The 72,089-nt window shown below is 42.3% G+C and overlaps 1 protein-coding gene and 1 pseudogene across 1 annotated transcript; both read right to left on the reverse strand.

Moving 5' to 3' along the window:
- Nucleotides 1-2,071: 2,071 nt before the first annotated feature.
- LOC102397594 lies at nt 2,072-3,182 on the reverse strand (annotated as a pseudogene).
- A 24,242-nt stretch (nt 3,183-27,424) lies between these two features.
- Nucleotides 27,425-51,107, reverse strand: XRCC2 (X-ray repair cross complementing 2). The gene is made up of 3 exons (XM_006049614.4): nt 50,891-51,107; nt 38,715-38,796; nt 27,425-28,428 (listed from the first exon to the last, which is right to left on the reverse strand). Exons 1-3 carry the CDS (start codon nt 50,927-50,929, stop codon nt 27,707-27,709), a joined length of 843 nt encoding a protein of 280 aa, XP_006049676.1. The 5' UTR covers nt 50,930-51,107; the 3' UTR covers nt 27,425-27,706.
- Between the last annotated feature and the right edge of the window lie 20,982 nt (nt 51,108-72,089).

Genomic DNA, 72,089 nt, shown 5'->3' on the forward strand with positions numbered 1-72,089 from the left:
TTATGTAACATGTAGCCTTTAGCAACAGGCTCCTTTCACTTAGCACTGTGTTTTCAAGGTCCATCCAGTTTATAGCGTGTATCGGTACTATCCAAGAAAAGGTCATTCCTTTGCATTGTCAAGGAATAGTAAATCACATGGATATACCACAGCTTATTTATCCATTCATCAAGTTGATGGGTTGTTTCCATTTTTTGGCTATTATGAATAATGCTCCTAAAAACATTTGTGTGGGCTTCCCCAGTGACTCAGTGGTAAAGAATCCGCCTGCAGAGCAGGAGACGAGGCAGACTCCGGTTTGATTCCTGGGTCAGGAAGATCCCCTGGAGAAGGAAATGGCAGCTCGCTCCAGTATTCTTGCCTGGAGAATCCCATGGACTGCAGCTTGGCGGGCTGCAGTCCATGGGGTTGCAAAGAGTTGGACACGACTGAAGCTACTAAGCACGGCACACACAGCACACACACATTTGCGTACACTTTTTTTCCCCCAAAAAGTTATGTATTTTTTCCGTTTGGCTGTGCTGGGTCTTTGTTACTGCCAGGCCGCTTCTCTAGCTGCAGAGAGTGGGGGCTGCTCTCAAGCTATGGTGCACAGGCTTCTCACTGCAGTGGCTCCTCCGGTTGCAGGGCACGGGCTCTAGGGCACGTGGGCTTCAGCAGTTGCAGGTCACGGGTTCTAGGCTGTAGGCTTGGTAGTTGTGGTGAATGGGCTTAGTTGCTCTGCAGCATGTGGGATCTTCCCAGATCAGGGATCGAATCTGTGTCTCCTGCATTGGCAGGTGGATTCTTTACCACTGAGCCACCAGGGGAGCCCTGTGTACAAGTTTTTATGTGGACATATGTTTTTGTTTCTTATATTCTGAGGATTAGAATTAGAATAATCTTAGAATTGCTGTGTCCAGAGGATTGAACGAAGAGGACTATTTTGAAGATTTCACATGTTTAAACATGTGAATTGGTGAAAAATAACATGGTTATCCAACAGATGGACACAGCGGAACTTTTGTAGGTGATGAATATGTTTAATACCTATATTGTGGTGTTAATAATATGGGTTTATACAAATGTCCAAATTCACCAAACTGTATCCATTAATTGGCTCAGAAGTAAAGAATCTGCAGGAGCTGATGGAGGAGGTGGAGGAGCTGTAGGAGACACAGGTTCCATCCCTGGGTTGGGGAGATCCCTGGAAGGAGGGCATGGCAACCCACTCCAGTGTTCTTGCCTGGATAATCCCATGGACCCGGGAGCGTGATTGGCTACAGTCCATAGAGTTGAAGAGTTGGACAGGACTAAAGTGACTGAGTACACATGCACGCACAATGATTTACAATAATACCTCAATAAAGATGTAATAAAAAAAAAAAAAAGAATTGCTGCATCCTGACTGCAGCCATGAAATTAAAAGACACTTACTCCTTGGCAGGAAAGTTATGACCAACCCAGACAGCATACTAAAAAGCAGAGCCATTACTTTGCTAACAAAGGTCCATCTAGTCAAAGTTATGGTTTTTCCAGTAGTCATGTATGGATGTGAGGGTTGGACTATAAAGAAAGCTGAGCACAGAAGAATTGATGCTTTTGAACTGTGGTGTTGGAGAACACTCTTGAGAATCCCTTGGACTGCAAGGAGATCCAACCAGTCCATCCTAAAGGAGATCAGTCCTAAGTGTTCATTGGAAGGATTGATGTTGAAGCTGAAACTCTAATACTTTGGCCACCTGATGCAAAGAGCTGACTCATTTGAAAAGACCCCTGATGCTGGGAAAGATTGAGGGCAGGAGGAGAAGGGGACGACAGAGGATGCAATGGTTGGATGGCATCACCGACTCAATGGACGTGGGTTTGGGTGGACTCCAGCAGTTGGTGATGGACAGGGAGGCCTGGCATGCTACAGTCCATGGGGTCGCAGAGAGTTGGACATGACTGAACAACTGAACTGAACTGATAGAAACTCCCCGCTTAACCTTTTGAGGAACTCCAGAGCGTTCTCCACAGCAGACACAGCACTTTACACCACCACCTACAATGGACAGTTTCCATTTTCTCCACATCCTCTACAACACCCGGATTATCTACTTTTCGACAGGATGAGAAGTGCCATCTCACAGTGGTTTTTGCTTGCGTTTCCTTGATAGATAATGACATTGAGCAGGTCTTCGTGAGATTATTAGCCAGTTTTTTTGAGAAACGTTCACTCAGATCCTTTGCCTATTTTTATCATTTAAATTTTTTAATTTGAAAGCAGCCTCTGTTTATTAACTGACCAGATTACAAAAATAATCACAGTAGATACCTTAGTTCATTCTTCTAATAAGCCTGTTGATCTAGTCTTCCCGATTGCCAGCATCTCTACCTTCTACAAAATGGGTGGTCTTTTCCTTCATTCCACCTCGTGGAGAAGAAAACCTGAAGTGCCGCAGGAAGTTGCATGCGTCTTTGAAACATTTTCCAACGGTATAGATCTCATGAATCTAATTCTTCATGCAGATGATGCCATCTTTGCAAAGAGATCGAGCAATCACTGTGTTATCTGTCAGGTCAATTCACTTCTTGTTGGTTTTGCCATAAGCACACTTGTAGATCAGTTCATTTACTGACCGCAGGTCTGGGGACTCTCATGCAGTGTATGGTTCCACAGTTCTCAGCGTGGTAACTGAAGTGTTGCTGAGCTTCACACAGGTGCCACTGAAGATCTGACAGAGGCGAACAAGCTGCAATAACTTTCCAACCTTTCGGCAAACGCCACCGATACTTCTGATCCTTATGACAAGCTCCAGTTTGGGTTCAGAGGGCACATAGATGTTGCTGGCTTTTCTTGCCATCCTAGCCATTCGAAACTTTTGCAGGTAATGGATATGATTACCTATATTCCTGTGATACTGTCTGCCTGTATTCCTGTCATAATGCTTAGCTTTTTCATAGAACTTTTTCATAGAGAAGCTTTCTCTTTGCTTTTCAAAGCATCTTAAGGGCAGACTTCTTTCTCTCTTGATCTTAAGCTCTGCAAAAATCTTTTATTTGATCTAAGGGTTTCTGGCATAGCAAAAACCTTCTTTTTCTTCTCTTCTGAACCCTCCATGGTTCCAACCAGGAAAGACCTGCTGCTCCCCCTTTTTTTTGGCTGCACCACAATGCACGTAGGGGATCTTAGTTTCCAGTGTGTGTGCGAAATCACGTCAGTCGTGTCTGAGTCTTTGCAACCCTAGGGACTGTAGCCCACCAGGCTCCTCTGTCCATGGGATTCATCAGGCAGGAATACTGGAGTGGGTTGCCGTGCCCTCATCTAGGGCATCTTCCCGAACCAGGGATCGAATTCACATCTCTTAAGTCATCTGCATTTGCAGGTGGGTTCTTTACCACTAGGGCCACCTGGGCCAGGGATCTAATCCGCACTCCCTGGGTGGTGGAAGCGCAGAGTCTTAACCACTGGACCACCGAGGAAGTTCCAAAAGAAGTCATTTTGACTTAAGTATGCTGCAATTGATAACACATTTAAAAAAAAATTATTTCTTTATTTTTGGCTTAGGCAGCAGCTGGGCTCTTTGCTGCGGCATGTGGGTTTCTCTCTAGTTGTGGCGCGTGGGCTCAGAAGCTGCGTGCATGGGCTCAGTGGCTGTGTGTGTGGGCTCAGTAGTTGTGGTGTGTGTGCTTAGTTGCCCCGTAGCATGTGGGATCTTAGGTCCCTGACCAGGGTTCGAACCCATGTCCCCTCCACTGGAAGATGGATTCTTAACCACTGGACCTCCAGGGAAGTCCCGGTAACATTTTTAATAGCAAATAAATTATCTAATTATTCTTGTGTTAAACAGTTCTTCAAATATTCAAGACCAGGAATCATATCTCCCTTTGTTTCTTTTTAAAATTGATTAACCGGTTTCTTTAAATGAGGGAAGGTCTGAATCTCTAAACATCATAACCACTTCAAAAAAATGTCTCTCTAAATTAAATGCAAAAACCTAAATGTGATCCAAATAATTCAGTGTATGAGATTATTATTTTCAGTACAGAGGGATAGGAATTAAACAGATGGATAAACAGAGAAGTAAACATGGACACATAATTAGATTAATACCTTTCAAAAATATATTTATTCAAACTTCAGGGGGCAAAATAGGAGAGGCAGTGAACATAGCATTCAAAGATGGAATCTGGAGAACTCAGCTCTTCAACAAACTCATTTAAGTCTTTCAAAAACCTCTAGGTAAATGAAATGTGCCTCTCCTTTACTTGAGAAACAGGTGGGAGGTGAGTCTGAGAGAGGCCAGGAGAACAGTGCTCACTTTGCACTGACATCAGCAGAAATGCAAATGGAACTTCTTTGGGTGTGTGGTCCTGGAGACCGTTTCAGTAACAGAATTCAGACCAGCATTTGAGGAGTGCTAACACAGGCACGGTATTGGGGAAAAAGTCTAGCCCAGGGCTTTTGTAGTCCATGAGAAGTAGACTGCCAACTTTTCTGGTAGGCCTTTGATTTAAATAAATGAGGTTCCCTGATGGCTCAGATGGTAGAGAATCTGCAGGCAATGCAGGAGACTGGCTTTGATCACTGATCATGAAAATCCCCTGGAGAAGGAAATGGCAACCCACTCCAGTATTCTCGCCCGGAGAATTCCATGGACAGAGAGGCTGGCGGGCGACAGTCCATGGGATCTAAAAGAGTCAGATATGACGGAGTGACTAACACTCACTTTTTTTTCATATTTAACTCAATTTACTAGTTGCTGTTCTTGGATAAATTATATAATTTCTGAATCTAGACTGCCAGAGGGTATTGTTTTCAGAAGGTTGCTTGGTGGGTTGAGTTCACTTCAGTTCAGTTGCTCAGTCATGTCTGACTCTTTGTGACCTCACAGACTGCAGCATGCCAGGCTTCCCTGTCCATCACTAACTTCCAGAGTTGACTCAAACTCATGCCCATCAAGTTGGTGATGCCATCCAACCATCTCATCCTCTGTCAGCCACTTCTCCTCCCACCTTCAATCCCTCCCAGCATCAGGGTCTTTTCCATTGAGTCAGTCTTCATATCAGGTGGCCAAAGTATTGGAGCTTCAGCATCAGCATCAGCATCAGTCCTTCCAATGAACACTCAGGACTGATCTCCTTTAGGATGGACTGGTTGGATCTCCTTGCAGTCCAAGGGACTCTCAAGAGTCTTGTGCAATACCACAGTTCAAAAGCATCAATTCTTTGGTGCTCACTGTTCCTAATAGTCCAACTCTCACATCCATACATGACTACTGGAAAAACCATATCTTTGACTAGGTGGACCTTTGTTGGCAAAGTAATGTCTCTGCTTTTCAATATGCTGTCTAGGTTGATCATAACTTTTCTTCCAAAGAGAAAGCGTCTTTTAATTTCATGGCTGCAGTCACCATCTGCAATGATTTTGGAACCCCAAATAATAAACTCTGACACTGTTTCCATTGTTTCCCCATCTATTTGCCATGAAGTGATGGGACCAGATGCCATGATCTTAGTTTTCTGAATGTTGAATTTTAAGCCAACTTTTCACTCTCCTCTTTCATTTGCATCAAGAGGCTCTTTAGTTCTTCTTCACTTTCTGCCATAAGGGTGGTGTCATCTGCATATCTGAGGTTACTGATATTTCTCCCGGCAATCTTGATTCCAGCTTGTGCTTCATCTAGCCCAGTGTTTCTCATGATATACTCTGCATATAAGTTAAATAAGCAGGGTGAAAATATATAGCCTTGACGTACTCCTTTCCCTATTTGGAACCAGTCCATCGTTCCATGTCCAGTTCTAACTGTTGCTTCCTGACCTGCATACAGGTTTCTCAAGAGTCAGGTCAGGTGGTCTGGTATTCCCATCTCTTTCAGAATTTTCCACAGTTTATTGTGATCCACACAGTCAAAGGCTTTGGCATAGTCAATAAAGCAGAAATAGATGTTTTTCTTTAGGGTTGTTTTTTCATTCTGTTGGCTTCTCTTCACTATTTCACACTAAAACATGTTTGAGGGGACTCCCTAGTGGTCCAATGGTTAATAAGATTCCCACTTCCAAATGTAAGAAGCACAGTCTCAATCACTGGCTGGGGAACTAAGATGTCACATGCTGCACAGTGTGGCCAAGAAATTTAAAAGATAAAAGAACTTTAAAAAATATTTGAGATTTATATTTGAAGCCAGAATTTTAAAGGGCATCATGGATGTTTTCCATTTTGTATGTTACTATAGTATGGCTGGAGTTCTTGTCCAAATGAAAACCAGCAGATAACAATCCTCTGGTTACTATTCTCCAAGGATCCCATTTTCCACAGGAACAAAACTATACTGTGTGACAGAATTTCGTCTTGAAGTTTCATCACAGTAACTGCTATTAAATTCTACTAAGGGTTAGAGACAAATCCTTGCCCACGATGTAAAACATGCAACATTTTGTCTCGATAATCTCAGATGCCTTGGATTCTTGCCTGGGAGCATCTGATACTTCACTTCGTTATCTTGTTTCATTTTCCTGTCACAAACAGCTTATTATCAAAAAGGAAAGGAGTGAGTCCTATTTCGTGTTGGTGAAATGACAGGGATCCCTGGGAGGGAGGAGGCACAGTGGCCCTACAGGCTAGAACACCAAGAGAAGAAAAGGATAGAGAGCTTCAGTAAGAGGGTAGATTCTAGCACAGCAATGAGGGGTCTGAAAGCCCCAGATTCTCTAAGGCAATGATGATCACCGTGCAGCCCCAGACCAACACCAGGAGCACCACTTGGGAGCTTATTAAAAGGACCCACAAAATCAAAATCCGCATTTTAACAAAATCCTCTGGTAATCTGTGTACACAGTAAAGTTTGAGGATCACTGGTTGAAAAATACCAAGAGTTTTATCCTTTTATGCCATAATGCTCTTGCCTTATTTCAGGGCTCTTAGAGTCACCCTAAAATGTACCTGGACTCAGGAAGTACTTGGAAGAGGGTTCATGCTCACATAAGATAAAGTGGTCCCTTGTGCTGTCCCCGTGTTAGCTCACAGCTTACTCTAATGACTCAAGGTCAAAGAATTTTTAATCGAATCCTATGAGCAAAGCACTGAGTTCGCCAAAAAGTAAGATGTTGAGGAAAAATCCAAGCAAACCTTTTGGCCAAGATATGTGTTATGAAGGATGTGCACTCTTTAAAATCCTTAATTTTTATTACTGGGAGACAGGCTATCCTTAAAATAGGAAACAGTCTACATATTCTGTTAGATTCAACTCTAGTTCTCTGCCGTATTAGACTTCTTTAAGATTCTAACTGGCTCCATGAAAAGCAAGGCATGCTGCTTTAATAAATGCTTCCCTTAAACAAATGTAAAAACGCATGTTATTATATGGAATTAGATTTGTTCTCCCTGTGCTCATCCTGCTCTTCATTAGACGAGTCAAATTTAAATACTGCATCGAAAATTCTAGAGTAGTTTCCTAAGCTCTCTGCTCAATAAGCACAACTCCAACTCTAAGCACTGTTGTTGTTGTTCAGTCGCCCAGTCGTGTCTGACTCTTGCGACCCCATGGGGGCAGCACACCATGCCTCTCTGTCCCTCACCGTCTCCCGAAGTTTGCCCAAGTTCATGTCCATTGCATGGGTGATGCCATCCAGCCATCTCAATGTCTGATGCCCTCTTCTCCTTCTGCTCTCAGTCTTTCCCAGCATCAGGGACTCTTTCAATGAGTTGGCTGTTTAAGCATAGTGCAGTATAAAGAAAACAGCAATAATGGCTGTGGAGAGTTTAAAAATGCCATTCAGGAGACTGCATGCATTACTTCAGGATCTTCCAGAGGAATAACTGTATCATTTGCCAATGAACTTGGTTATCTCAGGAAAAAAAAAGCCAGGCTATAGCACTTTTCTGCCTACACTGGCCAAGAGTAATCTGCTCTCCTGTGAACTCACCAACAGATACTGATTACTGAGCTGCTACTATATAACCAGGAGGTGCTAGTGGTAAAGAACTCGCAAGCCAATGCAGGAGACATTAAGAGACACGAGTTTGATCCCTGGGTAGGGAAGATCCCTTGGAGGAAAGCTGGACAACCCATCCCAGTATTCTCGCCTGGAGAATCCCAGGGACAGAGGCGAATTGTGGGCTACAGTCCATACAGTCTCAAAGAGTTAGACATGATTAAAGCGACTTAGCGTGCACACACTATATAACCAACACTGTGAAAGATATAAAAGTGTGGGAAACAAAACTTGTTCCCCAGGAATTTATGGCCTAGACTGAGAGGAAAAACTAGATGTACATAAAAATAATGGTCAAGAGAGTATATAAGTCTCAAATGAGGACTACAAACAAGTGTGCAGAAGTTAACTTTGGTCTTGGGTGATCAGGGAAGCTTCACAGAGCACACAGGATTTGACATGGCACTGAAGCTCAATCAAAGTTGAATAAAATGATAGAATTGATAGTTGGTTGGAATAAAATATTCTCCATCAGCCATAGTTCTCATAGTGATTTTCCCAAAAGAAACATTTTCTTGGGACTCTCATATCTTATTCTAAGGACCAAATGTGTTACTCTCACTATGTTATTAACAATTCAATTAAAAAAGCCCAACAACAAAATGATCATTTTTGTATGTTTGGATGATAATTTAGCTAATGGAGCTTTCTTTCTTTATCTGGCAAAATGTTCCCGTGTTATCTTCATTTCACCATCCTGGTGGATATTTTCCCTCCTGCTGCGGCCAAGCAGGACTCCAGTTGAAAATAACATGAAACCATGCAGCAACATCCCCACTTTTGCTGCAAGTTCACTGCATCCTCCAGGGCCATGCTCTTTACACACGAGGCTTAATAAATGTTGTTGGCAGATGGATTCACAGAAAGAATGATTCTGTGCGGCTTTCTAGCCCATCTTTTCTAGGTTACAAGCAGAAAAAGTATTAAACAGTGAAAGAAGAAGGAGGGGGAGAAAAACAGACTGGGATCTGATTACCAGCTGACTTGCTTTTTGTTTTTGTTAGTAATAGTGTATTTTATTATTTACCAAGCAATCTAAACTACTTGGCAGCTACAGTAAAAATGAGGGGTCCTAAAATAATGCTGGAGAATAATTTTCAAAAGGCTAAAAAGATGATCTCATACCTGTATAAAATAAACATGTGGTGAATGATTTTATTCAACTCAGTTAATAAGGGAAATAGTAAGACTGGGGTTGAATTAGAATTGGAGGAGCTTAAGTATTTATAAATTTAAAAAGGAATGTTAGTATTGCTTAAGATTACTAAGTTAGATGCAAAATTAGTTAATGTCCTACAGGGCCACAAGCCACAGCCTATAGGGTTATCTTTCCCATTGAACAGAAATTATCTGTATCTCTAACCAGACAGAAATATACATGTTAACCTCTGCTGCTATGGAGTTGTCAAACGACACTGTCAACAGACAGTTAAAGGAGCAATCTGGGCAGTGCACTGGAAGAACACCCAGGAACCTCCTCTCATGTCTCTAGCCTGAGTTTTGAATAATTGTCCTGACACTCAGAAGAGGCTCTCAAAAGGGAATGACAAAGGCCCGACATCATACTAGAATAGCATGCAGATCTCGCTAATGCATATGACATTGTACCAGTTAGAAAAGAACACACTTAGGGCCGGTGTTCATTCTGTACAGTTTGAGGTAACATGACTTGATTTATGTAATGACAAGACTCAGAGACATACGGCTCACAAAAATATGTTCCAGTGAATATTAATGAGCACAGAGGTCATCTACATGGCAGCCTCAGTGATCTGGAACCCAGGTGGGAACCAACCTACACATAAATTTAAAGGGCACTGAAGTCCAGTTTTAGAGTTAATTCTTACAGCCTTTTTCATCTGGAGAGTACTGGACACAGTGGTTTATTAGCAGAGAGGTGCCTTTAGAGAGGAATACATAATCCATAAGCACCCAGAGCCACTTAGTTACAGGCTGCAGCTCTCTAAACCTCTGAAGGTATCGATGTCTAATAGTAAAGTCCTACACATCATCTTTATAGAAGCGTCAGTTAGCAAAAATCCTAAACTGTTTTAATAAACTCTCCTAAAGAAAGTATCAGTTAGTCAGTCAGTTCAGTTGCTCAGTCATGTCCGACTCTTTGCGACCCCATGAACTGCAGCACGCCAGGCCTCCCTGTCCATCACTGACTCCCGGAGTTCACTCAAACTCATGTCCATTGAGTCGATGATGCCATCCAGCCATCTCATCCTCTGTCGTCCCCTTCTCCTCCTGCCCCCAATCCGTCCCAGCATCAGGGTCTTCTCCAACACCACAGTTCAAAAGCATCAATTCTTCGGCGCTCAGCTTTCTTCACAGTCCAACTCTCACATCTATACGTGATCACTGGAAAAATCATAGCCTTGACTAGATGGACCTTTGTTGGCAAAGTAATATCTCTGCTTTTCAATATGCTATATAGGTTGGTCATAACTTTCCTTCCAAGGAGTAAGCGTCTTTTAATTTCATGGCTGCAGTCACCATCTGCAGTGATTTTGGAGCCCCCAAAAATAAAGTCTGACACTGTTTCCACTGTTTCCCCATCTATTTGCCATGAAGTGATGGGAACAGATGCCATGATCTTAGTTTTCTGAATGTTGAGCTTTAAGCCAACTTTTTCATTCTCCTCTTTCACTTTCATCAAGAGGCTTTTGAGTTCCTCTTCACTTTCTGCCATAAGGGTGGTGTCATCTGCATATCTGAGGTTATTGATATTTCTCCTGGCAATCTTGATTCCAGCTTGTGCTTCTTCCAGCCCAGCATTTCTCACAATGTACTCTGCATAGAAGTTAAATAAGCAGAGTGACAATATACAGCCTTGACGTACTCCTTTTCCTATTTGGAACCAGTCTGTTGTTCCATGTCCAGTTCTAACTGTTGCTTCCTGACCAGCATACAGGTTACTCAAGAGCCAGGTCAGGTGGTCTGGTATTCCCATCTCCTTCAGAATTTTCCAGTTTATTGTGATCCACACAGTCAAAGGCTTTGGCATAGTCAATAAAGCAAAAATAGATGTTTGTACAAATGTATAATTCAAAACAAATTCTGTAAAGAACAGTTTAAAATGTAAACGTGTTGGTATTGAAAGAGCTAACAAATCAATTCAACTCCCACTACTGAATATATGGGCTTCCCTTGTAGCTCAGTTGGTAAAGAATCTGCCTACAATGCAAGAGACCCGGGTTTTATTCCTGGGTTGGGAAGATCTCCTGGAGAAGGAAATGGCAACCCACCCTAGTATTCTTGCCTGGAGAATCCCATGGACTGTAACCTGCAAGGCTCCTCTGTCCGTGGGGTCACAAGTCAGACATGACTTAGCAACTAAACTACCACCACCACCACTGACTATACATTATGGGCAGGATACCTTACTGGGCCCTGAATTGTGCTAATAGGAATAAAATATTGTTCCTGCTTTCAAAAAGCTATGATTAGGGAGATGTGCAAACACATTTAATACAAGAAAGGCTGAATAAAGCATTAGTGCCCGTGTAGAAACATGTAGGCGAGAAAGAGTCACTCAGGACTAAATTAGATGAAGTCACGGAAGACTTCATGGAGAAAGGAACATTTAGGTTGTGCCTTGAAGGATTTACTATACATTTGACTGAAAAATTCTCTAAAAGGAATGATTGTGAATAAATGAAGGGTTGCTATGTTTTTTTTTTCTCAAAATAACTCCAATTATGTAGAAAAATACATGTGATACTATAAACAAAGATGAGTGACAAGCTGAGATAAAAACATGACAAAAGACAGACCCGTATCGTGGACGATTCACAAAAGAAACGGTACTGGCCAATGAACATCCAAAACTGTATTTGACCTTGCTAATAACCAGAGAAATGCACAGGAACATGAGATACCCTTTTGTAGAGAGCAGCATACAAAGATTAAAGCAGGAGACAATATTTGCAGTTGGCAAGTGTGCAAAGAAACCAGTGCCCTCATATACAGTTATTAAGAATTTAAACTGGTACAACCTTCCCTTTAGAATTTATTTCCACTGCAAAGGAGTTATCCTATGAAAATAATTACACAGTAGTACAAAGATTATATCTGCATGAATGTCATCAAAACACAAAACAATGTTTAAAAGGAGAAAGCAAAGAAATATCCAACAGTTGAGCATTGGTTGATAAATTATGGAACCATGAAATATCATGTGGCATTAAAAATATAATCATAACATTTAATGATGTGGAAAAAAATTACAAAATATTAAGTGAGGGGAAAAAAAGTATGTTATAAAAGTCTATCAGTCAATATGGTCCTAGTTTTGATTTTTAAAATGAAACAAAAAAAGGATCTTTGTCTTCCTGTTCATCTCCAGGTTATACCTTTAGGTCTCATCTCTTAGATTTAACAATGATCTAATTCTAAGAAGATACATTTTTTTTTCCTTATGAGAAGCTCTGGAACAAACCAGTAAAATACTGCTTAAAAAAAAACTATTATAATGCTTAAGAAAATCTTATAGAGTATATACACCAATAAAGCTTGCCACAGCATCCTAACAGAGTCAGCCTGGTCTCACAGGGTGTTTTCAGTATGTTGATATAAAGAACTGAGTCTAGGAGTAGTCCATTCATGGGGAGGAAGGGAAAATAACTTACAGAGCAGCTCGCTTCCTTTCCTGAACTCCTGATCGTTAGTCCTGAGTAGACGTTAAGGCACCTTAAGTGCCAGGTGGTGTTAGGTGGCCTCTCCAGGCAGTTACTGGGGAAGCACAGTCCCCAGTCACTGGCAGGCATAGCAGATGCTCTTCACTGTCGGGATGGTGGGTGGTGCTCCCGATTTCCAGGGCTGTGGTGGCAGCAGCTCTTACTGGGTCCACGACCACAGGAAACCATGAGCCACTGCTGGTGCTGCTCCGTGTGTGTGCACGTGTGTGTGTGTGTGTGTGCAGGGGACAGGTAGCGGGTATGAGGTGAAACAGGCATGGCCATGCAGAGTTTGGTTCGTACAGAACAGAGTATGATACAGTCAACCGCTTGCACCACCTGGATCTACTCCTATCCTCTTACGGTATCCAGATTGCGTCAGATGCCCTCACTTCCTCTCCAGAAGAAAGGCAAGAATCATCTTAACGCTAGTAGTCACTCATTCCCTTGAAGCACAGCACGATCCACTCCCTACTGCTGTAGCTGGCTCCGGGTTTGTAACTAGTGATGGTGTCATTTCCTGCCCTATTCCAGACGGCCCTCCCTTTCACATGGCTCTTCTCTTGGGTGTGCAGTTTGTGGGATCTTAGATCCCCAACTAGGGACTGAACCCTGGGCCACAGCAACAGTGAGAGTGCTGAGTCCTAACTGCTGGACTGCCAGGGAATTCACTACTCTTTTTGTTTCATACACAAGAGATTAAATGATTTGCACAGAGTTAAGATTTAGTTGGCGGTAGTACATTAGAGAACCAGAGACTCCTGACACCTGAGAGACTTCCAACCAAAGATTCTGCTGTCCATAAATTTTATATATTCATTTCAACTTTAACCACACAATCCACATATAATCTGAGTGAATATTTACTTAGTGCAGTCAAGATTCCTTTGTAATAAAAAAGTACCCTATATCTCTGGAATAAGTTAGATTTTTATTATCTATAATAAACTTAAATAGATGAATCTGTATTTGGTAATATTGTGTTTTGTTTTAAGTAAGATTAAGTGTATCCACCTATAAATGATTGGTATACTAATATGGATTTATTGAGGTGGGAGAGGCATCTGAGGTCATCGAGTTTGAAATATACAGAATAAATCAAGGCACCATGAAGTAAATTGCCCCCAAATAGCCTTCAGAAAATTCTGAACCGTATTTGAAATGTCAAAGACATGAGTTATGTGGCTATCCATAAATATTTCTTAATCTTTTAAAAGGGATCCTTTAAGAAACTTCAAAATAAATGAATGAAATCCAATAATTTAAAACTCAAGTGCTGTTATTTCTACGAGATCTTGGATTATATGTTCATTTGTCCACTGGAAGAAAAATCACATTTTCATTTCTTATATTTTATTTATATTAGAGAGGGTACTTCAATATTAATTCAAATATCTATCTATTAAATGCAAAAATGTTAATGTAATATTAAAAATGAAATTTAAATGAAAGCAAGGGGTTATCACATTAAGGTTCCCATGGCAACTCTCACTACACTTTTCAGCTTCTGAATTGTAATATAGTCATTTATTACAGGCTCATATAAAATATAATTTTGCAAATATTTAAAGATGTATAGGCTAATTCATGTCAATTTAAGACTTCATATGTGATGTAATATATCAGGCTAAGAATACTCTAAATATTAACCCATATTCTTAATTTAGACATACTACATAAAACAGATGCAAACTTCCTAAATATTGAATAATTTGTTATTGAATAATTTGTGTTTTGAATAGCATTCACATGAATTATAGCATTTTGCAGTTCCCATCATGGTTGAAATCTGAACTTTTTGTTATGAAAATATGAATATAGACAGGGTCAACTGCCCCTCTCTTTAGCTTAGCAAGAGTTTGAAATTACACATTATACATTTTGCCAGAGTAGACCAAGTGTAAATTCATTAGTTCACACAAGTTAAAAGTGCAGGAATTGAACGACGCAGATCAAACAATACTGTCGGAGCCTTCCTGGCTCTGCTGTTTCTGCAGCCTTCAGCAGTACAGTAGTGGACGAAGAACTCCAAAAAGTAAACATCTGCTAACCAAGCAGTGTCTCTTTATTTATCTAAGGGAAAAATGTGTATTACCTCAAAGCTACATATCTGCATCTTTTCCTACATCCTTAAACAATCTAAACATCCATCGATAGGGTAAGTTAAGCAAACAATGGTATACAGAGCTTTGACAATGACTAAATCAATACTGCTGTGGCATGGTGTCCACAGCACACTGTCAGGTAAACAGAGCAAGAATACAACCAGAACAAAGCAAAACAAAAAGTCAAACGCTATCTCACAATGTGCGCACACATGCAGAGAAAAGTCCAGAATATACTCCAAATATTAATAGTAGAGATCTCTGGATGGTGGGATTATGACTGCTCTATTTCTTGATATTATTTTCTGAGTTTTTTCAAATGAATATAATTAGAAAATGAAGTGTACAGTGTAAATAAAGTAAGTACTCTCTGTTGTCAGTGTGAAGATACTGGTATTCTCCACTGAGAGCAGGAGTATAAACTGGAAAAAACCTCCTCGAGACATTTGATAACATAACATTGCAGTAAATATATTTCTAAATTCTATTTTTAAATATTCAGGAAATTGGAAGCACTCACATATTCAAGCATGATTAAGTAAGTGTACATCTGTAAGAGGGAATACTAAATACCATGTCATAGAATATTTCTGTGTGAAAATACTATTGATAACATCAGGATACCATTAGCTGCAAGCAAAAAGAAACCCAGATTCAAAAATTTCTGGGTAACCATAGCAGTTGAACATACCCATTTACCTCCAATTCCTCCTGAAGCCAAAATACAGTGACAGAAAAGTGGGGGGAAGTAGAAATCCATAAAGACAAGGAGAGGGGAGGAGACAATAGCAACACAGTTTTTGAGGCTAGAAAGCTGGGTGGGTGGGGTGCCCTGTGGACCAGTAAAACAGGTGACAGAGCAAGCTAGGCAGGCAGTCCAGAAACAGGCTGGTTTAGCCGTCAGAACTCAAAGTGCTCAGGAAATGAACACACCTGGAAAGTGGAAAACGTACTTGGGAAATGAGAAGAACCCAGGTCTCCCTCAGAAATCAAAACCTATTGCAGATTTTAGAGGCCAGCATCTCCCCACATCCAACCATCAGACTTTTACAGAATGCTGAGGCCTGAGCACCCTATTCCTATGCATTTGGGTGTATATGTTCTAACTACTGTAACCTATGAACACGAGTTCTGAGATGCATTAAAAATGAACCTTAGTGGGCACTTCCCTGGTGCTCCAGCAGTTCAGACTCCACACTTTCACTGTGAGGGCAGGGGGGTGGTGGCCGGGTATGATCCCTGGTCGGCGAGCTAAGATCCCACATGCCTGAGATGCTGCCAAAAAAAATATGGAACATCCCTAAATCTCATTTTGCCGTCCCCTTGTTTTTCTGACGTTAGCACATGTTTAGTTTTGTCTTTGAACCTTTTTTTCCCCCGCTCTGGCCACATCACACAACATGTGGGATCTTATTTCCCCTACCAGGGATGGAACCCACGCCCCATAGAGTGGACGTGCGACTCCCAACCACTGGACTGCCAGGGAAGTCCCTCTTGGAACCTTATTTTAAAAGAATCTCCAAATATAAACGCACCAGTGTTCATGGCAGCATTATTCATGAAAAGTGAAAAGTATTAGTCTCGTTTGACTCTTTGCAACCCCATGGACTGTAGCTTTCCAAGCTCTTCTGTCTATGGGATTTTCCGGCAAGAAAACTGGGCTGGGTAACCACTCCCTTCTCCAGGAGCTCTTCCCAACCCAGAGATTGAACCCTGGTCTCCTGCATTGCAGGCATATTCTTTACCATCTGACCTAAGTGTTATTCATAGCAGCCCCAAATTGAAAGCAACCTAAATGTCAATCAACTGAAGGAAATTTTTAAATGGTATATACTTCTATAATAGAATATCATATGGCAATAAAAAGTAATGAAGGACTGACACTTACTGCAACATTGAAAACGTTATCCTAAGTGACAGGAGCCTCAGAGAAGGCCACCGATTGTGCGATTCCATTTACAGGAAATGTCCAGAGTAGGACAACCTAGAGCCAGAAAGTAGACGAGTGGTTGCCAGGGGCTGGGGAGAGTGACTGACAGCGGATATGGAGTTTCTTGTAAGGGTGATGAAAATTTTCTAAAATTAAATAGCTGCAGAATTCTAAATATTAAACTAAAACCCACCAGAGTATACTCTAAATGAGTAAATTTTATGGTATGTGAATTATACCTCAATAAAGCTATCAAAAAAGGTATTTTGCTGAATGTATTCTTCTGCAGTCTTTTAAGAAAATTCAACATGATGCTTCTAAGATTTATCTGATGTTTATGTATCATGCAGTAATGCATTCATTTTTAATGCTGTTGAGTGCTCCACAGTATTGACGCTACCATTTGCTTACCCATTCTATAGTGAGTGAAAGTTTTACTTGACTCTAGCTCTTGCTGGTACAATGCTAATAGATGTATACATCTCTCCTGCTGTACATGAGCAAGGATATATACCAGACTACAGAGATTTGTGTTTAACTTTATAAAACAATGCTACATTACTTTCCTAAGTGCTGTTCCATGTGGGTTTGCATTCCCATCAGTACTGAACTGGACTTTTTATTGCCTGCCTTCTTCAGGGCTGTCATCCAGGTGTGTATGAAATGACACTTTACTGAGATCTTAACCTGCTTTTCCAATTAGCAATGAGATTGAACTTCATTTCATATTTTTTCTGACTATTCCTGTTTCTCCTTTTGTGAAGTAAAGTGAAGTCGCTCAGTCGTATCTAACTCTGTGACCTCATGGACTGTAGCCTACCAGGCTCCTCTCTCCATAGGATTTTCCAGACAAGAATACTGGAGACGGTTGCCATTTCCTTTTCCAGGGGATCTTCCTGACCCAGGGATCCAACCCAGGTCTTCCACATTGCAGGCAGACACTTTACCATCTGAGCCACCAGGGAAGCCCTTCTGTGAAATGCCTCCAAATGTTTTGCCTATTTTTCTATGCATTAATTTTTTCCTGATTGATTTGTGTGTACACCATATGTATGCTGCTGCTGCTGCTGCTAAGTCACGTCAGTCGTGTCTGACTCTGTGTGACCCCATAGACGGCAGCCCACCAGGCTCCCCCATCCCTGGGATTCTCCAGGCAAGAACACTGGAGTGGGTTGCCATTTCCTTCTCCAATGCATGAAAGTGAAAAGTGAAAGTGAAGTCGCTCAGTCGCGTCCGACTCTTCGCAACCCCATGGACTGCAGCCCACCAGGTTCCTCCCTCCATGGGATTTTCCAGGCAAGAGTACTGGAGTGGGGTGCCATTGCCTTCTTTGACACCATATGTATAAATGATTTATAATGAATTAGAAAAGCTAATGAACAGGAAAAATTATAATATGTATATTCATATATATATATGCCATATATGTATATAATTTGGTTTGGGTATTAAACATGCTCTTTACATGGGTTTTACAAATACACTTTCAGTTTGTAGCTTTTCACTTTATCTTTCAATGAATAAATGTTCAATTTTTTTTAAGTTTTTTATTGGAGTATAGTTGCTTTACAATGTTGTGTTAATTTCTGTCAAAGTTTTAATGTCAAAATTTTCTGTTATGGTTGATTGTTTTTTATGTCTATTTGAATAAGTATTTCCCTTCTCCAAGATCACAAGTATATTCTCATAGTCTTCCCTAGTTTTTAATGTTTTGTTTTTACATGAAAGTCTTTAACCACTGGAATGGGCTTCTAAATATTTTATACACACACACACACACACACACAGATTCAGTTTCACTTTTTCCCATGTGTCAACTATCCTTACTGCCATGTGAAGAGTCCATCCTTCCCACAGTGATTTGCTACTTCTGACCTGTATTAAGCTCCATACATGGGTGGGTTTGTTGAGAACACCGGCGCACTGATCAATTTCTTTTAATTGGCATCTGCCACAAGGGGTGGGGTTAGTTGACAGCCTCCACCTAAAGCATCTTCTGGATCAGCCGCGATTGAGGCGAGGTAGCGCCCCTCCTGTGCAGCTAACCAGGGCCTGAGCAGGGCAGGGGACTAAGGCTGGCCCAATTGAGGACCTCTCTGCCATCTCTGCACCAGAGCTCGCTGTGGTCAGGCCAAGATTTTCTCAGGGTTGTGTGGCCAGTACCAAGCTCTCCCTGTCAGCCCTTCCTTCCCCCATGGGCATCAGACCGGTGGCACACTCTGAAGGCTACCCCCCGCCCCACACCCTCGCCACCTCTTCCTGCACCTTCTCTTTATCCTTCACATCGTTTACTTCTAACCACATTTGGCATCTGTCTCCTGAAAGACCTGAACCAATACAAGGCTCTTGGCTATTCTTGGTTCCTTGCTCTACTAAATTTAAGAAATTAAGAATCATTTAAGTTCCAAAATGAAAAGGAAAAAAAAAGTTAGGATTTTGACAGGAATTGCAAGCGTTGCAGAGCTGATGTCTGTAACACCGAGTCTCTCCCCTTACGAACATGCCACCTCCCTCCACTTGTTTCAGTTTTCTTTAGCTTCTTTCAACATGCTGCTGCTAAGTTGCTTCAGTCGTGTCCGACTCTGTGCAACCCCATAGACGGCCTCCTACCAGGCTCCTCAGTCCCTGGGATTCTCCAGGCAAGAACACTGGAGTGGGTTGCCATTTCCTTCTCCAATGCATGAAAGTGAGCCTTGTGATTTTCTCCCAAAGGGGTTTACGTATTTTTGTGAGATTTTTAAGGTATATTTTTAGTTACAGTTGATATTGTACACTTTCAAAATTCCATTTTTCTAATCCCGTTGCTGGTATTCAGAACATATTTAAATGTTGATCTTATAACTAGCAATTTTGTTAAGCTCAATTCTAACATCTCTTTATAGATGGCTTTTGGATTTCCATGTACACAACTGTACAATCTTACAATAATGACAATTTTATTTCTCCCTTAAGCCTTTTATTCATTTTCCTTGCCTTATTGTGCTGACCCTTTTCGTACAATATTTGAAGGGACAGTACACATTTTTGACTTGTTCTTGATTTTAAAGAGACTACTTCCACTATTTCACTATGTAGGAATCTTTACAGTGGGATTTTTGTAGCTACTTCTTATTCAAGGAAATTATCTTCTGGAGTTAATATTGTGAAAAGATGTTCAATTTTATTAAAAGCTTCTCTGTATCTACTTATGCACTCACATTTTTAAAACCTTAATCTGTTTGTGAGAAAATTACAGTGGTTTATCAGGGAATAACTGAATTCTATCAAACACTTTTTCTGCATTATCGTAACTTTCCCCCCTTTAATCTAGTTTACATAGCAAACTTTACTGACATTCAAATGCTAGACCCCCCTTGTGATTCCGGAATAAACCAACTTGGCTGCGATACTATTTACCTTTCATTGAATTGTTTGTTGATTGTCTTTAGTGCCAAACAGTGGTTGGCCAAAGAGTTCTCTCAGTTTTTAAGTAAAAATAAGAGGCACAGTTTTCATTTTCACCAAGAACTGTACTGAACAACATGCTCTCGCCACTGTGTGCCACTATCTTCTGCCATTTTTCAGGCAGCTTCATAATCCCATCTTCCCCAAGCTTTTTATCTTTTTGAATTGTGCCAGGTGCCTTTTACAGTCTTCCAGGGAACTGAAATTTTTTTCCATTAAGAGAATTTTGCAAAGACCAAAATAAATGAATAAAGGAAGGAAGGAAGCAATCAGCCAAGCTTTCCAGTCAAGCTGTAACAGTTTCAGCCTGGTCATCAAAGAAACATGAGGTCTTGCACTATCCTGATGGAAGATTATGTGTTTTCTATTGACTAATTTCAGACGTTTTATATGGACTGCTGCTTTCGGTTGGTCTAACTGGGAGGCATACTTGTTGGAATTAGTCATTTGGTCTCCCAGAAGGAGCTCATGATAGAGGACTCCCTTCCACTCCGACAACATCACCTTCTCTGGATCTAGACTGGGCTTTGGTGTGGTTGGTGGTGGGTCATTTTGCCTGCTCCATTATCTCTTCCATTCACATTATCACACAGTATCCATTTTTTTTTTATCGCTTGTCACAATTTGTTTTAAAAACGGAACATTTTCATTACATTTAAGTAGAGCATCCCATGTGGAAAAACAAGTCAGAAAGGTTTTATTCCTTTAACTTCTGTGGAACCCAAACATCAAAGCAATTACCAACCAGGCTGGTGCAAACGATTTTCAATGCTTTTTTGGATATTTTGAATATGTGGGCTCTCTCTTGAGTGGTATAATGTTGATGGTTCTCAATTAAAGTCTCGATTTGACCACTATCAACTTCAAACTGGTCAACCAACTGGGGAGCATCATCCAGCAAGAAATTTCCAGCAGGAAACTGCAAACCGCACATTTGATTAGTCACACCATCTCCATACACGGCAAAAAATTTTTTTTCATTTCAGCTGTGCTTTTACCTCTCTTGAAATAATAAGCCATAATATGCCAAAAATGTTGCTTTGTTTCTTCCATCTTCAATCTTAAAATGGCTACACAAATTTTGTTGGTTTTTTTTTTTAATACATGGTCATATGACAGCTGTCACAATACAATCTAACAAAGTTGTTTTGCATGAAATTAAAGAAAACTAAGCACTAGACTGTGAAGTCAGGTGGGCCTTAGAAAGCATCACTACGAACAAAGCTAGTGGAAGTGATAGAATTCCAGTTGAGCTATTTCAAATTCTTAAAGATGATGCTGTGAAAGTGCTACACTCAATATGCCAGCAAATTTGGAAAACTCAGCAGTGGCCACAGGACTGGAAAAGGTCAGTTTTCATTCCAATTCCAAAGAAAGGTAATTCCAAAGAATGCTCAAACTACCGCACAATTGCACTCATCTCATCTGCTAGTAAAGTAATGCTCAAAATTCTCCAAGCTGGGCTTCAGTAATACGTGAACCGTGAACTTCCAGATGTTCAAGCTGGTTTTAGAAAAGGCAGAGGAACCAGAGATCAAATTGCCCATATCCGCTGGATCATCAAAAAAGCAAGAGAGTTCCAGAAAAACATCTATTTCTGCTTTATTGACTATGCCAAAGCCTTTGACTGTTTGGATCACAATAAACTGTGGAAAATTCTGAAAGAGATGGGAATACCAGACCACCTGACCTGCCCCTTGAGAAACCTGTATACAGGTCAGAAAGCGACAGTTAGAACTGGACATGGAACAATAGACTGGTTCCAAATAGGAAAAGGAGTACGTCAAGGCTGTGTATTGTCACCCTGCTTATTTAACTTCTATGCAGAGTACATCATGAGAAATGCTGGGCTGGATGAAGCACAAGCTGGAATCAAGATTGCCAGGAGAAATATAAATAACCTCAGATATGCAGATGACACCAGCCTTATGGCAGAAAGTGAAGAAGAACTAAAGAGCCTCTTGATGAAAGTGAAAAAAAGAGAGTGAAAAAGTTGGCTTAAAGCTCAACATTCAGAAAACTAAGATCACAGCATCTGGTCCCATCACTTCATGGCAAATAGATGGGGAAACAGTGGAAATAGTGACTGACAGTATTGTTCTGGGCTCCAAAATCACTGCAGATGGTGACTGCAGCCATGACATTAAAAGACGCTTGCCTCTTGGAAGGAAAGTTACGAGCAACCTGCTGCTGCTGCTAAGTCACATCAGTCGTGTCCGACTCTGTGCGACCCCATAGACGGCAGCCCACCAGGATTCCCTGTCCCTGGGATTCTCCAGGCAAGAACACTGGAGTGGGCTGCCATTTCCTTCTCCAATGCATGAAAGTGAAAAGTGAAAGTGAAGTCACTCAGTCGTGTCCAACTCTTAGCGGCCCCATGGACTGCAGCCTACCAGGCTCCTCCATCCATGGGATTTTCCAGGCAAGAGTACTGGAGTAGGGTGCCATCGCCTTCTCCGATTTGTATGTTAGTATTGTTTAATTGTGAATAGAACTTATGTGAATTGCTATTTAGAAATTTAAATGTTTTTCTAAATTTAGAAGCTTTATAGTTATCCTTTTTGTTGTTGACTTCTGACGACTGCATTATAATGAAGAAACATTAGCTCCATATTGATTCTTTGAAATCTGATGTCTTCTCATAGCACATGATCAGTTTTCATAAATGTTCCTTTTGTATTCAAGATATGCATTCTCATTTTGTCTGTAGAGTTCTATGTATGTCCATGAGATCAAGTCTGAAGTTGTGCTTAGATTTTCTATCTTTAACTAATGTTTTTAACTGTTTGGTCTCCCACGTACATTAAAATATCTACTATGATGGTGATTGTTGATTTCTCCTTGTAGTTCTTGAAATTTCTGCTTTATGTTTTTGAAGTTATCTTACAAAGGACATGTAAACTTAACCTTCTATCATTAGCAAGTGATCTTCATTAAAAAAAGAAAATATTACCATAGTTATAAAGTCTGCTTTCACAGCTCCAGGAGCTCCCTTCAATATCTTTCTTGTCTTTTTCATCTTTAGGCTCTCAACATTTCTGTATTTTTGTTTTAGATGTTTTTTTAATTGGAGTAAAACCGCTTTACACTGTTGTATTAGTTTCTGCTCTACAACAAAGTGAATCAACTATTTGCTGTGTGCTGTGCTTAGTCGCTTAGCCATGTCTGACTCTTTGCGCCCCCATGGACTGTAGCCTGCCAGGCTCCTCTGCCCATGGAATTCTCCAGGCCAGAATACTGGAGTGGGTTGCCATGCCCTCCTCCAGGGGATCTTCCCAACCCAGGGATCAAACCCAGGTCTCCCACACGGCAGGCAGATTCTTTACCAGCTGAGCCACCAGGGAAGCCCAGAATCAGCTATATGTACACATATATCCCCTCCCTCTTGAGCCTCCCACCCACCTCCCTAGTAGCATTTCTTTAAAAAGGACAGAGCAGATTATTAAAAATCTAGACTAACGACCCAAGATTTCTCACAGAAGAGTGCAGCACATCTATAACCGGATTTACCTCGACCCCAGTATTTTGGGCTCATTTGTCCTATCCGCTTTTTCTCCTGTGTTTGTTCGTATTTTGTTTTCCCCTTTGTTTCAACATATACTACTGGAGCATATATTACTTTTAGAGGCAGTTCTTCAAATTGTCAAGTTAAAACTTAAGTCTAAAGTTGGTTCATCTTTATTTTCCTTCAGAGGAATACAAGCTATTTAGACTGATGTAATTTCAGTTACCTACCTTACATGTACTAGGCTTATAGGCAATGGGATAACTAGAATATTTATATTGTTTTTTCCTCCCATAAATTAGACATTGTTTTACACTATCAGTATTTCTTTAGATTTGCTCAAGGACTTACTATTTTCTCTACTCACTATTACTTCTTACATTTCAGACTTTGAGATAACATTCTTCCTCCATGAAGTCCACCTTTTAGAAGTTCCTTTAGTGAGGCAATTTTTATGGTAAATTCTTAGTTTCTGTTCATCTGAAAATGTCTGTTTCATCCTCATTCTTAGGTAATCCATATAGAAGAGTAGTCTGCATCAAAGTTTTCTGGAATGACATTAATGATCCAGCATTTGAGAGTTGAAAGCTGAAAGGAAGTGGTAAGGTAAGCAGTACATGGATTTTTGTATAGCATTTATCAGAAGAATGTCTATCTTTCAAACACATTTTTTGAAAACTAGATTCTCACAGTGATCTTCATATGGACTATTTTATGACCCCCCCTTCTCTTTTAAACAAGGAAATGGAATAAATACCCTAAGTTTTGTACTCCCTCACCCCCGTTACTCTCCTGCTTCTACCCAGCATCGCGTTATCTGCCATCTGGGACTCGGGATGTGCTGCTTCCTTTGCTTTAATTTTTTTTTTTAAACAAGTATTCATTTTTCTAGTGTTCAAGAAATCCCACTGGTATAATTTTTAGTTTAAAAGAATTTTTTATTAACCAGGATTCTTAATTCCTTCCAACATGTCAGATAACAAATCTTTTTAAGATAACTAAGTCTTTGGTCTGACACATTAATATATAATTGATAATTTAAGTTAATAATAAAAGTTCATTATTTTTTAATCATGTTCCTGAAGAAAGAGTTATAAATCTGTGAATAACAGTCCATGAAATTAGCACTTCATTTATACAGAGGAGAAATGGAAGCTCCTATCACAGTCAAGGCCAGAGTTCTGCTAAGAGTTGCTAAGTTTTTCATAAATGTGTGTAACACACATCCAGAGCTTGATAACGAAGGTAACAGAATTTTCACATCTCAACAGCTAAAAGGAGAAGTCCTCTCAAGTAGAGCAAGAGACTGTCACTCTTATTGATCACACACTCTTATGGGGAGGAAAAATAAGCATATTCCCCCAACATACAAATATTTATAGATTAAGAGGAACTAAAAAGCCTCTTGATCAAAGTGAAAGAGGAGAGTGAAAAAGTTGGCTTAAAGCTCAGTATTCAGGAAACTAAGATCATGGCATCTGGTCCCATCACTTCAAGGGAAATAGATGGGGAAACAGTGTCAGACTTATTTTTTGGGGCTCCAAAATCACTGCAGATGGTGACTGCAGCCATGAAATTAAAAGACGCTTACTCCTTGGAAGGAAAGTTATGACCAACCTAGACAGCATATTCAAAAGCAGAGACATTACTTTGCCAACAAAGGTCCATCTAGTCAAGGCTATGGTTTTTCCAGTGGTCACGTATGGATGTGCGAGTTGGACTGTGAAGAAAGCTGAGCGCCGAAGAATTGATGCTTTTGAACTGTGGTGTTGGAGAAGACTCTTGAGAGTCCCTTGGACTGCAAGGAGATCCAACCAGTCCATTCTAAAGGAGATCAGCCCTGGGTGCTCATTGGAAGGAGTGATGCTAAAGCTGAAACTCCAGTACTTTGGCCACCTCATGCGAAGAGTTGACTCATTGGAAAAGACTCTGATGCTGGGAGGGATTGGGGGCAGGAGGAGAAGGGGACGACAGAGGATGAGATGGCTGGATGGCATCACCAACTCAATGGACATGAGTTTGAGTAAACTCCGGGAGTTGGTGATGGACAGGGAGGCCTGGCATGCTGCGATTCATGGGGTCGCAAAGAGTCAGACACGACTGAGCAGCTGAACTGACTGAACTGAACTTACATGTAACATGTACTACATGTAATAAAATACACAAGAATATAAAATGAAAAAGGAACTGTGGATAAAATATGGTAATAAGTATATTAATAGCAAAATAACATTTATTGAGGGCACACAAGTGGGTGTGAATGACAGTAATATGATCCAATGTAATTTAACTTGATTAACAATTAGAATGCCATCATTTTAAATTCCATAATGTGGCTGAAGAGCAAATACCGCACCTAGAAGGGCTGTTAGCCCGACGACTTTTTATTGCCTGCCGACAGTTTGGTTCCCCCCCAACTCACAACAAAAGCAGTCCCTAGACAAGGATTTTGTTTTTTAGGGAGAGAATCCCATGAGGCCGCATAAGAGTGGGGAAGTGAGAGGGAAGGGTGGAAGGCAAGAAACACTGAGATAATGAGGAGATGGCTCCTACAGGGGCCACCTGAGAAACACCTTGGTTCTTACCGAGGGGTGAGGAGAGGCGTTACCAACCTACCAAGCGCTGGCCCTCACTGGTAAGGACTGCCCTACCTGGCCCACACGCCGCCCAGCAGGCTCTGTGTCCAGATGACACTTGCAGAAGTCGCTGGGTTTGGGGAACTGCAGGTTCCCCAAAGCTGGAGGAGCTGCAGGTACAGACAGCATATGCTACATCTGCTATGCCTGCATTATGAAAATGATCTTTTAAGCCCTTACAGAGCAGCTTTGTTAGGTAAGTGAACATACAGTTAATTTTAACTAAACAGGTTATATTTAAATGATCACACCCTTGAGAACACCTGAGTCCACTGTTCTTTCCACTTTTCCTACAGGATACCTCAAAAATACAAGTGACATAAGGCAATCTGATATATGGGTTGAATGAGTGATAGGGTCAATATCAAATATTGATATGACTCAATCTTTTCTTAGATTAGAATCTATAAATCAAGGTTCTAAATTTTTCTTGCTTCTTCACCGCAGGCTACCTTGTGTCCCCTGGAGATGCATGCACCCCTTTCTGGCCATTACTGGACCAAGGAATATAAAGCCTTGTCCAGCTCTCAGCTGGCAACATTTCAATTCATTTCAGGGTATGTCTGACCTATTCTAAATGGGTAAGAAAACACAAGTAACGTGCAACTATACTATAGTTTTAGCATTTGCCTCTTACTTAACAAAGGTCGGAGGAGAAAGGGGTGACAGGACCAGATGGCTGGATGCCATCACGGACTCGATGGACACAAGTTTGAGCAAACTCCAGGAGATGGTGAAGGACAGGGAGGCCTGGTGTGCTGCAGTCCATGGGGTCACAAACAGTTGAACATGACTGAGCGACTGAACAACAACAAACAACAAGTTACTTAACAAGAAAGAAAGATGAAAATTTCAACCTTCACAGAATTCTCTGAATGGGATCTCATTTCCCCATGATTTAACAATTATACAGAAACCCAACCACAATGCATCTGCGTCCTGGGATTCGGTATAACAGATCAGAATGCTCTGACTTCCCGTAGTCTTGGATGTGAATGGCAGATTGGGTAGGCTCCTTGCTTTCATCCTCTTTACAGAAATAACAGCTCCAGAGAAACATTTTCCAAGCTCACAGCTTCTTAAAGGAGTTACATATGAAAAATCAGAAAGGCGTTTCAACTTTCCTAAACAAGTATTTAACTGAGTTCCAGAAATGTGACACAAAGTTAGAAAACTCCATTTTATTGGGACTGAAATGTGTATCTTATTTATTTAGTTTTAAAACAACTTAATATAGTTTAACTGTTATTGTTACCACTCTGAATAATCTTCAACAACCCAGGAACAGAACAGTCTAAGGTTCCAGTTTAAGAACTCCATTCTGTGTAGAAACGTGGTTATGTTAGATTCCCTTAGAGTTTAAAATTTTAGAATCAAATCATTTTAGTCCATTAAACACTTTTTAAAACTTGCATAACATCTGACAAAAGACTGTTTTATGATACATATCAACAAAACTCAACACCACTTTCTCCAATAGTAAAAAAGTGTTTTTTTACATTGTTACTTTTTAAATGACGTGAAACTAAAGAAAACTGGTTGCCGGCTTTCGAGTCATTTTGCTTGGAGAAGAGTAGTCTGTGCTTCACCACCCGCTGCCACGCCTTACAGAGATAGGGCCTATAGTCCACATCCACGTCACTCAGGCAATGACGGGCACAGGAAGGCCCTTCCTCCGGGTTTGAGGCTTTCTGCATTATACTTTGTGTTGTTGCAAAGAGAACCAACCGATACTCGTTTACAAGCTTCTCCAAGAGTTGAGAACACTTCCTCAGAGTAGACTCCTGCAAGTTAACACTTTCTCCTCCGTTGACGCGGTCTATCCAATAAAAAGCTGAAAGGCTATCCAAAATCAAAAGGCAGACCGAGGGATGACTACAGAGCATCGCTTCCAGCGAGCACAGGGTGAGGAGTAACTGGCTGCTACTGCTGCAGTACACCAGAAACAGTCGCCCAAGGCAGTGTTTTATCATCTCTTCAGAGCTCTGCGCCAGTCTACGCTCAAGGACCGTAACAAGCCGGAGCATATCAAAGTGGTAATCTGTATCAATAAACACAACTTCTACTTCCAGTCCACCTTCCGCTTTTGGAAGTATACACCGTGCTGTCAGATGATAAAGCATTTCTGTTTTTCCTGTTCCTTCTGGACCATGAAATTCAAGAACATCACCTGTGTAAAATTTTAAAATGTCAGTCAACATGCAGCAGCACAATAATGACAGGATACAAAATGAAGTCTGCAAAAAATGTTTTTTATAAAGACATTTATGGAAATGTTTCTCTTTTGAAAGAAAATCTAAACCCATTTGCCAAAAGGAATTTGTATATGCAAATACAAATAAAGAAATTAAACATAAATCATTACATTTCACCTCTGAAAAAGGTGTTGGCTGTTAATTAGCACCAAGAAAATCTGACACACAAAATGAGATGGTTGAAATGGGCCTATGGGCATCTCCTGGAGATGGGTCCTCATACATTACAGGCGCTCTTACAGCACTGCGAATCAAGTGCCTTAGACCAAGCATCTCTTAAAAAGATACCAACTACTGGTACACAACATTTCTAGTCGTTAATTACCCAATATCCGGTTTCTCCTTTTTCTTTAAATGTAAAACCCCACTTTGGGGGGGAAAGCAATGTGCACAGCTTAAAAGCGATTTTCCCAGTCTTCCTTGCAAAGAGAGGCCACCAGGTACCACAGTGTAGCCACAGTGGACGTCTGCTGGGGTTTTCCAGTTGTGCTGTCCTGACATGGGCGCCACTTCTGCTCTGTTGCTCTCTTCTCGGAGGTGACAGCTATCTAGAAACAGCAAGGACGACAGGTACACATCGCGGAGGGAAGGCCCCAAGGAGGACAGAGCAGGAAGACTGGAGGTGCCCAGGATGTGGATGACAATACAGAACCCTGCACACCAGCCACGCACAGCCTGCCTCCACACCAACATGAAGAACGGAAGTCATGAAGCTGGGCTTCTGTCACGTGCAGCTGAAACACCCCCTAACACGGGCTTCCCAAAGTGGCTGGCACTCTGGGTGGAAGGGCTCTTACGGTGCATTCTCACGCACACAGGCAGTAGGCCCTCAGCCCTCAGGCCCTGAGTGCAACTGCATCCCCGGGGGAAACACCCTGCATGTCTCCACACCGCCTTGAGTTGCTCTGTGCTCTATGAACGCCGCTCGACACCGTTTCGTTCAAATGACACCTGCATTGTGAGTTATTTTCCGAGCGTTATAAGTCAGGGTCAACTACTCTGAAGACTCAAATCTCTTTCTTGGCAGGTTCGAGTCACTCTCGTTTATTGAGGACAGTACAAATAAAACACCTGGGGAAACTGTCCTGCCGCCAGACTTTCAAAATCCACTCACAACAGGGGCTTTTCAATTCTTGTCTATTTGCCATTCACTTTATGGCTGAACAGTATAACTGGAAACGCCATATTAAAAAGGCAGTTTCTTAGGCTCTGAACCAACTACAAGGTCTGTCTGAGAGTCCAGTTACTTTATTTCCTGTTATTACTAACAAACCATTGTATGTTGGAACACTCACAAATAATCTGTAAGAAATCTAGCAATCTGCCACCATACCATATTTAAGTAGTATAAAACTTCAGCCAATTTTCACTATAATCTTATATACAATTTGCAATTCAAATTTTTAATTAAAAAGATTCTCCCTGCCCCCATTCCCAAGATTTCAGCCTCAGAGAGTAAAATTATCTTCACATTAACAATTGTTCATGGATGCTCTTATAGTGACTAAAATTATATTCAGTTATGTTCAACCCAGAAGTTCAGGTTACTCCCTCCTACCATATAGCTAAGGAAGGACTAAGTGGAAATCCTCCCCATGCCCCCAGATAAAACTCTTTTATCGCCCTATATTATAGAAAGAGAATAAACTACATCACTAGATGAAGGAACATTAACACTGAGCCAATACTAACGATAGGGAAGGAAAGCTGAAAACACAGCTGAGCAAGGTTAATGGGAAAGTGGCTGTGAGGACGCAGCAGGCCACGCAGAGACGCGGTGGGGAGATAAACAAGCAGACCACACACATGCGCCTCTTTTTCCTAGGAACTTGGCCCACAAGGCTGAGGAGCAGCCATCAACACTTCCACAGGGCCTTCCAACTGAAAAAGGGAATCCTAATAACAACACTCAGAGGTAGGAAAAGCAAACTTTATCACTAATCATCATTACATTTACATGGTGTGTCATTTCTGACGATTTACTTGATAGATTTCTTGTTCACTACTTTAAGGTGAGGACTTGAATACTCTATCCCTAGTGCAAAGTACAGTATCTTTTGAATGCACTTCATCGGATTCTTTTCTTCTTAAGAACATCTTGAAAGAAATCTAAAAAATGAAAATGTAAGTTCTCATTCCATGCACAAAGTCAATTTTGGAACACAGCATTTTGAAAGGGAGCAGGTGTGGCAGGGAGGCGCAGGTGGGGTGCAGCTTTGGTTAGCAGAGTGGGCAGGTGTGAAGGCCACTGACCAAGGCGTGGAATGAGGGGCCAACACCAGAGATAAGCCAGGATGGGAACCAATGGTTCAGGGCTGGTTCAGCCCCCACCAGCTCCCCCTGAGCCCAAGTGTGCTGACGCTTCATTTCTATCAAGTCTTCGGCCTCCTTCACTTACTCAGAAGGTAAGGGGAAACCTAGCGTAGTGACCTAAAAGTTCTCAAAGACAGGCCTGGATGTACCATAAAGAAAGAAAAACCAAAACCGAGTAGCGATTTTTAATCCACATATCATGTAAATATTCTAACAAGAATTTAGCTTTCAAAATGGTATGTTAAGATGTATCTTTAAGTGTCAAAAATAAATATATCCTAGGCCACTAGGATTCAAGATTCGTGACAGTAATAAGAGGTTGAAGAGAGCAATTTAGGAATAAACTACACAGAAACGGAAAACAGAAAACTCTTTAGGGGAGTGGGAGTGAACCTAAAACTAAGAGGCCGAAACTCAAGTCTCAGGACACATCCACAGCTAGAGAACTCAGCGTGAAGGCAGTTAAGACAAAAATTTAATAGAAACAGTACTAAATAATAGTAAATGCAGCAGAAAAGTTCTAAAAATTAAAAAATGGCAGGGGAGAGGTAAGGAACAGATCACTGAACTGTCATGGAAATGTACAGTCTGCAATAGCACCTTTAACATAAACATTATTTTATGAACCAAACTTTAAAAACAGAGATACTCAGTCTGAAACAGCACCACAGGGAGCAGTCACTGTCTTTAGGTAAGAGCAGGATGGAAATCAGGAAGGGAGGCATACATGAGGAACCAGAAAAATAACAATGGTTTAGGCTCGTTTAATGGGGAACGAAATGGCAACCCACTCCAGTGTTCTTGCCTGGAGAATCCCAGGGACGGCGGAGCCTGGTGGGCTGCCGTCTGTGGGGTCGCACAGAGTCGGACACAACTGAAGCGACTTAGCAGCAGCAGCAGACTCGTTTAAAGAGTAAAAATTCAACAGCAATTTCATGTGGCTGGAGAGTCAAATGAAGATAAGGTAACAGAAATGTAACATATTCTGAAGCAACAGAGGAGGGACTCCGCAGGGAGCTAGAAACCCATGATATTGGTGAGACGGTAACTGTGAGACCTCTCCGGATGTTTTCTGGAGTTCTCAGAACAGAGGGAAAATGAAAACTTTGCTAAGTATTTTCTTGGATAGAGAGGGGTGGTGCTCATAAACATTTTTTCAGAGTAATTCAAAAGAGTAAAGCTTTGAGAGTACTCTCCTACAAGATCTAACAAGGCTTTCTAAACCCATTCATTAACTGAGGAACAGCCAGTGTGGTGTGAATATGGATTCTTCAGAGCCCTGGTTCAGCATGAATGAAACTGAGGCAAAGTTTAAGGCTGTCTAATTGGGAACAAAGGTCCGTCTAGTCAAGGCTATGGTTTTTCCAGTGGTCATGTATGGATGTGAGAGTTGGACTGTGAAGAAGGCTGAGCGCCGAAGAATTGATGCTTTTGAACTATGGTGTTGGAGAAGACTCTTGAGAGTCCCTTGGACTGCAAGGAGATCCAACCAGTCCATTCTGAAGGCGATCGGCCCTGGGATTTCTTTGGAAGGAATGATGCTAAAGCTGAAACTCCAGTATTTTGGCCACCTCATGTGAAGAGTTGACTCATTGGAAAAGACTCTGATGCTGGGAGGGATTGGGGACAGGAGGAGAAGGGGACGACAGAGGATGAGATGGCTGGATGGCATCACTGACTCGATGGACGTGAGTCTGGGTGAACTCCGGGAGTTGGTGCTGGACAGGGAGGCCTGGCATGCTGTGATTCATGGGGTTGCAAAGAGTCGAACACGACTGAGCGACTGAACTGAACTGAAGAGACTATTAGGTAGGTAGAAGCACTCTTCCCCTTTTACAGATTAGTAGCAAAGTGGGGGGGGGTGGAAAGGGCATTTCTAACAACTGGGTAAGTAAAATCTGCCAACTTGGAAATTAAAGATGAATACGATCATTAACTTCTCGAACTAGATTCTCTACAAATATGTTTGTTTAATGATGAACTGAAATAAATTTCATTGATTTTTATAAACATTTACTACCTAATCATAAGATCAAAAATAATATTCAAACATAATGTTCTATAGAGAAACATGGTCCTTTTAACTGCATCTGAAACACCATCTCATAAGTTTCTGTGAGCTGTTAAGAGAAATCTTGCCCCAGTCCAGTCAAAGTACTGAGTATGACAACTGGTAGTTAAAGAAAAAACCCAAACCAAAAAAAAAAAAATCACCTCTACAGTTTGACAGTTGACAAGTTAAACTAAATCAGAAAATCTGGATGGTTTGGCCTTGATAGTTACTATCACAAATAGAATGCTGTAAGGGGTTTGGGTAACAGATTGTCAGAGTGAGTTTAAGAATCTAAAGAGCCTTCAAAATAAGGAAAAGAGAGAAAAGCCAAAAAATACATCCTCTAGGTACCAACGTACTTCCTTGGTGGCTCAGTCAGTAAAGAATCGACCTGCAATGCAGGAGACCTGGGTTTGATTTCTGGGTTGGGAAGATCCCCTGGAGGAGGGCATGGCAGCCCACTTCAGTGTGCTTGCCTGGAGAACCCCATGGGCGGAGGAGCCTGATGGGCTCCAGTCCACGGGGTCTCAAAGGGTGAGACACGGCTGGGCGCTCATGCACCAGGCGTGCTGGACGTGCAGAGCCGCCACCACAGCACTGCAGAGAGGACGAGCTGCATATGGTGCGGAGCGACTCCTATCCAAAACAGCATTGAAAACGTTTCACAACAGTATTGGAGATGCTTGTAACCCCTCAATCTCTTACTGCTTCAAAATGAACTTCCCTGTAACACTCTGTTCAAGTGCTGTTGTTGATAAATAACCCTTATAATCCTAGTTTTATGTCTGCTGTTGCTCTAAAGAGGATTCATCTAACCAGATATTTTTTTCCATCTAACTAGTTTTATAGCTCTAAGATCTATCATAATTTTAAGTAAACTTTTTTGTTAGTGACTGAACATAATGGTTTTTTTTTAAAGTTTCTATAAACATAACATTCAAATGTATAAACTATGCTTCGAATCCATGTTTTAATGTCAGTTCCATAAAGTTCAACGTAATAATATCCTTTCTGATAGAATAAAAAGATAGTTGAATCTTTTGTCTAATATGTTTGACCAAAATTTGTCATTTATTATTGACAGTTTATAATTTTTCTGATTAACACATATGCTCTATAGGAAATACTAGAAGGAGTCCTTCAGGATGCATGAAAGGATAGCAGTAGACAGTAACTGAATTCCAAATGAGCAAATAAAGAACACAGTAAATATAACCATATAGGTAAATATAAGAGTTATGTGTGTTTTATATTTGTTATTATTTTTTTCATCTGATTTAAGAAACAACTGCATCAAGTAATTTTAATTATTTTAACTAAGCAAAAATTTAAGTGTGAAGGGCATATACTGTATAAATACATAATTTATAACAGCAAGAGGAAGGCGACAAGAATGGAGCTATATGATAGCAAAGATTTTTTACAAAAAATACAGAAATTAAGACGGTATGTAGCACAAACTAGACTGTTATAAATTAAGATGTTGATTGTAATCCTGAGGGTGATCATAAGGTAACTAACTCAAAAAAAGGTAAAAATAATGACAAGGAATTAAAATGATACACTAGAAACTATCTATTTAACACAAAGTGAAAGTGTTAGTTGCTCAGTTCAGTTCAGTTCAGTCGCTCAGTCGTGTCCGACTCTTTGCGACCCCATGAATCGCAGCACTCCAGGCCTCCCTGTCCATCACCAACTCCTGGAGTTCACTCAGACTCACGTCCATAGAGTCAGTGATGCCATCCAGCCATCTCATCCTCTGTCGTCCCCTTCTCCTCCTGTCCCCAATCCCTCCCAGCATCAGAGTCTTTTCCAATGAGTCAACTCTTCACATGAGGTGGCCAAAATACTGGAGTTTCAGCTTTAGCATCATTCCCTCCAAAGAAATCCTAGGGCTGATCTCCTCCAGAATGGACTGGTTGGATCTCCTTGCAGTCCAGGGGACTCTCAAGAGTCTTCTCCAACACCATAGTTCAAAAGCATCAATTCTTCGGCGCTCAGCCTTCTTCACAGTCCAACTCTCACATCCATACATGACCACTGGAAAAACCATAGCCTCGACTAGACGGACCTTTGTTGGCAAAGTAATGTCTCTGCTTTTTAATATGCTATCTAGGTTGGTCATAACTTTTCTTCCAAGGAGTAAGCATCTTTTAATTTCATGGCTGCAGTCACCATCTGCAGTGATTTTGGAGCCCCAAAAAAATAAAGTCTGACACTGTTTCCACTGTTTCCCCATCTATTTCCCATGAAGTGATGGGACCAGATGCCATGATCTTCGTTTTCTGAATGCTGAGCTTTAAGCCAACTTTTTCACTCTCCACTTTCACCTTCATCAAGAGGCTTTTTAGTTCCTCTTCACTTCCTGCTCAGTCAGGTCCAACTATTTTTTCTTTACTTTTCTGTGTCCAACTCTTTGAGAACCCCATGGATGGAAGCCCACCAGGCTCCTCTGTCCATGGAATTCTCCAGGCAAGAATACTGGAGTGGGTTGCCATGTTCTTCAAGTGATCTTCCTGCCTTGGGGATCGAACCCAGGTCTCCTGAACTTCAGGCAGATTCTTTACCATGTGAGCCACCACTGAAGCCCATTTAACACAAAAGAAGACAGTAAAGGATGAATAGAGGAACAAAAGAGATGTAAGACACATATAAAACAGATAGCAGAATGGCAGCCATAAACCCTATCTCAACTAATAATAACAAATGGATTAAACAGTCCAAACAAAAGGGAGAGAATGACAAAAGGGAATAAAAAAACATGATCCAACTACAAGTTGTCTACAGCGGGCATACTTTACATTCCAAGTCACAAGGTTGATAGTAAAACGACAGAAGAAGAGATACTATGCAAACGTAACCAAAAGAGGCCACAAGTGGCTAGCCTGTCATCAGACAAAATATACGTTAAGACAAAAAAACTGTTATTAGAGACAAAGGACCTCTTTTTCACTGTGGTTAAAAGACATAACATAAAATTTACCATCTTCACCATGCAGTTCAGTAGTGTTAAGTACATTCACACACCTGTGAAGCATATCTCCAGAACTTTATCACCTCACAAAACTGAAAATCTGTACCCATTAAACAACAATTCTCTCTTTCCTCCCCAGCCCCTGGAAACCACCATTCCACTTTCTGTTTCTATGGATCTGACTATTTTAGATACCCCATATAATACAGGGGGTTCAGGAAGTATTTTTCTTTTTGTGACTGGATTATTTCACTAAGCATGTCCTCAAGATTCATCCATATTGTAGCATGTGTCAGAATTTCTTTCCTTTTGAAGGCTGAATAATATTCCATTCTATGTACAGACCATCTTTTTTTATCCATTCATCTGTTGATGAGCACTCGGGTTGCTTTCATCTTTGAGCAATTACTGTGAATAGTGCTGCTATGAACACAGGTATGCAAATAAATACCTATTCAATACCCTGCTTTTGATTCTTTTCGACTGTATACCCAGAAGTACAATGGTAGTTCTATATTTTACTTTTTGAGGAACCTTCAAACTGTTTTCCGTAATGGCTGCACCATTATGATCCCATTTTTATGATCCCAACATTTTATGATCCTATCAGTAGTGCACAATGGTACTAATCTGCTCCCCGCCTCACCAACACTTGTGAGCTTGTTATGACAGTAGCCATCTTAAAGGGTGTGAGATGACGAAGAGAAACATTTTATAATGATTAATAAGTCAACTCATTGACAAGCTATAATGATAATAAACATACATGTGCCCAATACTACATGAAACCCACAAAAACTGACAGGGAGAAGCAGACAATTCACCAATAGTTGGAGACTAAAAGACTAAAATATCCAACTTTCAACAACGGACAGAACAACAAGACAGAAGATCAGCAAGGAAAAGAATACCTGAACAACACTAAAAGCCAACTAGAACTAAGAGACATCAATAAAACACCTGGCCCAGCTACAGCAGAATGCACATTCTTCTCAAGCACACGTAGGACATTCTCCAGGATGGACCATATGTTTGGCCAGAAAACACATCTCAATAAATTTAAACTGACTGAAATCACAGAAGTATGTTCTCTGATCAGAAAATAATGAAAACAGAAATCAGTTACAATAATACCAAAAGCCCTAAATCTTTTTGACCTTGGATTAGGCAAGGGCTTCTTAGCTTTGATACTAAAGACAAGAGCAAGAAAAACTGGATAAATTGATGGACTTCATCAAAATTAGTAACTTTGTGCCTCGATGGAGAAAAGAAACTATAAAACAGGAGAAAATATCTGCAGATCACATATTTAATGAAGGCCTGTAGCTAAAATATATAAAGGACTCTTACACCTCAATAATAAAAAGACAGCCCAATTTTATAAATAGGCAAAAGATCTGATATTTCCCCAAATTACACACACAAATTGCCAAAAAGCACATGCAAAGATGCTTAACACCATTAGCCATTAGGGAAATGTAAATCAAAACCACAATGAGGTATCACTTCATTCTCACTGGGAAGGCTATAATCAAAAAGACAGACAATAGCTGTGTGCAGGACCTGGGTAAAATGGAACCAGTACACACTTCACCGATGCTGACAGGTGAAATGTGGGCTTCCCAGCAGGCACTTTAGACAACAGCCTGGAAATTTTGCCAAAGGTTAAACACAGAGCTACCATATAACCCAGCAGCTCCTCTCGTAGGTATTACCCAAGAAAACGGAAAATATTTCTCCTGAGAAAAACTTGTACCCAGGACGATCATGGCAGCATTATTCTTAATAATCAAAAAGTAGAAACAACCCAAACGGCCATCAACTGATGTATGGATTCAACAGAACATTAGTCAATAAAAAGGAACAGACTACTTGAGGCGTGCTACAGTATAATAAATCTTGAAAATATGAAGCAAAGTAGACATTAGTGACAAAAGACCATATACTGGATGGTTCCAACGACATGAAATGTCCAGAAAAGGCACATCACTGAGGCAGAAAGTAGATTAATAGGTGCCTAGAGCTAAGGGATACAAGAGGAATTGAGGAGTGACTACCAACAGGCATGGGTTTCTTTTGGGGGTGAAGAAAATGTTCTAGAATTGACTGTGCCAGTAGACGCATAAGTGCAAACTGTACACTTGAATGAATTATATCTCTTTAAAGCTATTACAGTGGAAAAGAAACACACACACACACACACACATCTAAGCACACCACCTTCTTTTTTAAGTTTTCCCTAGTGGAGAAGTGTTAGCAGAATAAGCGGCTATCATTTTCCCTATTGTAAAAATATTCACGGAACTACCAAGTACCTAAGAACTTTCCTGTGATCCTCAAACTTGTAAGGAAACAAAAAATAAGTAACAAACTGCCACAGTTACTGTGCTGGGATAAGAGAGGTTTCACACTGAAGACTTGCTGAAGGTAAGCAGGCTCCACCTCAGCTGGCAGATAACGAAGGCGAACAGTGCGCCGCCATAACCTCTGTCCCGGTTCTTCATTTCATGTCTTATCTGTGTAGGCTCTTGCTAGAAGTATGAGTATGTACATGAATGTGTGTGTGTGGGTGTGTTAGTTGCTCAGTCGTATCCAACTCTTTGCAACCCCGTGGTCTGTAGCTCACCAGGCTCCTCTGTCTATGGAATTCTCCCAGACAGGAATACTGCAGTGGATTGCCTTTCCCTTCTCCAGGGGATCTTACCAACCCAGGGGTCGAACCTGGGTCTCCCACATTTTAGGCAGATTCTTTACCATCTGAGCCACCAGGGAAACCCATATATGGATATATGCAGGGGAAAAACTTGTTTTATAAAACTTAATTTATGACACTGTATTTTGGCTTGAGACTGTGTTTTTACCATGCACAGGTGACTCTTCATCAGCAAACAGATGTGGTTCTATCTCTTTCAAGGAACTTCTACCTTCCAGTCGGGCAAGGAGCTTGCAAAAGGCAGGAAAAAAAGAGAGAGAAGGAAAATTTATTATCTAAAAATTTTAAATCCAACATACACACACACACAACAAATCAAAATTTATACAATTTACCAAAAGTCTGTAAGAAACTTTTCACCAGCATTTTGAGGATTTGGAGGAAATTATGAAATAGAAAATATAATTTAGAAGAAAAGTTGTGTTCATTTACCCAGAATATACTTTATTTTTTATGTACCAAGTACTCTTGGTATAAAATGAGTCTCTGCCTTCAAAGAAGCCGATAGCATAGTTTGGGACACAGAATCAAACTAATTGCAAAGTATTTACCTTCCTTACCTGCTATAATTATCTTTCTCACTATGCCTACCACACTTGTCACACAGGTATCAGCTTTCGTCTGTCCATTATAGTGCCAGCTCCTTATCTGGTGGAGGGGACGGGAAGGGAAGGCACAATGGAGAAAAACTCTCCCTGAGAAGCTCCAAATACCTGAATCTGTGAACAGGGCACATAGGCAGGCATACCTGGCAGATGCAACATCAGCCAAAATGAAAAGGTTATAAACAGCTGTGTGTAGGTAAACTGTAAGGAGATCTGAAATGCCAGAGCTTTCGGCACAAAACAGGCAGGACATAACGAAGTCCTAGAGAACAGAAGTCAGATCACAAAAGATCTTGGATGTCACCCTTATGAGTTTGCTCTCTGGTTTGTAGATTAGAGCAAGCGGTTTTCAGAAGCAATGAATAGACTTCCCTGGTTGTCCAGGAATCCTCCTCCCAATGTAGGAGACATGGGTTCAATCCCAGGTCCGGGAAGATCCCACATGCCATGGAGCAACTAAGCACAGTTACCAAGCCTGCTTGCCTTAAAGCCTGTGCTCTGCAACGAGAGAAGCCTAAGCACTGCAGTGAAGAGCAGCCCACTCACCACACCGGAGAAAGTCTGTGCACCGCAACACAGACCCAGCACAGCCAAAAGTAAATCATGAGTTTAAAAAAAAGAAGCAATTTACAACAGTTAAGAGTAGACAGCTGGGACTTCAGAACCTGACCCACTAGATCTCTGGGCTTGAGGTTTCTCATAGGTAAAGGGAAGAAAAAAACAGTATTTCCTTCACAAGACTGCTAAGGATTCAACGTGTTCCAAAAGAAATGGATGCCTAGAGTGGTGGGGTGAGGGATTGGAGGCAGCTCAACCTCAGTTATTGGTGGGCTGACTATGTCCACATGACAAAGCCCCATAAAGACTCTGGACACCAAAGCTCATGTGAGCTTCCTCGGCCAGCACACTGTCCTCGCTGTCGCTGGGGAAAGCTAGCACATTGTCCATACTCCACCAGGACAGGACAACTGGAAGCTCCCTGTTGGGAATTCTGGATTTTGTCCCACTGTATCTCTTCCCTGGGCTGATTTCAATGTTTCCTTTTGCTGCAGCAAAATATAAGCGTGACTAAGCTTTCAGTGTATTCTGTAAGTCCTTCCAGCAAATCACTAAACCTGAAGGTAGCCTTGGGAACTGCCAAACATGCAATTAATGTCTGAATGAGTGAGGGGGTGAGGACCTGGAACTCTGCAGACGGAGTCTTGGGGACTTCCCCCAACTTCACACACAAAGAAAGCACTTCTGCCGCAAACCGAAACGCAGTGGGTTTTCTCTAGGAAAAGCACTTGTGTGATTATATGAGATGGATACTTTTTCACAAAACACTTTTATTTGAAGAATGACAAATTATGATTACACAAACTTGGGTATCTGTCAGACATCTTATTGAAAATGAAGAAAGTGAGCCTATCACTTTAAGGAAAAGTAACTGTCAGTATTTGTTGCCAATGATAAAATGTGAATTTTGGAAAACTTTTATCTACTACTGTGAGCTTGACAGCATCCCAATACTTAAGGTAGTGGTAAAATCACTGGTGATTTTAACAAATGTGATTTTGGGGGGCTAATTATTTAACAAATGTAAATACTTGGAAGATCTACATAACTCAGTGAACCACCATTTCCAAAGGACCAACCACTGGGTAAAATTCACTCCCAGACAGTTTAAAGTTATGATAAGTCAATGGACTGTAACATATGAAAAGTTCACTGACATAATTTCATATTCTACAATGCAATAACTTCACTACCTGTCAAGTTTTGGTATACTGTCAAGGAAGAATATCCACAATTGTCCAAAAATACTCCTCCCTTTTCCAACTCTGTAAGAGCCGAGATGATCTTCACAAACTTTAACCAGAACAACACATAGTAATAGATTAGATACAGAAGGAGAGATGAGAACCCAGTTAACTTCACTCCTCACTACATTTTTTGTTTAGGAAAACATAGCTATTTTTCATAATAATACTTACACAAATGGGCAATATTAACAACACATAAGAGTCATCTGATGGGATGAAGTATCTTCCAAACCCAAGTAGAAAATACCCTAAAAATTTGGCATAAACCTGACCATTACATAAATTTAAGTGAATGATGTCCAGATTTGAGGAGTTGAAAGAAGCAAGGTATAATCAAACTAGAGCTTCAGAAGTGCAAAAAGTAAGTTAAGCCAAGGTACAAGGAATGCAACTAAATTCTGCTTGACAGGACAGTTGAATTCCTTTAGGGAAGATGACCACGTCAGGCAAACAGAGTTTGGTGATGGCAGCTATTAAGATAATTAAACTATTTCTCTTGATTCTCTAAGCAACCTTTCTGAGCCCAAATTTCCTAATTGGGAAAGAATACACAGAGGACACAATCTTCATCTATTTGGCACATGCACTCAAATTGTAAATGAACAGTTTTGGCATTTGGTTTGTAAATCAGTATCTGCCAGGTTTTATCATCATAACAATACCTATCTAAAAACAACTACTATTTGTACTTGCTGTGGTATCAGTGGTACATAACTTATACACATCATCTCTTTTAATTGTTACATTAACTCTATTTGTTATCATTCTGCTTCTCAGATGAGAAAATGAGTCAGGATTTCACCGAGATCTCTGACTCCCAAAGCCTGGAGTTCTTCCCCTGCGCTACAAAGCCTCAAAGTCTGTATCACTGAGTCGGACAAAAATTTTTGAGTACAGGGACAACAGTTTTTGGACTTCCTCAGCTGAAGGTCAAACCAATCTAAGGTCCTGTCTAAACAATTACCTGGTCTCTCTCAACCATCTCTCATAACACACCCTAACATCACAAGGATCCCCAAATATTTTCTTTCAACAGCAGAAAGAAAGGGGGTAATACTTAATTATACAAATATTCATTGGTAAATATTCCAGTTGAATATTTCCGTAAATAGTCCAGTGAATAAGTTGCTGGGCATACACAGATACAACACAGTTTCTATCCTCAAAAAACTGAATAGGGCAGAGTCAAAAGGTTAAAGAATTCAACAAAGTATTGCAGGTGCTGTAACAGAAATGACATGGGGCTCTGTGAAAGCATTAAAAAGGGAGTGGATTCTAATCTGTGTGAGAGGCTACTTTAATTTTGAAAGAGATTCAGCATATAGTTCTTTCAGGCACATACAAAATGTTCATTGATCAAGAAATGTCCTTTCCCTATACTCTCAAATGCTCTAAGGCCCAGACTACTGAATGAATGAAAACTATACATTCTTGAGGGCCACCTCCTTCCAGAAAGCTATTCCTATACTTCAGAACACATTACCAGTCTCCCTCATCTGGACGTAAGAGCTTAAAGGAGAGGGCTCTATCTTGGCTCACCAGCAATTCCAAAATGCTTTACATCTGGCACAACCTTAGTAGCTGCTTGTTAAGATGAAGGTAAACAGGGCACAGGTAGGTAGAACTGGGCAAAGGCTGGAGTAAAAGGATCCTTAAACTATACAAATTTTTCTATGTTTGGACAACCTATGCAAAGTTCTACAAAAGCCCATGAGTATTCTTCAGTTCAGTTCAGTTCGGTCGCTCAGTCGTGTCCGACTCTTGGCGACCCCATGAATCGCAGCATGCCAGGCCTCCCTGTCCATCACCAACTCCCGGAGTTCACCCAGACTCACAGTTATCGCTAAAGTTATTAATAGTCATTAACAAGAGTCTGTTTTATTGAACATATACCTTCGAGGTATATGTTTATTATATATGCTTATTAAATAGAATATGTATCGTAAAGATGCTTTAAAGCATCATTTTATTTTTATGGAGAAGCTTACACAAGAGCAGGAAGGAGAGCTTAAAGATCAAATTACCAGAAATGAATGCTATTAAAGCAAACATGCATATGTAACTGTCATTTGGGTAAAGGCTCATTTCCCCTGACCTTTCGTGATGAAATCTGTTTGCAGATGGACCCAGCAGCAAGGTTTCAAACCAGTTAGGTATGAAAGTCCATCTACACTCTAAACCAAATATTCACTCCCCTGCCCTATAACAGGCTTGGACTTTCATCTACAAACTGAATACAATTCTTAGTTTTCCTGCATATACAATATATAGAGGAAATTCACTCCAGTCAAATATGTGTAACTATAACACAGAGAGGGCTTCCCAGGTGGCTCAGCGATAAAGAATCCATCAGTCAATGCAGGGGACACAGGTTCGATCCCTGGGTCAGGAAGATCCCCTGGAGAAGAAATGGCAACCCACTCCAGTATTCTTGCCTGGGAAATCCCATGGACTGGTGGGCTATAGTCCACGTGACTGCAAAGAGTCAGACAGACACGACTTAGTGACTAAACAACACATAAAGAAACAAGCTGGAACGTGTAGGAAGGCAAGGAAACAGCATCTATGTTAACACGTATGTGATCAATGCAAAATTTGGCCCTTATCATGGAGTCCCTTAAATCAGAGGACTAATTCTTTTCATTTATGAAATCAGCCTCTTCTGCTACTTAGAAAATTCAGCTGCCCTTTAGGGCAGAGTACTAGGCCTGGCTCTTCAATAAAGCTTTTGTCTAAATTACATGGAAAAGACACCTGTTACTCAGACACTAAATAGTACAATTCCATTGTTTCTAGTATATTCCCTGAGAGCTGCTGCCTTTCACTAATATGTTTTAAAAAGCAATCATCCTATAAGAAAAATTTATTAAAAGTCAGGGAAAAATTACTATACATACCTAAGCAGCATTAATTTCTAGCAAAATAAAGACTAAATTTTAATTTATGACATTCCACAAATTAGTAATTTCATTAAATACACAGTTAAGATTTCACTAGGAAGTCATTATCAGACTGTGCTTCAAAATTTCACTTAGAAAAATCAACTATACACAAGACCTCAGAAAGAGACAACAAAGCATAGACTCAAAACTGTAGAAGCTTAACACTGGAGGAACTCCCTCCCCTGGCCTCCTGCCACGTTTGTGAGACTCCGCTGGAGAAACATGTGAGGTACATTCTCCTATCCTCTTGTTCTCTCTTCCCCAGGGAAGGAGGGATTTTCCTAATGGATTATTTTAGACATGCACTGATCAGCCTGTGCTAGGGTCCTGACAGCTTGTCTGCACAAAGTGCAACTTCTGCCTTTCTAGTCTAAGACGGGTGCTTAGAAATGAGCATTTGGCAACATAAAGTTTGACGGTAACCTTGAGAAAAGCACTTAGTGGAAGATGGAGACAGAAGCCAGATGTTGTTTAGTAGCTAAGTCGTGTCCAGCTCTTGTGACCCCATGGACTGCAGCCCACCAGGCACCTCTGTCCATGGGATTTCCCAGGCAAGAATACTGGAGTGGGTTGCCATTTCCTACTCCAGGGGATCTTTCTAACCCAGGGACTGAACCTGCATCACACAGGTATTCTTTACTGAGTTACTAGGGAACACCTACTGAGCGCCTTCAGTGAGCTAAATACTGTTCTAAACGCTGAGACTTGAAGAAATAAACTCAGCAGAGAACATCTGCAATCATGATTCTTAAATGGCAGGGGTGGGAGGTGGGAAGACAACACATGTACAATGCAACATGTCAGATATAAGTGTTCAGAGGGAGAAACAGGTTAAGTGGAATAAAATTACTAGTAGGAAGGGCACTTCCCTGGTGGCTCAGTGGTTAGGAATCTGCTTGCCAATGCAGGGGACATGGGTTCAACCCTCGGCCTGAGAAGATCCCACATGCTGCGGGACAACTGAGCCTGTGCTCTAGGGCCGGTAAGCCGCAACCACTGAGGCCTGCACACCCTAGGGCCCATGTTCGGCAACAGGAGAAACCACCGCAGCGACTGACGGACGGCAGCCCCCACTCGCCCCAACCAGAGAAAGCCTGCACAATGCTACGAAGACCCAGTGTAGCCATAAACAAAAATAAATCTTAAAAAACAACAGTAGGAAGGACCTCCTCGTACAAGCTAGCTTGTGAACACAAACGATGCAAGTGTGGAAGTGAGCCGTGTCACTTTCTGAGGGAGAAGTATCTAGGCAGACTCAACAGGAACTGCAAAGGCCCTGAGGCTGAGGCAGATCCGGTACATTCAAGGAAGAGCAAGAACAGTGTGTCTGAAGAAGAGTCAGGGAGAGTGGGAGAGAAGATCACAAAGGCAGGAGAGGCGAGCTGAGGTTATGGGTGGGGCGGAAGGACAAATCACACAGTTTGCAAATCATATAAGAAACAGGATTCCAGGTTCTACTATGAATGATACAGGAACCTCTGGAAAGCTCTGGGCAGTAGAGTCTGCTTATGTTTTGAATGGAGCATCATGGACACTACATGGAAAATACATTAGAGGAAGTGTGAACAGGGTGAAGCAGAGACCAGTTAGGAGGTTAGTGCAGTCAAGCAGGTGGTGGTTACTAGGAAGAGGAATGGCTGCAGGAAAGGTAGTGAAATGTAGTCAAATCCATGATAACACATGGAAGGTACAGAAGACAGAATGCATGAACAAATGTGGGCTGATATGAGAGGAAAAAGTGGAGTCAAGAACGACTTCAAGGTTTTTGGCTTGAGCAAAAGGTAGAAAAAAATTAATTCACCATTTAACAAGATAGGGAAGGCAGAGGGAGCAGGCTGGGGCTGGGTGTACATATGTGGTGGTATACCAAGGGTTGAGTTTGGGGCAAGGCTTCTCCTATTTTCTCTGGATTCAGGAGTCAATCATGATGAACATGTTAAGTGTGGGAGGCCTATTAGACATCCATGTGGGTATCAAGAAGGTACTAGAACATGTGTGGCTGGAATTCAGGCATAAGGTTGGGTTTGATAACACGTATTTTGTTGAGACAAAGTGAATTAGCTAGGAAAGCACAGGTGGGATTGGGAGTCCACTTGAAGTTGATGGTTATAAATTTAAAAATGAAATCAGTCAGCCTGGTCGTGATTTTCTCTAGCAATATCCAGCTGAGTGGGTAGACAGTAAACAGGAGGAAGTAGACAGCTGGGTTTAACCATGGTCAGGAAAGTAGTTCAGTTTAGTTGTGTCTGACTCTTTGTGACCCCATGGACTGAAGCATGCCAGGCTTCCCTGTCCTTCACCAACTCCTGCAGCTTGCTCAAACTCATGTCCATTGAGTCAGGGATACCATCCAGCCATCTCATCCTCTGTCGTCCCCTTCTCCTCCAGCCCTCAATCCCTCCCAACATCAGGGTCTTTTCCAATGAGTCAACTCTTTGCATGAGGTGGCCAAAGTACTGGAGTTTCAGCTTTAGTATCATTCCTTCCAATGAATACCCAGGGCTGATCTCCTTTAGGATGGACTGGTTGGATCTCCTTGCAGTCCAGGGGACTCTCAAGAGTCCTTCTTCAACTCTTCAACACCACAGTTCAAAAGCATCAATTCTTCAGTGCTCAGCTTTCTTTATAGTCCAACTTTCACATCCATACATGACTACTGGAAAAACCATAGCCTTGACTAGACGGACCTTTGTTGGCAAAGTAATGTCTCTGCCTTTGTAGGTTAGGATGTAAAAAGACAAGGAAGTTGAAAGCATTCACAATGGAGTAATGGTAATGATGGAGCACTGATTCGGTTCTGGGTGAGAAGGGACGAAAAGAGAGAAGGGGATAGATGTTGTTCTATCACTGCAAGACCAAATATTATTATTTAAGAAACACTACTTGTCTTATGTAATACGTGCCTCTTGTGGCTCCACATGGGTCCACAACCTATGCTTCAAGGCTCACCGAAGTTGCCCTCCTATGCGTTACGGCATGGGGGGGTGGGGGGTGTTGTTTGGCACACCAGTCCTCTTCTGCCTCTTTGACTGCCAGCAACAGCCAGGTATGGGCCCAACACTGCAGTGCCATCTATTTTCAGGGCTAGTTGATTTGGCAGGTGAGTTGAACCTTTTCTAAGAAAAGAAATCCAGGGGATTTCCAGGTGGACCAATGGTTATGATTTGGTACTGTCACTACCAAGGGCACAGGTCAATCCCTGGTTACAGAACTAAGATCCCGTGTGCAGCATGGTACAGCCAAAAACTAAAGAAAACCAGGCACTACTATTAATAAATATTTATCAAGTGTTCACTCTGCAGGGAATACTGTGCTTAGTGGAAGGATATGCAGAAGTATAAGGACTCACCTTCTAGAAGTACAGCTGAAAGGGAACTGAGAAATCATCATCTATCCCCTCACTTTACAGCTAGAAGACAAGGCTTAATACGTGTGCTCAGTTGTGTCCCACTCTTTGCGGCCCATGGACTGCAGCCCGCCAGGCTCCTCTGTCCATGGAATTTTCCAGGCAAGAATACTGGAGTGAGTTGCCATTTCCTCCTCCAGGGGATCTTCCTGACCTGGGGATCGAACCCCCATTCTTAGGTCTCCTGAGTTGGAAGGCAGATTCTTTATCACTAGCACCACCTGGGAAGCCCCAAGGTTTAATAACTTATACAAAATCTCTCAGCTTGCTGCCAGCAGAGCCAAGACTACAATCATGATCCAGCACTCTCCATCTCAGCCTCCAAAACAATGACACTGGGAAATTTCTGGCAGGGAATTCCCTAGTGGTCTAGTGGTTCGTGTTCTTCACTTTCACTGCGGTGGCCTGGGTTCGATACCTGGTTGGAAAACCGTCCCACATGCTTAGCAGAGCAGCCAAAATACCAAAAAAAAAAAAAAGAGAGAGAATTTCTGGGAAACCTCACAAAAATCCACCTTGTATGCATGCTAATTGCTTCAGTCATGTTCAACTTTTTGCGACCCTATGGACTGTAGCCCTACAGACTCCTCTGTCCATGGGATTCTCCATGCAAGGATACTGGAGTGGGTTGCCATTTCCTCCTCCAGGGGATCTTCCCCACCCAGGGAGCAAACCCTCATTGGCAGGCAGGTTCTTTACCACTAGCACGACCCTTGGGACATGATAATTGGGGTGGAGAGGTTTCCAACTTTTCACTTCGTACTACTGGAATTTTCTGCCATAAGCATGTACTACTTTAACAATAAATACAATAGAAACTATCATAATAAAATTAAAGAGAAGAAAGAGTATGTTGTGTATGTCAACCAAAACTGGACAGCGAATTTTTTTATCCACTGGTTACTTTTACACTTAACGAATACTGGCATTTTTGAGAAAACTCAAAGTACGTCACTACTTAACAACTACGTGCAAATGCAGCCACTTGGTGGGTGATACCAAAATATAGCCAAAATCTTTTCTAATGTTCAGAGGAATATAAAAGTAAAAATACCATTGCTACTGTTTAAAAGTAAGGTAAAGAACAGATTATCTACTGTAAATTGCATTCCAAGGTGTGTCTTCTTTAAATCAAGGGCTCACTATGTAAGTTTTCCACTTGCTCTCTCGCCTACCAGAAATTGCATCCCTGGAATCTGCTTAAAAAAAAATTCCTCTTTGCAACTTTTGTGTTTTTTTAAGACCCTGTATGAAATGCCTTTTGCCTCCTAGTCACAAGACGTGGGGGAAAGTTAGCTATTTTATAATGTGGCTATTCTTGTGAATTATAAAGTAGCTTATTTCAGTTTCTTGGGATAGTCTGTGACCTCAGATATCTTCCTCAACACAAGGACTCCAAGAAGAAGTTCGTGTAGTAGACTAATGTACTAAGAAAAGAAACAGAATCCAAATAAATTAAGCAATGGCCACAGGGTGCCCAGCACTTAAAAAAGAGATTTGTTTAGTTGGTTTTGTTGACAAAAAGGAAAAAGAATAAAGAAGCATCCTCCCCACCCCCGCCCACTCTGTACTCCAAAGTAATTCTAGTAAGGCAATCTTGCTGAGGATCGCCAGACGGCTGGGGCAGGCAGATGATATGATGAATTTTTTGTTCAGTGATTTGACTGTACTGGGTTCTCAGTTTTTAGATGCTAGCCTTGTTCTGACTGCAAAAGTCATCTGAGTTTAACCTAGGATTCAAATTATAATTTCAATCAGTGAGCCTGTAACTGTGGCAGTTCTTATGGGGAGCGGCGCCTCTACTCTAAAGGAGCAAGGGTTGGCAAACTACGGCCAGCAGACCGAACCTTGATGTTTAAAAAACAAAAGGTTGGGACTTCCTTGGTTGCTTAGTGATAAAAAAAAAAATCTGCCTGCCAATGCAGGAGACGTGGGCTCCATCCCTGGTCCAGCAAGACCCCACAGGCCGTGGAGCAACCAAACCTGTGCGCCACAACTATCAGGCCTGTGCTCTAGAGCCTGAAGACACAACTACAAAGCCCACTTGCCACAGCTGCCGAAGCCTGCTGCGCGGCACAGGCCGCGCTCCCAGCAAGAGAAGCCTCCTCACCGCAACCAGAGAGCAGCCCCCAGTTGCCACAACTACGGAAAGCTGGTACAGCAATGAAGACCTGGCACCAAAAATAAGATTCCCCAAAAGAACAAAAGGTTTATTGGAACAGAGCCACGCTCATTTGTTTACACGTCTCTGGCTGCCTTCACATTAAACAGCAGAGTTGAGTAGTCCTGACAGACGGAATGGCCCGCAAAACCTAAATACAGACTCTCTGGACCTCCGCAGAAAGCTTGCTCATCAGTTTAGGGCAGTGCTACCCGTCCTCCCTCCTCTGTATAAAAGATCCTCCGTAACCTGCACTGCCTACTTCTCAGGGCTGACTTCCCAATACTGTGTCCCCACTAGCTTTGTTTGGCTTCAACTACAAAGAGCTACTTGCACTTCCCCTAAATCAGGGAGCATAAACGTGAGAGTCGCTCGGTTGTGTCTGACTCTTTGCGACCCCATGGGCTATACAGTACATGGAATTCTCTAGACCACAATACTGGAGTGGGTAGCCTTTCCCTTCTCCAGGGGATCTTCCCAACCCAGGGACCGAACCCAGGTCTCCCGCATTGCGGGCAGATTCTTTACCAGCTGAGCCACCAGGGAAGCCCAAGAAGACTGGAGTGGGTAGCCTATCCTTTCTCCAGGGGATCTTCCCGACCCAGGAATCGAACCTGGGGTCTCCTGCAATGCAGGCGGGTTCTTTACCAACTGAGCTATCAGGGAAGCCCAAAGGCAGAACCCACATACTTCCAACTCCCTGCCCCATGTCACCCCTTCCTTGCCAAGTCACCTTCAAAAGGTCCCTGAAACTTCTGCTGTCGCCTCCTCCTCCCAGTTAAGTCTTCCAGGTTGCCCAAGGTCCTGTAATTGGCGGTCAGCCTCCCTTCTCAGTTCTGCAATAGCGGAAGCTGTTTCCTGCTTCTGACTCTAGTTCTTTCACCCGCGGCTAACACATACGAAGTGCTTGATCCTTGCCGGTTCAATTCCTGAATAAATCCTTGCAGGCCTCACACTGCTTGTGTGGCCCTGGATACTTGGGCTGGATATATATTGTAATAGCGAGGGCAGGACTCCATAAGCAAAGACGTACAGAACGGAAGGCGAAGGTGGCGCCACCTACTCAGACACCCCTGTTCTAGAAAAATCGAAGAACGCTCAGCCGGGCGACACCCTGCTTTTCTTAGCCTCTCCTGCAAAACGTGTTTGACTGCCGTGCACGGGTTTGGCCCATAACGTTAGAGACTAGACAACTCCCATTTTACACCCAGTCGTGTACGCAGTGAGCCCTCTGAGGGCCCCAAGTCTCCGGGGGGCGCAAATTTGGGGTACGGGGCACCAGGGTCGCCGGCGTCCGGGCCCCGCGCGCCTCCTCCTGAGGGCCCGGGCCTCCCGCGCCCGCTGGCCTCCCGCGCCGACCCGCGGCCCTGTTCTCGTCTCCCTGGCTTTCACCCCGGCGCCTCACCTCCGTCCCAGATTCAGCCCTATGGAAGTCACTACACATCTCCCCGGAGGCTCGGCGCACCAGCCACTCAATCTTCCCGCCTACAGCGCCATTTACCGCCCGGCGTCTTCCCCTCAGCCAGTCAAAGACGCTGACCCTTTGACCCCGGCGTGAGCATGCGCACTGTACCCAGCCTCCGCTGGGGAGCCGGCAGGCATGCGCAGTAGGGCGTTCTAGCAAGCCGGTTCACTGACGTCAGACCCCCGTCTCCTAGGAGACTAGGAGACGGCTTGCTGCTGCTGCTGCTAAGTCACTTTAGTCGTGTCCGACTCTGTGTGACCCCATAGACGGCAGCCCACCAGGCTCCCCCGTCCCTGGGATTCTCCAGGCAAGAACACTGGAGTGGGTTGCCATTTCCTTCTCCAATGCATGAAAGTGAAAAGGGAAAGTGAATTCGCTCAGTCTTGTCCGACCCTCAGCGACCCCATGGACTGCAGCCTTCCAGGCTCCTCCGTCCGTGGGATTTTCCAGGCAGGAGTACTGGAGTGGGGTGCCATTAGGGGGTTATTTTCCTCTCTCGTAAACTTCAATATGCTTTTGTTAAGTACAACTAGCAGCGTGTGCGTGTGGTTCATGGTTGATTCTGAAAAAAAGTACATTAAATTTAAACGAATTTTTAAAAATATATCAAGCCGACAGATTTATCGAGTTCATTTTGGAGGCAGAAGAATTCTATTAATAAGTTGCTATCAAGTGTCTATCCGTTAAGATGAATATTAGATGAGATGATAGAAAAATGGATGGATATTGAGTATTTGCTATTCTCCAGACCTTGTGCGGAGTCCTGGGAACAGAACAAAGAATAAGATACATGTCTGAATGGAGTTATTCTTGGACTTGCCTCGTGGCTCAGCTGGTGAAGAATCCGCCTGCAATGCGAGAGGTCTGAATTGGATCCCTGGAGAAGGGAACGGCTACCCACTGCAGTAATTCTGGCCTGGAGAATTCCATGGACTGTACAGACCATGGGGTCGCAAAGAGTCCCCACACGACTGAGGGACTTTCACTTTCACTGAATGAAGTTTACAGCATAGGAACGTCATGTATTCCAATGTGTCCTTTAAAAAGTCACTTTCCAACAGCTGTATCTGTTGTTTGGTTGGGCAAAACTTTGAGGTTGGCACTCTCCATTCTCTTAATCTTATCCTTACACTTGTAGCTGTGTAATTAAGAAATGATTTTATAATAGTAATGATAGTTAACATTTACAGTGCCAGGCAGTCCTAAGGGCTTTAATATATAATAACTGATTTAATCCTCACAGTCCTGATGCGGGTATCTTCATTGTACTGGTGAGGAAACTGAGGCATTTATTTTGGCCCATTTTACTGTGTTGTAATCATCCCTGGTGGCTCAGAGGTTAAAGCGTCTGCTTGTGATGTGGGAGACCCAGGTTCAATCCCTGGGTTGGAAAGATCCCCTGGAGAAGGAAATGGCAACCCACTCCAGTATTCTTGCCTGGAGAATCCCATGGACGGAGGAGCCTGGTAGGCTACAGTCCACAGGGTCGCAAAGAGTCGGACACGACTGAGCGACTTCACTTCACTTCACTTCACTTCAATCATCATAGTGGTTGGGACATTAATAAGAAATAGGAAGCAAAGACCATGAATACAGTCAGTTCTCCAAAGAAACTTGGCTCTGAAGGAAGGAAATAACATGCTACATAGAAGAAACATATATATAGGATATAGGAAGAGTCTTTTAAGAAGGTAAAGCCTGGTTCATATTTAAATGCTGATAGTTAAGAGCTGGTAGACATTTAATAGTTAGAGACACTGTATCTGAGGAAGGATAGTTGATGGAGTTGGACTGGAAGAGCAAGGAGGGTCTGGGTATAAGAATCAGCTTTAGATGGGGGAGGGCATCTTCTACTGGGAGCAGGGAGTGGAGTCAATAATAGGGGCAGACTATTCACAATAGCCAAGACATGGCAACACCTAAATGTCCACAGACAGGTAAAGAAGATTTGGTATTCATCCCCACACACAACGGAATATTACTAAGCCATAAAGAATAATGAAATAATGCTATTTGCAGAAACAGGAATGAACCTAGAAATTATCCTACTAAGTGAAGTAGGTCAGACAGAAAAAGACCATTGATATCACTTATATGTGGAGTCTAAAATATGACACAAATGAATCTAGCTATGAAACAAAACTAAGATCATGGCATCTGGTCCCATCACTTCATGGGAAATAGATGGAAACAGTGTCAGCTTTACTTTTTTGGGCTCCAAAATCACTGCAGATGGTGATTTCAGCCATGAAATTAAAAGACGCTTACTCCTTGGAAGGAAAGTTATGACCAACCTAGATGCCATATTAAAAAGCAGAGACATTACTTTGCCAACAAAGGTTCATCTAGCCAAGGCTATGGTTTTTCCAGTGTTTATGTATGGATGTGAGAGTTGGACTGTGAAGAAAGCTGAGCACTGAAGAATTGATGCTTTTGAACTGTGGTGTTGGAGAAGACTCTTGAGAGTCCCTTGGACTGCAAGGAGATCCAACCAGTCCATCCTAAAGGAGATCAGTCCTGAGTGTTCATTGGAAGGACTGATGCTGAAGCTGAAGCTGAAACTCCAGTACTTTGGCTACCTCATGCGAAGAGTTGATTCATTGGAAAAGACCCTGATGCTGGGAGGGATTGGGGGCAGGAGGAGAAGGGGATGACAGAGGATGAGATGGTTGGATGGCATCACCGAGTCGATGGACATGAGTTTGGGTAAACTCTGGGAGTTGGTGATGGGCATGGAGGCCTGGCATGCTGCGATTCGTGGGGTCGCAAAGAGACGGACATGACTGAGCAACTGAACTGAACTGAACTGATGAAACAGAAACAGATTTACATAGAGAACAGACTTGTAGTTGCCACGGGGCAAGGGGGTGGGGGAGGGATGAATTGGGAGTCTGGGGTTAGCAGATGCAAACTATTATATATAGCATGGGCTTCCCTCATAGCTCAGCTGGTAAAGAATCCGCCTGCAATGCAGGAGACCCCAATTTGATTCCTGCATCAGGAAGATCCCCTGGCTCCTCCAGTATTCATGGGATTCCCTAGTGGCTCAGATGGTAAAGAATCCACCTGCAATGCGGCAGACCTGGGTTCAGTCCTTGGGTTTGGAAGATCCCCTGGAGAAAGGCATTGCAACCCACTCCAGTAGTCTTACCTGAAGAATCCCCATAGAGGAGCTTGGTGGGCTACAGTCCATAGGGTTGCAAAGAGTCGGACACGACTAAGCACAAGCCCAGCACATATACAGGATGAATACACGAGAGTGAAAAAGTTGGCTTAAAGATCAACATTCAGAAAACTAAGATCATGGCATCTGGTCCCATCACTTCATGGGAAATAGATGGGGAAACAGTGGAAATAGTGGCAGACTTTCTTTTGGGGGGCTCCAAAATCACTGCAGATGGTGACTGCAGCCATGAAATTAAAAGATGCTTACTCCTTGGAAGAAAAGCTATAACAAACCTAGACAGTGTATTAAAAAGCAGAGACATTAGTTTGCCCACAAAGTTCCATCTAATCAAAGCTATGGTTTTTCCAGTAGTCATGTATGGATGTGAGAGTTGGACTATAAAGAAAGCTGAGCACTGAAGAAGTGATGCTTTTGAACTGTAGTGTTGGAGAAGACTCTTGAGAGTCCCTTGGACTGCAGGAAGATCAAACGTGTCAATCCTAAGTTGGCCACCTGATGTGAAGAGCCTACTCATTGGAAAAGACCCTGATGTTGGGAAAGATTGAAGGCAGGAGGAGAAGGGGACAGCAGAGGATGAGATAGTTGAATGGCATCACTGACTCAGTGGACATGAGTTTGAGCAAGCTCCAGGACATAGTGAAGGATAGGGAGGCCTGGCGTGCTGCAGTCCATGGGGTCACAAGAGTCCGACATGACTTAGTGACTAAACAACAACAATAGTAGATTTACAATGTTGTGTTATAATATCTGCTGTACAGAAAAGTCACTCAGTTATACATATATACATACATTCTTTTTTTATATTCTTTTCCCTTATGGTTTATCACAAGATATTGAATATAGTTCCCTGTGTTATACAGAAGGACACTGTTGCTTATCCATCCTGTATATGTCATCTGCATATCTGAGGCTATTGATATTTCTCCCAGCAATCTTGATTCTAGCTTGTGCTTCATCCAGCCCGGCATTTCTCCTGATGTACTCTGCATATAAAGTACTCATATAAAGTTAAATAAGCAGGGTGACAATATACATCCTTGACATACTCCTTTCCCAATTTGGAACTAGTCTGTTGTTCCATGTCCTGCTCTAACTGTTGCTTCTTGATATGCAATGATACTTCAATTAAAACATGGATGTAGGTGCCAGATATAGTTTGGGATGTGGAGCTCAAAGAGGTTCAGGAAGTTCTAGTCTGAGCACTTATGTTTTTTTCTCTGAAGTAAATAGCAAGCCAGTAGAAATACAAGATTGGAGTTTAAATTCCTGAGAAGATTAAAAGGAGCACCCAACTCTAAACAAATGTTCCCCACCCTCCCCAGAAAACCACTCTTGGTCTACTTGCATATATAATGCAGTAAGTGAGAGACCTAATACTGTGGTAGAGTACGGCAGTAAATGTTCTAACTAGGGAAATTTTCCTGTAATTATCTATAATCATGTTCAATATTCAACACATATTAGTACTATGGCACCCCACTCCAGTACTCTAGCCTGGAAAATCCCATGGACGGAGGAGCCTGGTGGGCTGCAGTCCATGGGGTCGCTGAGTGTCGGGCACGACTGAGCGACTTCACTTTCACTTTTCACTTTCATGCATTGGAGAAGGAAATGGCAACCCACTCCAGTGTTCTTGCCTGGAGAATCCCAGGGGTGGCAGAGCCTGGTGGGCTGCCGTCTATGGGGTCACACAGAGTTGAACACGACTGAAGCGACTTAGCAGCAGCAGCAGTACTATTCTTTCATTGCACAGAGCTCTTCCCTGAGTTACAATGTTCCTGAATTTCAAGATGAATTTTCTGAACTCACCATGGATTCTGATGTCAGATACATGTAGAAGTTTTAACGTGATTCTGTCACTTATTACCCTGATATAAGTTACTTATCTCTCTGGATCTTAGTTAGCATAGAGCTGACTCATTTGAAAAGACCCTGATGCTGGGAAAGATTGAAGGCAGGAGGAGAAGGGGACGACAGAGGATGAGATGGCTGGATGGCATCACCGACTCAATGGACATGAGTTTGGGTAAACTCTGAGAGCTGGTGATGAACAGGGAGGCCTGGCGTGTTGCAGTCCATGGGGTCGCAAAGAGTCGGACACGCCTGAGCAGCTGAACTGAACTGAACTGATGATGACTAAGTGAAACCATGTACTTAAAATGGTTAGCACGGTACCTTGCCCAAAATATCAATTCCTTTCCTACCTCCCTGCCTTTCTTAGATTGTCACTTAATGTAGCACCAAAGATACAATAATACTTGGTAGAGATCTTCCATTCCCCGTGATTGCAGCGATTAGGGCCAGATTAAGAGATGAGCCTCTCTGGGAGTTGTCCAGAGTGCCACACAATAAAAAGTGCTGAAACTTCTCTAGGTACGAAAATGCTGCAGACATGTGATATGGAAAAAAAAAATGTATTTTTATCACAGCTCTTTTCAAGGTGAATACTGTATGAGGTTAGGAGGCAAAGCCTCTTGGAAAGAGGGTGAAAAAGGTGCCAGAAAACATGCGCCTTCCTCACATGAGGTTGCCATGTGTGGGGTTAAAGGACTGTGATTGAAGGCGAGGTGAACAAGGTGGTGTGTTCCCACCATCTCCATTTGCCTCCACCAACATTTCTCTCCTCTGCCTCCTCTCCATCCACTTCCACACATGGAGTCTCCAGAAAATAAGACAAATACTGTTAAGGTGCCAAATTGTATTATTTGCTCCCTTACCAAGTCCATAAATCTTAATCTGATTCAGATAATATTGATGATGGCAATGACTTGAACTACAACCCATTTTGTACTGAGGTCCTGGATTTCCTAAGCCATTTGTAGAGTGACCAGAGAAAAGTCATGCATATTGCCCATTATAAAAGATTTGGGTTCCCTAAGCCCAAGATTCTTCTCCTGTATGCAGCCCACTCCATGTGCTGATCATGTCTCACCCTTTCCCCACTGCCCTATGGCTACTGGGGCTCTGGCAAGCAGTGAGAGGAAATGCTGATTTGCTGGTTACTCCTATTACTATGAGCAACAAAATCTTTTGTGTCTGACTTGGACTTTTGTGTGGTCTGTCAGCATCCATGAAATTGTCATAGGCTGCTTTGTCAGCTTGCAGAAAGAATAAAAGCCCAGGATCTTTTTAGGTCTTGACAACCCACACTAAACAATCTGTAACAGGATAAATTAAAGGTTTTGATTGAACAAAGCAGAAGCTCAGAGAAGCAGAAATATAATCGTAATTGAGAAAGGTGGGGCAACTGTATTTTAAAATGGTGGGAAAGTGTAGCCAATCTAGGTGTATATGTCTTTCATTCCGATCTAAAGATGTTTCATGACTTATTGAACTTTCTCAATAAACTTTTGAATCTAACTTGTAAGACTGAGAGATCACAAATTTAGAACTACCAATATTAATGCCCACTTTAGTTTCCAAGGGCCTCCCAGGTGGCAATAGTGGTAAAGAATCTGCTTGCCAATGCAGGAGATGTAGGAGATAAGGGCTGATCCCTGGATTTGGGAAAATCTCCTGGAGGAGGGCATGGCAACCCTCTTCAGTAGTCTTACCTGGAGAATCCCAAGGACAGAGGAGCCTGGCAGGCCACAGTCCATAGGGTTGCACAGAGTCGGACACAACTGAAGCAACTTAGTGCATGTTAGGTTCTAAAAGGCAAGAATCTGGAACCAGTAGCATCAGCTGTTAATATTAGATGACAAACTACTTTCTGGAATTAAGAAGCTTCATGCAAAGATATATATCTTTCTGGATGGACAACAATGTCTCACTATATAGCACAGGGAACTGTATTCTTGGGATAAACTGCAATGGAAAAGAATGTTAAAAAGAATATATATATATATCATTTTGCTGTACAGCAGAAATTAACACAACATTGTAAGTCAGCTATACTTTGATAAAAAAGATACGTATTTTTTCACATACCTGTTCTTTGAAAAAAAACCTAAAGAATATCATGTACTTATGAAACATTTCTTGTAGGTAATACTGAAGCTTCTCATTGTGTAAATCAGAATGGTTTTGGTTGCAGTTATAGAACACCCAGGTCTTACTGATTTACTTAATGGGATTTATTTGGTCATGCAGATGGAGACCCAGAGGTAGACAGTTTTCACGGTTAGTTTATTGAGAGGCTCAGTTAGGCAAACACATCCTTACTTTCCTTTTTCTCTTGTCAGATTCATATTTTCTACCTTGGTCCTCACCGTGTTATACGTCCACACCGGAAACATCAACACAATCACGGAATAAGACTGGGCTGGTTAGGGGGCTTCCTTGGCAGTTCAGGGGTTAAAGAGTCTGCACTTCCACTGCAGGAAGAGCGGGTTTGATTCTCTAGTCGGGGAACTAAGATCCTGGAGGCCACAGAGCTTAGAGAAAATAAATAAGGAAATTTCAAAAGAAAAGATTGGGCTGGTTAGCTAAGGCCTGAGTCACATGACCCACCTAGACCTTCTAGATCTAGGGGTAGAGGTATATTCTTCCAACGTAGAAAGGCTCTGGGGAACGAAGTGGATAACCGTAAACAGCAGCACAATCAGAGTCCTTAGGAGAAGTGGGAGTGGCTGGTGGGGCGGCAGCGTGTATCTCACTAAACCTTGTTCATGAGGATGTGTGTTTACAAAGCCACAAATCTGGGTCACCCCACCTCCATCCCTCTCACTTCTCTACAAAGCAGAGCTTCCCTCACACACAAGGAAATCAATATTTGAAAAAGAAAGCTTTCCAATTGAATAGCTGCTCTGTGCTAAACGCTTTCCTTGGTACTCACACCGTCCCCAATGAAGATGACATGTCAGCTGAACTCGTTTAATCCATTAAGGGCGCACCTGTTTGTGTGCAGCGTCTTGCACAACATGGTTTTGAAATTACTTCAATCTTCCTACACTAGAGACATCACTACTCTTTTTAAAAAAAGTTTAAGGCACTCTCATAAGTTTCTGGTAGAAATGCAAACACGTCCATTCTTTTGGGGAGGTGGAATTTGGCAATACCTAACAAAACTATCACTGCAGATGGTGACTGCAGCCATGAAATTAAAAGACGCTTCCTCCTTGGAAGGAAAGTTATGACCAACCTAGATAGCATATTCAAAAGCAGAGACATTACTTTGCCAACAAATGTTTGTCTAGTCAAGACTATGGTTTTTCCTGTGGTCATGTATGTGAGAGTTGGACTTTGAAGAAGACTGAGCGCCAAAGAATTGATGCTTTTGAACTGTGGTGTTGGAGAAGACTCTTGAGAGTCCCTTGGACTGCAAGGAGACCCAACCAGTCCATCCTAAAGGAGATCAGTCCTGGGTGTTCATTGGTAGAACTGATTTTGAAGCTGAAACTCCAATACTTTGGCCACCTGATGTGACGAGCTGACTCATTTGAAAAGACCCTGATGCTGGGAAAGATTGAGGGCAGGAGGAGGAGGGGATGACAGACGATGAGATGGTTGGATGGCATCACTGACTCTATGGACATGAGTTTGGGTAGACTCCAGGAGTTGGTAATGGACAGGGAGGCCTGGCATGCTGCGGTTCATGGGATCGCGAAGAGACGGACATGACTGAGCGACTGAACTGAACCAAACTATATATTTATTAACTTTTTCACACAACAATCTTACTTCTAGGAATTTATCCTAAAGTCCTACCTTCAGTTCGAGTCCTAGGTATATACCCTTGAGATCCATTTAAATAGTTCTCTCTTTTTTTGGCTGCTTGGTGTGGCTTGGGAGTTTAGTCCCCTGACCAAGAATTGAACCTGGGCCACTGCGGTGCAAGTGCAGAGCCCTAACCACAAGATCTCCAGGGAATTCCCTAAGTGAAAGTGAAAGTCGCTCAGTGGTGTCCGACTTGAATTCGCCAGGCCAGAATACTGAAGTGGGTAGACTTTCCCTTTTCCAGGGGTCTTCCCAACCCAGGGATTGAACCTAGGTCTCCCAAATTGCAAGCAGATTCTTTACCAACTGAGCTATCAGGGAAGCCCTGGGAATTCCCTAAGTAGATTTTTAAATATGGATATTTTAAATCCATAATCAACTCTGCTCTGCCTGTACAATCCCAGATAACCCCTCCAGCTTCCGTGAGATGGTAGTGTCCATTTCTTTCTCTGGAAAGTGAGGGATTTGGACTCAATGATTTGTTATTCTTTAGTTGCTAAGTCACGTCTGACTCTTTGTGACCCCATGGACGGTAGCCCACCAGGCTCCTCTGTCCATGGGGTTCTCCAGGCAAGAATACTGGAGTGGGCTGCCATTTCTTCCTCCAGGGGAATCTTCCCGACTCGGGGATCGAATCCATGTCTCCTGCATTTGGCAGGCGGGTTCTTTACTACTGAGCCACCAGGGAAGCCCCCTGGACTCGAGGAGAGCCCCCGTTTATTGAAAGCCAGATGTGTCCCAGACAATCCGCTTATTGTTCTATGTGTATCATTTCCAGCCCTGCCTTGCAAGGTTTTAATGTACTGTGACTTTATAGGTGAGGATTTTGAAGCTCAGAGAGGTTTAGCAAGCACACAGTCCTCCAGCCAGTAAGAACCCAGGCCTACCTACCTGTGAAGCCTGTGGTCTTCCTAACACATTAAATTCCTTCCAGAAGATGCAGAGGATCTAAGTCCTTTTACACCTCTAGATTCTGTGATTCTTTATGAAGGAGCAAAAAGAGGGTGGGAACTGACAGATCTGCTAAGGTGCTAACAATTAAACAGCGGCTGATGACATTCCCTTACCCTATCGTCATTTTCAGCTCCACCTGTTTTTTATGCACCTCAGCGTTAGTTGGGAGAAGGCAATGGCAACCCACTCCAGTACTCTTACCTGGAAAATCCCATGGATGGAGGAGCCTGGTGGGCTGCAGTCCATGGGGTCGCTACTGAGCAACTTCCCTTTCACTTTTCACTTTCACACATTGGAGAAGGAAATGGCAACCCACTCCAGTGTTCTTGCCTGGAGAATCCCAGGGACGGGGGAGCCTGGTGGGCTGCCGTCTATGGGGTCGCACAGAATCGGATACGACTGAAGTGACTTAGCAGGAGCAGCAGCAGCAGCGTTAGTTGGGGCTTCCCTGGTGGTTCAAGTGGTAAAGAATCTGCCTTCGATGCAGGAGACACTGGTTTGATCCCTGGGTCAGAAAGATCCCCTGAAGAAGGGATTGGCTACCCACTCTGGTATTCTTGCTGGAGAATCCCCATGAACAGAGGAGCCCGGTGGGCTACAGTCCATGGGGACACAACTGAGTGACTAACTCTATGGGACTTCCCTGGTGGCTCAGACAGTAAAGAGTCCGCCTGTAAGGCAGGAGTGCAAAAGACATGGGTTTGGTTAATTGTACTTGGGGTTAATTAATTGTACTTTCTGGTTTGTGAGCAGGTATCTTTGTGCTCCTGCAAAGTCCTGCTCTCGTTTCATTTATTTGTTTGTTATTTCTCTTTAGCCCCATTTCTTACTCCCTCACTCATTCCTACATGGACAATTTCTTTTTGAGAATTTTTTTTTAATGTGGACCAGTTTTTTAAAAAAAAAAATTTGTTTTGTGTTTTTGGTAGCCCTGGGGCTTCATTGCTGTGCTCCGGCTTTTCTCCAGTTTTCAGTGGGCTTGGCATTGCAATGGCTTCTTCTGTTGAGGCTTCCGGGCTCTAGAGCGCAGGTTCAGCAGTTGTGGTGCACGGGCTTTGTTGCTCTGTGGCATGTGGAATCCTCCCAGACCAGAGATCAAATCCTCACCCCCGCTGCTGCTGCTAAGTCACTTCAGTCGTGTCTGACTGTGCAACCCCATAGATGGCAGCCCACCAGGCGCCCCCATCCCTGGGATTCTCCAGGCAAGAACCCACTGGAGTGAGTTGCCATTTCCTTCTCCAGTGCATGAAAGTGAAAAGTGAAAGTGAAGTCGCTCAGTCATATCCGACTCTTAGCGACCCCATGGACTGCAGCCTACCAGGCTCCTCCATCCATGGGATTTTCCAGGCAAGAGTACTGGAGTGGGGTGCCATTGCCTTCTCCACTCACCCCTGCATTGGAAGGCAAAATTCCAACCTCTGGATTGACAGGAAAGTTTCATGCATGGACAGCTAGCTATTCTTGTGTGTTTTCTATGTGTCCTTGAGTTTGTAGGTTCCTTGCAAAATAAGTAGCTATGTTTTGAATGTGTAGGTACTTGTTTTCTGTGTGTGTCTTTGTGATATTTATTTGGCTGCACTGGGTCTTAGTTGTGGTGCACAGGAGCTTTAGACTCGGCACGTGGGATCTAGTTCCCTGACCAAGGATCCAACCCAGGGCTCCTGCATTGGGAGTACGGAGTCTTAGCCACTGTACCACCAGAGAAATCCCTGAATGTATGCTGCTACTAAGTCACTGCAGTCGTGTCCGACTCTGCACAACCCCATAGACGGCAGCCCACCAGGCTCCTCTGTCCCTGGGATTCTCCAGGCAAGAACACTGGAGTGGGTTGCCATTTCCTTCTCCAATGCATGAAAGTGAAAAGTGAAAGTGAAGTTGCTCAGTCGTGTCCGACTCTTAGCGACCCCATGCGCTGTCCATGGGATTTTCCTGGCAAGAGTACTGGAGTGGGCTGCCATTTCCCTGAATGTATAGGTGTTCGCAGTTTACATGGCTAATTGTGTGCCGACTGGTATCTCTGACTCTCATACCTGTTTCTTGTTCTTTCCCTGCTCTGGTTTGTATCACCACGCACTGTAGGGTGGAGTGGAGTAAAGTGAGACGGGGGGCATGGGGGTGGACTCATCTGGGCAAGCTACATTGCCGGGTTCCCTAGTCAGCTTCTGCCTGAAGTGAGCCAGTGGGAGACACAGTGGGAGACGAGGATGGAGGAAGGGAGAGTCCAGTGTTTGCTCCTCAGTCTGTCTCTCTTAGGATATCCTGCAGCAGCTGTGTTTCCCCATGGCTCCAATTCCCCCTGGACAACCCTGCCTTATGGCAGAAAGTGAAGAACTGAAGAGCCTCTTGATGAAAGTGAAAGATGAAAGTGAAAAAGTTGGCTTAAAGCTCAACATTCAGAAAACTAAGATCATGGCATACAATCCCATCAGTTCATGGCAAATAGATGGGGAAACAATGGAAATAGTGAGAGACTTTAATTTGGGGGGGCTCCAAAATCACTTCAGATGGTGACTGTAGCCATGAAATTAAAAGACACTTGCTCCTTGGAAGAAAAGCTATGACCAACCTAGACAGCCTAAATATCAAAAAGCTATTAAAAAGCTATGAGCAACCTAGACAACCTAGATATTAAAAAGCAAAGACATTGCCAACTAAGGTCCATCTAGTCAAAGCTATGGTTTTTCCAGGAGTCATGTATGGATATGAGAGTTGAACTATAAAGAAAGTTGAGCACCAAAGAATTGATGCTTTTGAACTGTGGTATTTGAGAAGACTCTTGAGAGTCCCTTGGACAGCAAGGAGATCAAACCAGTCAGACCTAAAGGAAATCAGTTCTGACTATTCATTGGAAGGACTGATGCTGAAGCTGAAACTCCAATACTTTGGCCACCTGATGGGAAGAACTGACTCATGGAAAAGATCCTGATGCTGGGAAAGATTGAAGGCAGGAGAAGGGGATGACAGAGGATGAGATGGTTGGATGGCATCACTGACTCAATGGACATGAGTTTGAATAAGTTCTGGGAGTTGGTGATGGACAGGGAAGCCTGGCATGCTGCAGTTCATGGGGTCGCAGAGAGTCGGACACGACTGAGTGACTGAACTGAAAACGGAACCCTGCCACAAATCCAGCTTCTCCCAGTGACCTCAGTCCCTGGACTCAGGTCGCACCTGAGTCCCTTGTCCCTCCAGCCTCGGGGGGTGGTGATGACTTCCTGCTGCTGTGAACGCCTAGGCTGCCTCACCTGTCTCACGTCAGTGTCTCAAGTTTTCTTCACCTGTGTAACCAATTCCCCATATTAAATTTCCTCTCTGTTTTAAAATGCTTACAATGTTTTATGCATTCCTGCTAATCCCCGGCTAATACACTTGGTTTCCCCCTTTTTATGTGTGTGACACTGTATTTTAAGGTCTGTCTCTGTTCTTATTTGTATATGTAGCTCTCTGACTGCTCATTACTGAGCTACACTGTATCCACCACACTTTACTCATCCATGTCCTGGATAACGTGTTTCCAAGTCCTACTCCCACACACAGCATTTTGATGAACATTCTCATGCACTTGTTCCCTCGTGAATCTTGTCTGAGAATTGTTCTGCAATATGTACACTGGAATGGGATGGCTGGGTCATAAAGTAAACATATGTTTAACTTGACTAAGTTCCCCCAGTTGGTCAACAAAAGATATTCTTTCCTCATATCCCCAGCTCTTGGCATCATCCAACTTTCCCATTTTTGCTTTATTTAATTTCATAGTAATAGTAGTATTAGATAAAACAGCACTAACTATTGTTGAGTGTTACTATACACCAGCCACTTTACATCATTTCATCCTTTGGTCTTTATCTCGCTTCTGTGGGTAGGCATCAGATGAATGAATAAAGGATCAGAGAGGTTAAGCAACTTGCCCGAGGTCATACAGCCGAGAAGCTGCAGAGCTGGATTACAAATCCAGGTAGCTCAGGTCCAGAACTTGTGACTCTGACTGTAATAACATACTTCTCTTAGATAGATGGTGATGTCCTCTTTTATAGACAAAGAGACTGGAGAGGGGAAACAAATTACAGGATGAAATTCACATAGCTGGGAAGAGTTAGAGATTATTTTGACCTTGGGATTGACCCCAAACCAGTGCTCTTGACTTCACACAATACTGCCTAATAGATTCTATGTCCAGAAGAATGAAAGTGAAAGTGTCAGTTGATCCAGTCATGTGAAACTCTTTGTGACCCCATGGACTGTAGCCCACCAGGCTCCTCTGTCCATGGAATTCTCCAGACAAGAATACTGCAGTGGGTTGCCATTTCTTTCTCCAGGGGATCTTTTGGACCCAGGATCAAACCTAGGTCTCTTGCATTGCAGTCAGATTCTTTACCATCTGAGCCACCAGGGAAGCCCCACATTGCTTCAATTATAGAATGGCTTCTCAATATCCACAATGCTTCAGAAACCTGTCTTCAGTAAACATCAGCTCTGTATTCCTGTCTCCAAAGGGAATCTTCCTGGGGCCTTGTTTTACTCCTGTTTTGTAGGCCAATTTCCTTTGTAAACCTTTGCTTAATTTCCATCTGGGTCCTTTAAGGGAAAGTATCTTAGTCCAACCAAACTATCATAAGAAAATACTGTTAACTATGTGGCTTATACACACACACACATATTTCTCATAGTTCTGGGGGCTGGAAGCCTGAGATCAGGGTGCCAGTCTGCTGGAGCGGTGGTGAGAGTCTTCTTCCTGTTTGCAGAGTGCAGACTTCTTGCTGTGTTCTCAGGAGGGAGTTGGACCATAAAGAAGGTTGTGTGTGTTAGTCGCTAAGTTGTGTCTGACTCTTTGTGACCCCATGGACTGTAGCCTGCCAGGCTCCTCTGTCCATGGGATTCTCCAGGCAAGTATACTGGGGTGGGTTGCCATACCCTCCTCCAGGGGATCTTCCTGACCCAGGGATCGAACCCACTTTGCCGGCAGGTTCTTTACTGTCTGAGACACAGAAGAGAGAACCAAGCCATTGAGTTTGTGACTGTGTGTGGGGCTTCTGAACTCTCTAGGTCTTGCTTTCAACTGAAAGGGTTATTGAGACACCCTACAGAAAGAAAATTGCCCTAAACTTAATGTTACTATTTAGGAGGGAAAGCTGTTGAGGTTAGCATCCCCATGAGAAGAGGAGTTTTGAGGAAGTTGGGTGTTTAAAGCCTGAGATTCTAGAATTTTCCAGTTGACAATCTTCATTTCACAACGAAAAGGCCATTTCAAACCAAAGTCACAATGAGATGCTTCTTCACACCCACCAGAATGGCTAGAATTTTAAAAAATGAAAGTAACAAGCATTGGTGAGGGTCTGGAGAAGTTAGAATCTTGGTGTGTTGTTAGTGAGAATGTGGAGTGGATAAGCCCCATTGCAAAACCGTCTGGCAGTTTCTCAAAATCTCAAACATAAAGTTACCATCTGGCCCAGCACTGCCACTCCCAGATCCATACCGAAGAGAAATGAAAACCCGTGCTCACACAAACACCTGTACATTCATGTTCATAGCAGCATTTTTCATAATAGCCATAAAGTGGAAATCACACAAATATCCACCAGCTGATGAATGGATACATAAAATGTGGGATAGGCATACAAAAGAATATTATTTGGCAATAAAAAGAAACAATATACTGATTCATGTTACACCTGTGTGAGCCTTGAAAACATGGTCAGTGAAAGAAGTCAGTCCCAAAGGATCACCTACAACATGATCCCACTTATGTGAAATGTCCAGGATAGTTGCCTATAGAGACAGGAAGTAGGTTAGCGATTGCCAAGGATGAAGAGAGCTGAGTGGTGATGGCTAATGGGTACCACATTCCCTTTTGGGGTAATGGAGATATTCTAAGGTTGATTATGTGATGGATGCACAATTCTTAAATATGCTAAAAGCCATATAGCTACACACTGTATATGACATAGGAGTTATATTTCAAGAAAGCCGTTTAAAAAAATGCTGTGAGATTGTGACTTTAGAGAAACAGGAGTTATGAATGAACTAAGAGGATATTGGAGAAGACTCTTGAGAGTCCCTTGGACTGCAAGGAGATCCAACCAGTCCATTCTAAAGGAGATCAGTCCTGGGTGTTCTTTGGAAGGAATGATACTAAAGCTGAAACTCCAGTACTTTGGCCACCTCATGCGAAGAGTTGACTCATTGGAAAAGACTCTGATGCTGGGAGGAATTGGGGGCAGGAGGAGAAGGGGATGACAGAGGATGAGATGGCTGGATGGCATCACCGACTCAATGGACGTGAGTTTGAGTGAACTCCGGGAGTTGGTGATGGACAGGGAGGCCTGGTGTGCTGCAATTCATGGGGTCGCAAAGAGTCGGACACGACTGAGCGACTGAAGTGAAGTGAAGAGGATGTTATCGTCTCTCTTCTTTTTTGAATTTGTTTGGCTGCACCGCTCTTAGCTGTGGCCTGCAGGGTCTAGTTCTCTGACTAGGGGTCAAACCTGAGCCCCCTGCACTCTACAGTGCAGAGTCTTAACCACTGGACCACTAGGGAACTCCCTTATTAACCTCTTTTTTTTAAGTAACATTTTAATTACTTTGACACAGAATTCTGTACACTTCAACTGATATCAGAAGAAATTTGTATTTCTCAGGGACAGATTTTTACTCATGTGTGTGTCTTTTCTAGGTTGTATGGGATGGGGCTTGCAGTCCCCTTTTACAATTTCCTTTTCATTTATATTTATAGGTATATACGAATGAGTTGTTACAATAAAAACCTATAATAGATGAGGATGGAAATAGTGGATAGAATTTTCCCATCTTTGTGAGTTAAAAAATTATTCGAAGCTAAGATAACTAGACTGAATTTGAATAATCATTTGAGTATAATAGCTCTCAGAATTTTGGGGCTGAGGAGCTCTTTACCTTCTTAAAAATTAAGGATCCCAAAGAGCTCTTGATTATGTGCATTATATATGTTGATATTTACTGTATTACAAATTAAATTGAAGAAAGTTTTGAATGTGTATTTATTCAACCTGTTACATGTCAACGTGTTTTATTTAAAAAAACTATTTTCTAAAATAAAAAATTAGAGAGGAGAATAGATTGGCCCACATTTTTGCAAATCTCTATAACGGTTGGCTTAATCAAATGAGAGGTAGAATCTCATACTTGCTTCTTTTTAAAAACATTGATTTATCTGGTTGTCTCAGGTCTTATTTTCCCATGCGGGATCTTTCATTGTGGCATGCAGACTCTCTAGCTGCTGTGCTCGGGCTCAGTTTCTGCACAGCACATAGGATCTTAGTTTCCTAACCAGGGATCAAACCCACGTCTCCTGCATTGAAAGACAGATTCTCAACCACTGGACCACCAGGGCGTCCCGCATGCCTGCTTCTGGATCCAATCTGTTGTGATGTGAGTACAGTACCAGTACTGACACCGTGGAAAAGGAAAATGTCGTTTTAGCCCTTTTATGAACTAGTTTTGATCTCATGAACCTCTGAAAGATCTTGGGGCTCCACAGGGCACTTAGATCATACTGTGAGAACCAGGGTTTTAGTCCTCACTAAATTCCTGATAGCAGTTCCTCTGACTAGGTTTCATATTTCATTTTAATAGGTTCATTACTTAATAATTACCTTTCAAAATATGTGCACAGATGCCCAGGTATATGTACAAAGATTAGGTAATAAAGCTTGTGCTTCAAAACTAAACATTTACTCTCGCTCTATGAAAACATGGAAACCATTTTAATCGTGGAGGAGGGATGGCTGGCAGGAAAAGAAAACCACTCTCAGTGACCTGATGGTTTGCAGTCAACAGCTCCAAACGCAAAGCTTGCTGCATTTCTACTCCACTTTGGGTATGCTTTCTGGGAAAAGCCCAGAATGAGGCTAGAACCAGTGGTTTTGTGTAACCAGTCCTTGGGTAACAGGTTGAAAATACAGTAGGGAAGAAGCAGATTTCAGTCCAGGCTAGTTCAGATGTTAGTAATATGGGAGCAGGCACAGCAGCAACATTCATTCCAGTATTTCAGGGGACGAGATAGCAGGGTCTGAATGAATCCATATTGCCGTAGCATGTGATATGCCGCATCTAGACCCTGGGTACTAAACAAAGTGAACTAATACATGGATAAGAAATGGATGTTATGAAGTCACTGAGAATGAAGCATATAAAATTCATGATACAAATGAGGAAATCAGGGAGTACACTGTGTTCTAAAAAATCGCATATATTAAAAGAGGTGTGACTCTGTACTCTTTGCTCAAAACTTACACACTTGTTGAGGAAATAAACATTCTAGTAGAGAAATGGTGGAAAGCATTTGGGAAACCAGAATTGAGGAAGAGGGTGCAGGAGGCTTGTTGTCAGGAGACCACCAGACCACATAGAGAAAATGAGTCATGTTTTCCAAAATGGATGTAAAACCAGTGCGAGAAACAGGATTGAATTGTCTCTTCACTGATGAAAATCTCACTCTGTTCGAAGCTGAATATCAGATATGTCCTTAACTGTCTTGGTTGGAAATTAAACGGTTCAGATTTAAATGTTAAATGAGAGGAACTGCCTTATAGATCTTCGTTCTGACCGTGTGGGAAGGCAGTAGTGGAAAATGACCGCATTATCTCAGAGGGAATATTGGGCCCAGCCAGAGATGTCCTAAACCTAAGAAGAGTACAATTTTCAAGGAGACAAAAAGCTATAACCCTGTGGGTAGACAATTTAAAAGAAAATAAGACCAAAGGAAGATGTCTCCAAAAATGAGTCCCTTATAATGAAATTATATCACAGAATCATCATAGACATAATACATTTTGATTAAACCAAGCATTTAGTGATTTGTGAATGAAATAGAGAGATGAAAGTTGAGTGATGAAACAGGTTCGCTCCTGTGAAATCTTTATTTCTGGAAGGTTGAGAGGAGTGTGAACAATACCCCTAGACTTATTAATTCCCCTGTAAGAATCTGTCCTTGAAAATACCAGCTAAAGGACTAGTGGTCCAGTGGCTAAGACTGTGCGTTCTCATTGCTGGGGACCGGGGTTTGATCCCTGGTCAGGGAACTAGATCTCATATTCTTTTTTTTTTTTTAATTTTAATTTTAATTTTTTTTTCATATTCTGCAACTATTAATAGACAGTAGTTGCTGCCAAATAGATTTTTTTAAATAACAACTTTTTTGAGTTTTCCTTTTTTGTATATTATTTATTTATTTTTCGTTGTGTTAGGTCTTCGTTTCTGAGTTTTTCTTTACTTGCAGCAAGCCAGGGCTACTCTTTGTTGTGGTGCATGATTTCTCACTGCTGTGGCCTTTTGTTTCGGAGCCCAGGCTCCAGGGGCACAGGCCTCAGCAGTTGTGGTACGTGGGCTTTGTTGCTCCAAAACACACGGAATCTTCCTGGACCAGGGACTGAACCCATGTCCCCTGCATTGGCAGGCGTATTCCTATCCACTGTACCACGAGGGAAGTCCTAAAAACCTTTTAAAAATAAAAAACCCAGCTAAGGTGCATAAATATTTGCAGAAATAAGTCCTAGAGCTTTGCTTGTGATAGGGGAAAGTAAAATAATACAAATGTCTGAAAACAGGTGGTTAGTTTAATAAATTATGGCTATTTCACTCACAGTGGTGGCCCTATGTATCGTTATGAAAAAGATATGAACACCATATTGTCCAGGAGAAAAACAAGAGGCCAAGCATGGTGTGGTCAGAGGGGCTGAACTCTGCAAGGACAGCAGCTGTAACTGCAAAGGGAAAGCCTAGCAGGGAGGTGGAGGTGGAGCCTGGGGCAGACCCCAGACCTGCTAAAGTAGAGAGAAACAGAGGAAGGGGGATCCTGGGTGGTATTATTTGAACCACAGCAATCAGCTCACCTGAATCTAGACCTCAACGTTCTGTGATATAAACCAAACCAATTTAAGTTTGCTTTTCTTTTACTTGTAGATGGTTGGATGGCATCACTGACTCTATGGACGTGAGTTTGAGCAAATTCCAGGAGATAGTGAAGGACGGGGAAGCCTGGCTTGCTACAGTCCATGGGGCCGCAGAGTCAGACAAGACTGAGCGACTGAACACCCCCCCTCAAAAAAAGAATTTAAACACATACACATGCACACACTCCATTGACCATGCCCCTTTTATTTGAGGGCTTCCCTTGTGGCTCCGCTGGTAAAGAATTTCCCTACAGTGCAGGAGACCTGGGTTCAATCCCTGGGTTGGGAAGATCCCCTGGAGACGGGAAAGGCTACCCACTCCAGTATTCTGGCCTGGAGAATTCCATGGACTGCATAGTCCACGGGGTCACAAAGAGCTGGACACGACTGAGTGACAGTGTAACCTTTTATTTGAAATGTTTTAGTATGACTGAAAGGAAGAGAAAGGATATGAGTCCTCAAGGGGCTTCAGGTCTTTGATTTTCATGTTCAGCTGTGTGAAGTTAGGCCTTAGGAACAGTGATTTTTTTTTTTTTTTTAAGTTTTTGGCCACACCACGGGGCATGTGGGATCTTAGTTTCCAGACCAGGGATTGAACCAGTACCCCCAGCAGCAGGAGCATGGAATCGTAACCACTGGACCACCAGGGAAGGCCTGAAACAGTGATCTCTTTGAAAGCCATAGCCAGGGACACAGTTGGAAATCAGCACCCTCCTGTTCTAATCACACATGATGCACTACTCTTCATTTATTGCGTCCATGAAAACCTAGATTAAAGTTTAAAAATGCGTATGTGACTTCCTGTTACCGGTCCTATTTCTCAAGTTCTTGTAAGTCGCCACTCTATCCTGACAACAAAAAAAAAGCTGAGTAAATTGAAAATCGGTAACTTCTCCCAGACTCATAAAAGAGCTAGAATATCAGGGGGAGGGATTTCCCTGGTGGTCCAGTGCAGGAGGAGACTGTGATTCAAACGCAGGGGGCCTGTGACCCATTGCTGCTCAGGGAACTGGATCCCACATGCCACAGCTGAGTTCACAGGCCACGACTAAGACCTGGTACAGCCAAATAAGTAAATGTTAAAATATATATAACACAATGTCCTCAAAGATTAAAAAATAATAATAATAATTGGTGAAAGATGGGGCCAGATACACAGGAACTCTGTACTGTCTTCCCAATTTTTCTGTAAATGTGCAGTTTCTTAAAAAAAATAATCTATTAAAAAATGAATATATACAAAAATGAGAAGTTCATGGATCAAAAGATGCCATTAACGTGGCAATTAGGCATTTTTATTACCTTTTGAATTAAAACAAAAAGAATCACAATGTTTAGTAGTTGTATTAAAAAATCCCCAATAACTCTCATGTTAAAAGACTAAAACATTTGATATAAATTATAAGTTCTTCAT

The sequence above is a fragment of the Bubalus bubalis genome, chromosome 8 (genome assembly GCF_019923935.1).
Source record: "Bubalus bubalis isolate 160015118507 breed Murrah chromosome 8, NDDB_SH_1, whole genome shotgun sequence".
NCBI lineage: Eukaryota > Metazoa > Chordata > Mammalia > Artiodactyla > Bovidae > Bubalus > Bubalus bubalis.

Bases quoted from the DNA above. Each gene is read 5' to 3' on its own strand.
- XRCC2 (XM_006049614.4), bottom strand. From the start codon at position 50,929: ATGTGTAGTGACTTCCATAGGGCTGAATCTGGGACGGAG. The intron at 38,797-50,890 runs GTGAGGCGCCGG...GCCTTTTGCAAG, and splicing joins GGGCTGAATCTGGGACGGAG to CTCCTTGCCCGACTGGAAGG. The intron at 28,429-38,714 runs GTAAAAACACAG...AATTTTACACAG, and splicing joins TGAAGAGTCACCTGTGCATG to GTGATGTTCTTGAATTTCAT.